Source organism: Bos javanicus, chromosome 2 (genome assembly GCF_032452875.1).
Source record: "Bos javanicus breed banteng chromosome 2, ARS-OSU_banteng_1.0, whole genome shotgun sequence".
Lineage (NCBI taxonomy): Eukaryota > Metazoa > Chordata > Mammalia > Artiodactyla > Bovidae > Bos > Bos javanicus.
Window position 1 is genome coordinate 104,734,407 of NC_083869.1, and position 69,996 is coordinate 104,804,402.

Here is a 69,996-nt window from a genome sequence, read left to right on the forward strand (position 1 = left end):
GGACCAGGTCCTGGCTAAGTTCTAGGCACACGGTGGTGAGTGCAACGGTCAGTCCCGTGTGGAGCTTACCTCCACGTGGTCAGACCGTAAGGAGCTTATTGTCTGGTGTGGGGGACAGTCATCAGCTACCTGCCTAACTCAGGGTGAAGCCATAAGGCTGAGAAGTGCCACAGAGAGGTCTAGGGTGCTTGGGAAGTCTGTAAGGACAGTTTGACCAACGTGGGGGAAGGCCTTCCAGAAGGTTGAGATGACAGAGGAGATGGTTGAAGGAGATGCTGGCTGGTAAAAAGGGAAGGGACTGGAAGCGCCACTTAGAAAAGGGAGATGGCTTGCTGTGCAGTGAGGCTCAAGATGGATAGGGACCCCACCTAGGCCCTTGATGGCAGATCTATTCTCCCCACCACCTCCGTGTCCCCTACCCTCCTCCCACATAACTTCCACCAGGAAAGGGAGCATTGTCCGCTTTGTTCACCAGTTTATCCCAACAAAGAAAACCATTCCTGGTGCACAGAAGTTGCCCCAAATTCCTGAAGGTCTCCAAACTTTCCAAGTGCTTCAGGAAGGGTTATGGCAGTCTCAGATCCATGGGTGGCTAAGGCAGGCATGGGTCATCTTGACTCATTTGAATAATTTTTCCTGGAGCCTAGCATGGGCTCAGGCCAAGGATTCAAAGGATCCCATTGTCTCAAAGGGAGAAAGAAGAATAATCAAGGAAATGACTAAGACAGGATAATAAGGGCCTGTCTTCAGTACAGAATGATGAGTTCTGCAAAAATGAATCTTTGGGAGTTTGCTTGATCTAGGTCAGCAAAATCTTATTTGGCGCCTACTTTCTGCAAGCCGTATGCCTTGGACAGGTCACTTTAACCTCTCAGGGTATCACTTTCCTTATCTGAAAAATGGGGATGATAAGAACTGCTTTGTGGGGTTGTTCTGAGAATTAAGTAACTCAGTGAGGTTATTTTTGTAAGTCTTTTTGCTAAGAGACTGGTACAGAGCAGACCACTCAGCTATTCCACTGCTCTCTTCCCCTCCCCGTCTCCCCCGTCTCCCCTACCCCTCCCCCTCCTTTCTACCTCCTTCTTTCTCCTTTCCCTTTCCTGTTCTTCCTTCTCTCCTGTTGCTGTTGTTATTACTATTATTCACTAGCTAGCCTCCCTGGTGTCTCTCCAGAAAGCCGTTGTGTGCATGTGTGCTGAGCTGCTTTAGTCGTCTCTGACTCTTTGCGATGCTATGGACTGTAGCCCACCAGGCTGCCCTGTCCATGGGATTCTCCAGGCAAGAATACTGGAGTGGGTTTTCAGGCCCTCCTCCGGGGGATCTTCCTGACCCAGGGATCGAATTGGCATCTCTTATGTCTTCTGCATTGGCAGGCAAGTTCTTTACCACTAGTGCCACCTGGGAAGCCCCCCAGAAAGCCACTGATAATGGTTAATCCATAATTCCTGCTTCTATTCCCTTATAATTATATAGAGTTGCCCACCTGAGAAACAGCTCAGTTGCAACCTTGCATGTCCTCATGCCTATTGCTCTGGGGCTTCACTTGAAACCACACTTGCTTTCTCTGCTCTCAATGGCTTAATATATGTAGTGTGTCTGTCCTAAATCAGATGTCATCCCAGCCTGCCACGGCATCTCTTATGTAGCTGCAGAAGAGCATGGCTTCCCACTCTCTGGGGAATGCCCTTCCCTGCAGGCCACTTCAAAGGGAATTTTGCATACCCCTCACAACCTATATTTTAAGTCAAATCCTTTGAAATAATCTCTCCAGTCTGGGTGGAAAAAAATCTCACCAGGCATTTTTATGTGAAGTGGAAACAGAAAATCTCATTTTTATAGAAAGGACCAGTCCAGGACCTCATCATCTAGTGTAGAAGGTTGGGGTTGGCCTGGGATGTGTTAACAGGAAAGGCCTAGATGCATAGGAGTCCAGACTGCCAGCTTCCTGGAGAGCTTCCCCCATGGCTCAGCGGGTAGAGAAGCCGCCTGCAATGCAGGAGACACAAGAGACTTGGGTTCGATTCCTGTAAAGGTCACATTAAATTCCTGTCCAGCTTCTGTCAGGGCAGGCTGGGAGCACACGTCCAGGATCTGGAGAAGACTGAACCCAGCCCTTCCTCCTCATTGGATGAGAGAGTTTGGGTGAGTAATGGGACCCACTGTGGTTGAAATGCGCCCTTACCTCCCACTGTGGCCCAGAAGGAACTGGAATCAAATGGGATGTGGACAGAATCATAAACAACTGCACTGCTACAGGACACGGTGCTTATCTCCACAAATATTGACTTTGGAGGAGCAAACAAGTGGCCAAAAAAACAATAATATTTTTCCCAGAGAGAAGGATCTGTTCCAGATGGCTAGGACCAAGCAGAGCGGACAGGCAGCGGCAGGTGGCACTCTTACAAGGTGAAGGTCTCCAGAGGGGGTAGTGCCAGTGGGTGGAGCCTTCAGCATCGCTCCGGCCTGGAGGGAAGGTGGGATGAGGCTCAGGTGCCCACAGGTGGCCTTGAAGGATACCAGGCACCCCATGTCCTGGACCAAAGTTTTCACAGCCAGGGGATTGACTGTTCCGAGAAGCAAGATCCTCACAGTAAGAACCCCCTTGGGTTCAGCAGACAGTAGGTTGAACCTGCTTTTGGGAATAGACATCCTGCCAGAGGCTGTCATGGATGATTCCACTCAATCCTTCCAGAAGCCCCGTGAGCTACGTGTTCTTTCCCCTATTTGGCAGATGGTTAAACTGAGGCTCCAAGCTGTTTGGTGACGTATAAAGTCATCCTGGGCAGAATTGGCACTGGGACCCCACAGAGCCGCCTCTAAGGTATGTGGGCTTGTCCTGGTTGTTTCAAGCTATGAAATCCTTAGAGTTACAACTCAAATGTCCCTTTACACACTGAAGGTCCAGAGATCAGGATTCTGGACCAAAAGCAGAAACTGAGGTCATTTGGCTGAGCTTCTGGGTTGTAGCTATTTCGTAAAGATGTGGATGGAAATAACTATCGATTCTTCATTCTGACCGTGGGCAGGAGGCACAATTTGGAAAGTATTGGCAAAACGCCCAATGCCGCACTGTGGGTGTGTTTTATGTGTTGTGTGTAACGGTGTTAGGGTATTCACTGTGACTCTAAACCTTCCCTTCTGCCCAGATCCCAGAGGACAATACCTTAGAGTCCCATAGCCACTGATAATCACTACAATAGAGCAGAGTCCCTGGGACTTTTCTCTATAGAACGAAAGGATGGGGTATAGAAAGAGGCCTTGAGTTGGGGGTCAGCGTGGGATGAAAAGGATATGAAAAGGATATCATTAAAGAAGATAACCAGGATGGAGAAAGGAGGCAGAGAACACAGAGAAAAAGACCAAGATAAGCTACAGAGTAGCAGAGAGAAGCAACAGCAGAGAAGATAGAAATAGTTGCACTCTGACAGTTGCACAGAAGAGAGAGAAACACTACAGAAAATGAGGAAGACAAGTTTCCCTGGAGGCAGCAATCAGAAAGATTTCCAGTGGGAAGAACGTGCACTCAGGAGGCTGTGGGTGAGGGGGTGCGTGGGGGGCTGTGGAGAAGCTGCAGAGGGTGCTGAGCACCGGGTGACACCCCAGATACACAGCATTGCTGCCTTTAGCAGCCCCAATGTCCTGCCAACCACTACCAGCCTCCAGAAAAGTCAGTTCCAACACACACCCGCTGTCCACGACAGGAACCCGAGGGGTTGTGGAGCTGAGATGTGGGGAAGGGATAAAGAGCTCTGATTTCTGACACCACCTCCAGGAAGGCTTCCCAGGCCACTGTTTAGGTTGTAGGGCTCCCCCTGAGTCGCCCAATGCCTCCTCATCCCCTCGCTTCCATTTGTGGCTCAGGAGATTCTAATCAGGGTCAGAAATCTCTATAGGTTCTTTTATTTGTGTTTTTCATGTGGGAGTGTATTGTTTCTTTTAATAGCCTGTACATTTCTCTACTATTTCTGTGAGATCTCCTTCGCAGGATCTGTGCAGGGCTCCTGTTCTTTTGAGTATGTACAGCATTCTCTACTCCTTCCTCTTTTAGCAACTTATACTTTGAACAATTCCCATGCTTATTAAATTTTGAGACATTCTCCTGGATACAGTTTCTGTTAAAAATCCCCTTTCTACCTGATAACTCTGTATAGCGCCCACTGTCCTTTGTGGGGTATTGACACCCTCAGGAAGGCAGAGTAAGGTACTTTCATTCCCATTTTATGGATGAGAGGACTGAACCTCAGAGACTTGCTTGAAATACTTCACCTGGCTCAAAGGTTAAAATATCTTCTATACTGTGTACCAGAGTACAGTATACAAGCTGATTTTAGGTGTATTTCGAAGAACATCTTTTAAGTTATGCTTTTTTCTTTTTCATGTGTAAAGGAAACATAATATATGCAACTTGTTTTCAGAAATATTACTACTGCAGTATTTTATTATAAAATATGTGAGTTGATTTAAAGGTAAGTATTGAAGAAATAATTGAAGTCACTCAAAGCTAGGTCTCCAAAGGACTGATGTTTGGGAAACACTGCTAGGCATCTCTGCTCTGTCAGCAACAGCCCAGTCACTGCGGTTTATGGCCTGCCCACAGCCAAGATAAGGAGACACGAGTGCCAGATGGAGTGACCATTGCTCCAGGAGTGAAACCGCAGATTGGGCCCCTGGCCTTGAACCAGGAGGAGCTTGGTTTCCTCAGGCCGCAGTTCTTCCATTTGTGCAGAGAGGACTCGCTGAGCCTGCCCATGTGTCAGCACCTAGGCAGGGTGGGATCATCTCCATCTGCTGTGGGCAAAGCCAGGCAGAAGAGGTGTGTACCCTCACAGTGCCTGGGGACATGGGTGGAAAACACAAAAGCACAAAGTAACATAAACTCGGATCTTAGAATAGCTGCGGCAGAGCTCCACTCCTGAATGCCAGTGTTCAGGTATTGGGCACAATGGGCAGGATCACATGGGGGTGGCCTCCCCCCACCCCCCCCCACCCCCACCCACCCCCCGCCCAAGGTGCTCTACAGGGAGTGAAGCAAGAATGCTAGTAGAAGAGAGTCTTCACTGCTCCCCCCATCCCACCCCCCCCCTCCCAGGAAACTTCCCTCATCCTCACACTGGCCTGTTTAGAGTCTCTAAATTGGGAGGGTCCTGCTCTTCCCCAAGGGAATGACTGTTTGCTACCTCCAACCCCCTCAATGACTGAGCTTCCAGACCGGCTGGCTGATTTCATCATTTCCTCCCCTGCTCAAATCTCTCTCCCTTCCCCCTCAACCTCCGCTGAGCAGTGGCCCCTCTCACCAGCGGGATTCTGATTGGAGGGGCGAGGCTGGGCTTTAATTGCAGAGCAAATGAGTGCGTGTTGGATCCTAAGGTGTCCCCATGCAATCCTCTCCCCGGTGGTAAAGGGGAACGGGCGGGCAGAAGGGCACATTCAAACCCATGTGTCACCAGCACCCGGCAGCAACTATGTAAGAGCCCAAACGTGCCCACGGCAACTTCAGGCCTTCCCTGACTCTCAGAGGAGGCAACAGATTTCCTGGAAAGGGGAGTCAGGGTGATGAAGTGTGTGCCACCATGTAGGAAGCCAGAGACGACTGGAGGTGGGGGGAAGGGGGTGTGTGTGCAGAGGTCTGTGTGCACAGCTGGACACACAGATCCCTCAGCCTGCATTGCAACAGGCTTTTGTGGTGGACTTGGGTTTCAGCTGTAGGAGGGGCTCAGGGTGTGTGTGTGTGTGTGTGTGTGTGTGTGTGTGTGTATACTGCTGGTGCCCTTGGGGAGCAGAAGGCAAGCTGAACTGAGGCTGTGAGCCTGCAATTCCACATGGCCAGGGCCTTGGAAAAGCTGGCTGCATCCCTCCTCCCATCCTTTATTTGTTTAGCTTTGCCTGCTTCTCAGTGGCCCCAAGGGGGTGAGGGTGGGGGTAATGGGAAGATGAGATAATTGTGGGGCCCTGAGCAAGTTTGCTCAGACAGTATTGTGTGACTGTGATCCACTGAACAAGTCAGTGAGGGAGAGAGACCCCCTGGGAAGAGTGGGGGAGGGAGAAAAAAAAAAACCAAGTAGACAATACTAAAAGTAAACTCGAAGAAACACTCAAAGCCAAGAATCTGTTCCCATCGAGAGGGGCCAAAGGTGGCGAGGGTGAGCAGCCTTTCCCCCAGTGGAGGGCTGGGAGTGGGGGCGGTGGGGATTTGCCCGGGGAGGAGTGGGGTGGGGGCGGGGGTGGGGCGTGCAGACAGATTTAGGATTAATAAGTCTGGTGCGTTTCAGGAGCTCCCCCATCGGAATAAGATGGGCTGTTGTTTGCCAGGGCCTGAAAGGTTTATTTAACGATTCCAGATAGAGTATCGCCAAACAGATGTAGTCTTGTTCCTCGAAAGAAAAGCTGCAGCCTGGAGGAGGGGGGCAGGCCCATCTAATGGGAGCAGTGGCCCTGCTCGAATTTTTCACAGATGCTGCACCCTGCTCAAAACCTTTTCAGGGAAGCCAGTGCTCTCTTGTTCGGGTCCATGGCATCTGCCTTGCCTCCTGGTGCCGCCTGTCCTGCCTTCCTCCTCTGGGAAGTCTCAGGGAGCATCCTATTGAACTCTGAGTCTTGTCTTATAAGACTGGGGTCGGGTGGTGGGGATAGGAGTGGGGGTCTCCCTGGGCCTGGCCAGATGCCGGATTGAGATCGTCTTCTGGTGACCTGGGGATCTAGACAGCTCACTGTGGAATTCTGGGAAGGAACGAGGATCCCTGGAGAGGGACAAAGCTGGTCTTTTCAACAGGCATCCTGTTGCTCCCTTGTGGTTGCATGTAGGTACTTTCTAGTGGGCGGTCAGTTGGATGCAGACTGGGGAGTAGCACTCCAGGGCCTATATTATCTCCTGGGTTTGACCGTCTTTGAAAGCCTGCTGTCTAGCATCAAGGAGGCCCTAGTGTAGAGGTCAGCATTCTGTTGTCCCGGGGTGAATTCTGGCCGTCATCTGTTCTAATAAATGAAACATAATTGGAACATAGCTACGCTCCTTTGTTTGACTATAATCCTTGGCTGCTCTGGGGCTGGGATGGCCGAGATGAGCAGTTGTGACAGAGACCATATGAGGCCAGCTATGCCTAAAATACTTACTGAAGGGTTATTTTTTGTTTGGTTGGTTTTTTTAAACTAAAAATATCTTCTGGACCCTGATATGAAGGCTGGGGGATGCTCTGCTCAGTGCCTCTCTTTGATAGGCAATGGTTACTCCGGGAGTTGGTGATGGACAGGGAGGCCTGGTGTGCTGCAGACTGTGGGGTTGCAACGAGTCAGACACGACTGAGCGACTGAACTGAACTAAACCAAGGTCCCAAACCCATCAGGAATTTCCACAACACGTTGACCTCAACAACCTTCCAAAAAAGGAGGGAAAGTATGTGACTTGTTTAATGGGTAGCACCTCTTTTCTGCCGTGTGGAACTTTGCTGCGATAGGTGTAAGACCATGAGCCCTGGAGGCTGGGAGGGACAGAACCCAGTGCAAAGAAAAAGCATTGATTCATTTAATCACCTGGCTCAACTACTGGCCAGGACAGTGCTCTTGAATGCTAAGCTTAGTTAGGCTGACCCAGGTCCCAGACTCCATCTACTATAGCCACATGGAGGAACCCATGTGACGATGACCCAGGAGAGCCTGACCAATCCATAGAACCACGACTGATGATACACATGTTTAAGACTTAAGCTTTGGGGTGATGGGTCCACAGTGAGAAATAACCAGACCAGGACAAAGGCAATGGGGGCCGTGATGAGCAGGCGGGATGACTAGGGTCATACACCTTGAAGTCAGCAGCTGACTTTGAACTGAGTGCTGGTTTCTTTGCTTCTCTGGGATTGTAGAAAGGTAATACTATTTGGGTGACCACAGATAGGTCACTTAACCTCTCTGGGCGTCTGATGACATTTATGAGAAATGAGGTAATTCTTGTGAAAGTATTTGCATGGAATTACTGCTCCTAGTTTTGTTCTTTTCTTCCTGTCATCACTGCACTTCATTGCCTGTTGCTTTGGCCGTGTAGGCCCGCTGGACCTTCTACTTACAGGAGGGAGAAGGTTCGGAATCTGCGCTTTCTGCCAGGCCTCTGAGGCATCTGTGCTCTGATGTCTTCCCTTCCTTGTCACTCTTCAGTGCATGCAGTTATCCCCGCCCTACCTCACTAGAGACTAGGGAGCCACTCCCCCTTCCTGTCAAGCTCGATGAATTCCTCCCCCTGCAGACATTTTACCAGCTGTGTTAGAGGAAGGGATGTGAAACTTTCCTGACCCCACACTGAGGAGCTCTCAGTCTCCCGAGCATCAGGTAGTAATAACAGCACGGCTGTCTGTTGTTGAGGGCTGTGTGCCGGCGGGGGGGGGGGGGGTGTGAAGGACTCACTTTGATCATTTCATTCACTCCTTGCAGCAACTCTCTCAAATGGGTACTATTATTATCACCTCCTCATGACAGATGAGGAAACTGAGGTTCAGAGAAGGGAAGCAAACTTGTCCCAAATGATGGAGCCAGGGAGGGGAGGAGTTGGACACAAATCCAGACAGTCCGGCTGCAGCGCCTTCTCTGAACTCTTCCACCAGCCTCCGGTGCTCACATTGTCATCTGATTCTTTCCCTTTGTATCCTCTCCTTTTGGTCACTTTAGAGCCATCCAACTCGATTCAGTAACTTCTAAGAGGAAGGGTTGCACAAAAGCCCAAGCCAGCATTTGGGGAGAGGTATTTGGTAAAGATGTTCTGAAGACCAAGATGATGATGGTGATCTGATCATGTTGTTGCCCTGGTACCCGATGCTCATTTGGGAAACCCCACAAAGCATGCAGCCTTGGCCTCTGAGAGCACATTCTTCAGTTTTCATATTGGTTGGTGGGGTTTCCAACCACTGGATCAGAAGGTCCTCTTGCCTGTTTATTCTGTTTCAGGACACATCAAAGAGGAGGTGGATAGTGCTGGTCTGCAGTAAGGGCTTCCCTGGTGGCTCAGATGGTAAAGCATCTGCCTGCAATGCAAGAGACCTGGGTTTGATCCCTGGTTAGGGAAGATCCCCTGGAGAAGAAAATGGCAACCCACTCCAGTACTCTTGCCTGGAAAATTCTGTGGATGGAGGAGCCTGGTGGGCTACAGTCCATGGGATTGCAAAGAGTTGGACATGACTGAGCAACTTCACTGGTTTACTGGATGGATAGAGAGTAGAGAACACTTCCTCTGCTCAAGCAATAGTCTTAACCTTTACTCTTTTCCCTTCCTCCTGAAACAACTACAATTAAAACCTCCATAATAAAAAAGGTGGAAACTCCTACATGCAAGATCATTTTAGGTGCTACTCAAGATGTATAATCATGATACATGGACATGACATTACATCACATTATATGACACAATTCCCTTTGAAAATTCTTCCTAGTCTATCATTAGAAAGGTGCTCAGCTTCTTCAGTCATCAGGGAACTCCAAAATAAAACCATAATCAGATACAATTATCAGAACGGATACATTGAGAAATGACGGAAAATGCCAAGTGTTGGTAAGGATGGGGAGAAAGTGCAACCCTCATAAAACTGATGATAGGAGGTTAGAGTCATACATTTATTTGGCATGACTTTCTGGTTAGATCTCCTAGAGCTGAGCATCAGTACACTTCATGATTCAGAAATTCCACATCCAGGAAGGGAGGCCACAGAAATGTGTGCCTAGCAGGAGAAGGGATGAACAGCTACATGCAAGATTATGGACAAATCTCATGAGTGTAGGGCTGAGCAAGGGAAGTCAGAGACAAAAAGGCTACACGTTGTATGTTTTCATTTATATGAAATGTAAAAATGGGCAAAACTCACCCATGCTAGCAGAGGTCAGGATGATGGTTCCCCTTGGTGGGGCCATAGCCACTAGAAGGCCGCAGGCAGGGGTCTTCTGTCGATGCTCGTCCTCTGGTTATATGGGATTCCTCAAACATTCCTCAAGTTTATGATACGTGTACTGTTTTGCATGTATGTTACGTTTCAATAAAATGTTTTTAAAAATATTCCTCTCCTTCCGATGACTTAATGGAGAAAAATTTCAGCTTGGGTCAGGCTTGCCTTTACTACTGCTCTTTAGACTCGGCTCATCTTTTGTTAACCAGAGGAGTATGCCAGCCTCAGAGGCTGCAGTAAGCAAGAGGTATGCAACTTGAACTGAGTAACATTGTTTTGTTGTCATTGTGTTTATTTTTATGGTTGCTATCTATATATGGCCATCCATCAATACTGCTTTTCCATTTATGGTAGTGATATAAAGTTGCATTAAAAAAAGCTTTAAGTAAAAAAGGAAAAAAAAGGGGGATTGACTTTCATTAAGAAAATATTATGTAAATAATAGTACAGGTGGTACTTAGTTACGGTAAACCTTGTGAGGGTGGGGTTTGTGAAGCACTTTTCAAATGGAAAAAGGCAGGGATTAGGGGGAGGGGAGTAAACCAGTTGCAGCCTGTCCGTATCTCTCAGGGAGTCCTTACTGCCTCATCCTTAGCAGAGACAGGCTCTCAGGACCAGCCTAAGGACATCACAGAGGAACTCATGAGAAATGAAAAGGTAGATATGCTCCATGGGGCTAGGAGCTGAGTACCTGGGTTCACTCAGGATTTATCCATTCTGTGTGTACCAGGCACCGTTCTAGGCCCTGGGACTGCAGTGATGAACAAAATGGAGGAGTCCCAGGCCAGCTAGTAACCTGCGTGGGGTCTTGGTCAAGCCCTTGCTCCTCTTCTTGAGACTTCAGTCCACTGAAGATGTTCTGTGATTGAAGCCTCAGCAGAAGCTGGTCTTTCTGGAGTAGGACTGTGGACTTCAGGGTGGTTAGGAAAGGACTTCAAAAAGATGGGGCTGCTGGTAGCGAGTGAATGTGCATACACAGGGAGGAGGATTACTCTTAATCAGGGAACAAAGAGAACTGGTGGAGGATCTTCAGACTCATCAGAAAGAAAACTTTCATTGAGCACTTGGCATGTGTCAATTAGCCTTACTTTGCCTGCTCATCTCCATGGTTCTTGGCTAAGAGATCAAGAACTTCAAAGGAGATGGAAGAAGACTGTGTCTCAAAAGATAAGTGAGGAGCTGAACGAATGAATGAATGCCTCTCCTATCCTCTCAACAGTGTCATGATTGAGCCTTACCTTTCATCTCTAGCTACTGGTCACTGCAATGGCAACTGATTATCAGGGCCCTGAGAGGAGTATTTCCAGAGACCATACTTTTCATTCATTCAGTACATTTATTGAGTGCCTACAAAGTGCGAGGCACTATATTTTAGACCTGTTTCTTGTCCAATCTGGCAGCTACTTGCCACATATGGCTAGAAAGTATTGAATTTTGGCTAGTTCAAATTGAAATGTGCTATAAGCATAAAATTGGCACTTCCCAGGTGGCTTAGTGGTAATGAATCTGCCTGCAATGTAAGAGATGTGGATTCGATCCCTCACCGAGAAGATCTCCTGGAGAAGGGAATGGCAATCCACTCCAGTATTCTTGCCTGGGAAATCCCATGGACAGGGGAGTCTGGCAGGCTACAGTCCTTGTAGCTGTAGCCCAAGTCTACAGTCTTGGGTTGCCAAGAGTCGGACACAACTGAGCACACACAGACACATAAACATAAGATACACCTCAGAGTTTGAGAATTTAGTATGAAAAAAGGAGTGTTAAATCTCTAATAACTTTTAATATAGACTACACCTTGAAATGATATTTTAAAGAAACTAAATAAAGTATATACTAAAATGGGTTTCATCTATTTCTTTTTACTATATTTTAACATGACTACTAGAAAATTGAAAATTGCACATGTGGTTCACGTTTGTGGTTTGCAATAGATTTTTATCGGAGAGCATCAAGCCAGAGTGTATCTACTCTGAAGATGCTCAGACTCTAACGGATGAGACCAATAGAAACAAATGTTACAAGGTTGGCACAGGACGCTAGGGCACAGCAAAGAGTGACCAGCAGCTTCCCATGCCTGTCTCTTCTTAGTTCCATCAGATCTGCACTAGATACAGCTCTGTGATTTCCAGAAGTCCAGCTCTGTCTATTTCACTCCTCTGCCCAAACACGGATGCTGCACCTCCCTGCCCATTATATGAAGCCAAACCTCCACCCAAGTCAACTGGATTTCCTGCCAGTGCTCCCCCTGCTTTCAAGCCTTCCTTTCTTCATCCTTGCTTTCCTATTTTCAGGTCCTTGCTATAGCTGGTCCCTCTGCTCAGGATGCCCTTGCTATGCCTGTATGTCCCCTGGTAGAATTCCAAGCTTCAATTTAAATTCTGATCCACCCCTGCAATCCCCATCACCTTGCCATTTAAATATTTCTCCTCCTCAAAGCCTCTGACAACCAGTTATTTGTTCATCTCACCAAACTCACCCCCATAACATTGTTGGTTCCTTAAGATCAGGCACTTGCCTTCCTGGGGCATGGAGCTAACTTTCAAGGCCAGGTGGCCATGTGGAAGGGTGGCATGGAGGTATTGAGAAATTAGACCCAGGCTGGAGGCAGTTCAGTGGTCCTAATCCCTACCAAGAGAATCTGACAAGAATCTTTGTTAGGGTTACAAGAGATATGTGATAATTAAAGTGGGGTCCAGTCTGGAATTTCTGAGTTGGGGACAGCTTGGATGGATGAATCAGTAAATCAAGCTGAACGATGAAGGGAGGTCATTCTTGTCCACCTGCATTTATTGGAGTGAGCTCTAAATGACCTTACTGCAGGGCATTCTCCCACACCTGGAAAACTGATCTGACCTAAGACCCCTGAAGCAGGGTGTTCTGTCCTGCAGCAAATGCCTTCAGAGCTGGAGTGGGTGTGGTGAGGCAGGTCCCCAAGGGATTCTTTGTCGAGGGAGGGGGTGTGGAGCTGAGTAAGCCCGAAAGAGGGGAGATTTCTTAGTGTCCAGAAATTGCATTTCAGGTACTTACACGTTACCAGATGCCTGCAGGGTTGGGAAATTGCAATGGTCCCTAAGAGGGGCAGTTCGGGGGGTAGGCTGATCTACAGGACGTGAACAGCCTCCTGACTCCGAAGTCACTGTCCCAAGCAGCACGTCAGCAGTGAGGGAAACCCCGAGGATGGAGGGAACAGCTGGGAGTAGACCGAAATCTACTTGAAGGTCATGCCTGACGTCCTCTGCATTCCCTCCAGCAGTGAGCCCAGCGCCGGCCGCATGGGAAGCGCACAAAGTCCTTCCGAATTGAACCGAAAACAGGAGACAAAAGCACCCACTCCTGCCCACTCCCGCGTCGATCTTAACCCAAACCCCCAAGTTATTCTCATTTTCCTGGCGTCAGGGAGCCCGGGGTGGCAGTGGGTGAAGGGACGGAGGCCAGAGGGTGTAGGGGACCCACGTTACATGCGAGGAGGTGGGGATGGGCGAGTGGGCGTGCGCGCACGCAGAGGCCCGCGCGCGGGAGTGTCGGGGGGAAGGGGGTGGTCTCCAAAAGGGGGAGGGGAGAAGGCAAGGGGGCGGGGAGAAGCAGGGCCCTTTAGGACCCGGCTGCGGCGGCGGGGGTGGAGAAAGAAGCGGAGGAGGCGGCTCCCGCGCTCGCAGGGCCGTGCCACCTGCCCGCTCGCTCGCCGCCGTCGCGCTCACCGCCGCCAACATGCAGCCGAGACTGGGCGGCCCCGCGCTGCTGCTGCTGCCGCCGCTGCTGCTGCTGCTGCTGCTGGGCGCGGGCGGCGGCGACTGCGGGGCGCGCGCCGAGGTGCTGTTCCGCTGCCCGCCCTGCACGCCCGAGAGCCTGGCCGCCTGCAAGCCCCCGCCCGGCGCCGCGGCCGGGCCGGCCGGCGACGCCCGCGTGCCCTGCGAGCTGGTCCGCGAGCCGGGCTGCGGCTGCTGCTCCGTGTGCGCCCGGCTGGAGGGAGAGCGGTGCGGCGTGTACACCCCGCGCTGCGGTCAGGGGCTGCGCTGCTATCCCAACCCGGGCTCCGAGCTGCCCCTGAGGGCGCTGGTCCACGGCGAGGGCACTTGCGAAAAGCACGGCGATGCTGAGTACAGCGCCAGCCCCGAGCAGGTTGCAGGTAACGCGGGGCTGGGACAACTAGTTGGGAGAAACTTAGTGGGCGGGGGGGAGCCCGGCTAGCGGCCCTTCTGGAGGGAAGGAGTGTGCGGCGGGACCTCAGAGACCGTTTTAACGGAGGAAGAGCAGGGTCCTGGGCCGGCTCTGGGTTGGGGTGGAGGCGGTGGTTGTTGGGAGGGGGGAAAACCCGAAAGTCAGGTCCCGGGAGAGGAACTGGAGTTGGAGAGGGCGGAAGATCCCCGGCTACTAATTTGCTGGGGAATAATACGGAGAGAGAAGGCATCCCTGTTACCATAGGCTTCCCTGGTGGAAGGTACCCGACTTCTGTTTTGGAGGGGAGATTTGCTGGGGAGGAGGGTGCTGGTCAGATCGGTGGGAGTAGGAGCTTAAGGCTTATCTGGGGCACCACTTGAGCTGGTGGTCGCCGGCCGAAGGTTCCCGGAGAGGTCCTGGTGAAGGACGCTGCCCGGGGTGGGGGTGGGGGGTGCGGGGCGGAGGCTGGCGGGTACCGGTGACACCAGGGACCACTGGTGAGAAGGGGGCGCTAGGAGAAGGCAGCGGCGCATTGAGGTCCCTTCCTTCTGGGATTGTGAGGTGAGAAGAAAAGACTTGTGCATACTTTTTGTAGGGTGGGCTGCCTAGGAGTTAAAAAAAAAGGAACGCTGCTATTTTACAGAGAGGACGAAGAAGGCGCTCGCTTTTGTGTTGGGTGGAATGATGAAAGAGGAGCATTTGGGAGGCGAGGAGACCCCAACCGTTGAGTCACTGTAACTCAAGCCAGGTCGCCGGTTGCATGCAGTCTGCGGCGCGGGCAGCCTTGCCGCTCATTTTAGCATCTGGGCCCCCGGGCGTCCGGGAGGGAGGATGCCCCAGCCCGGACGCAACTACCCTTACCGGAGCGAGGTGTCGCCCCCCGCCGTCGCATCCTAATTGACGGAGCTCTTCCTGTCCCATAGAATGGGGGCTCCGAAATTCTTTGTAAGGAGCTCTAAGCCCCTCCCCACCAAAAGTTTTTTTTTTTTTTGGACACAACCAGACTATAAATATCTCACGTGTTTTTTTTTTGTTGTTGTTGTTGTTGCGTGTTTTTTTTTTTTTTTTTTAAATTACAAAAGCCTCCTGCTTCAGTGGTCTGGAGGAAGCTGTAATTATTTTCTTTCCTCTTGGAGACAGTGGTGAAATGTGTTCACTGCCTGCTGCCGTTGTTTAAAAAGCAAGCGAGTCTGACCAAGTTTCTCAAACTTAAGAGATATTTACAAAAAGAAGGAAGGAAAAAAAGAAAAGTGAAAAATTCTTGTTCCCTTCTTAGCTTCTGTGGTCTTGACCCCCTCCCCCCTGCACACCTTCCACCCCCGTTCCTTCAGCCTGCTATTGTTTTTTGCTTGTTCTTGAGAAGACAAGTAGGGGTCAGAGTTGAAATCTTTTTTCGGTCGCATTTTGACCTTGAGTGCACAGCAAGTTAGGGCTTCCTCCAGCGGAACCCCTCAGTCCCTTTCTTCTGGCTGGGGCTTGCCTCCCTCCCCAGCCTGCCTGGAGGTTAACCCTTCCCTCCAGCTTCTCTTAGAAAGCGCTGATGCCAGGGAAAAGACTCTGCAAAGTCCTTTCACCGCGGGCGCCCATCCCCCCAGCCTTGCGTCCGCGGCCCTCCTCCATCGCCCGCTAGCACCCCGTGGTCCACCGGGAGGTACTGTGGTTTTCTGAACTGAACTCTGACAAACTAAACATCTCCCCCAGCAGGGTGAACTTTTGTTCAAAAGGCCTCCAAGTTCATAGAATCCTTTGGATTTTGACTGTTGTAACCAAGTGCGGTAGTACACGTCCTTCCTAAACGTTTTAGTATTTTTTTTTCGTTCTTCGTTCTGCTTACTTTCTGCCTGAAAAACCAACTCTCTTGCCTCCCAACCCCGGAGGCAGGTTAGGGTTCTTCGGAAGGGACCAGATGCGGGGAATTCTCCCATGCACTCCTCCCTGCAGTCGTCAGGGGAACTCGGGGACAATGGAGTGAGTTCACGGGAAGAATGTCACAGGATTTTCTGCCTGGTTATGGGACTCCTTTCCGCCAGCTAGCCCCAGCTGCCTCCTCTGCCTGCTCCCAATGGCCAGACAGCCGCCTTCCGCATTTTTCTCTTGTGCTGCACGTTGGGAAGAGGGGACACCAGGGTTGGGGGGCGGGGAATGTGGGGTGGAAGCTGAGTGGGTGCCCTGGAAAGAAGTGCCAAGAGCAGGGTGTCTGCAGTGTGAGGAGGGCTGGGGGGAAGGGGACACTGCTGGGCGAAGCCTGGGCTTGCAAGGGTGGGGGTGGGGGCTGGGGAGCCGGGGGTGCAGGGAAGAGAGAAGGGCGAGTTTGGAGGCTCCTGTGCAGGAGAGGGTTCTGGGCTGGAGCAGGGATTGGGATGCTGAGTGAAGAATGCGGAGGTCCGAGTTGGGTGGGGTGGCCCAGATAAGACCTTAGCACTGAACGCCACTGCCTCCACTCCATCACCCGTCTCTTCTCCCCCACTCTGAAGAATAACGCCCCCCTCCCCATCCCAGCCTGCCTTCCTCTGTGAGCAGGTTGCTTTTTGAGAATTTTAAACACACCCTTCTTATTTCGAGGCAGCAAACCCCAGCAGTTCCGGCTTTGCTGTTAGCTCTTTTGTCTTTGTTCCCAGGACTCAGGGGCTGTGCTGCTGGCTTCCTGGGGATGGCTGGGATGCTGGGGGTGGGGCTGGGCACATCAGCGGGTGCTGAGCTTGCATCCCATGGGCTGGGACCAATTGGTTTCAAAGAAACCCAGAAGTCACACGGAGGCGAGGCTGGGGGCTGGCGGGGGGGTGGGGGTTGGAGTAGGTGGGCCTGGAAGAAAAATAGCAGGGGGACCCTGAGACCTGCCTGAAGTCTGGACCTGAGAAATTTGTGGGTGTGTTCGGTAGCGGAGTGTGCAGAAGTGCCTAGAAATGTTAGGGAAAGAAAAGGAAGCAGGCCTGGGCCGGTTCGGGCCCTTTCAGAATTCAGGGCCTCGGCCGGGCCGGACTGGCTCCCTCCAGCATCTCCCCAGCCTCCTTCCCCGCCGCGTACAATGCCGGGGATTATGCCGAGGGGCGGAGCCGCCCAAGTGGCCGTCTGGCCCGCTGCACTTATAAAGGTGCTATAGAAATGTGCAGTCATTCAAAGTCCCAGGGCAGGCGGGCCGGCGGGCCGGCGGGCGGGCGGGCCAGGGGAGGCTTTGCATCTGCAGTTGCTGGGGCAGCATAAAGGGGGGCAGAGGCGAGGGCTGATTTACAGTGGTTCAGTGCAGCTTCAAAGAAGGGGGAGAAAAGCAACGGGACTTCTGGCTCAGAGCACTGCTTTGCATCTTGTCTTGCATAAATTTGCATACTGAGTTCAAACTTGTAAAATAGTCTCGAATGAGTGGGACCCACTGTCACGGATTGCTAGCATCACTACCTTCCGGCCCCCCACCCCCACCCCCTTCTGGACAGAACACCCAGAACTAGCTCTGCTAAGCCGCTCTGCCTGAGTATGTTGGAAGGGGAGATAGGGGACTAGAGGGCTGCTGCTCCTGGGTTCTTCTGGAGAGAAGGGAGACTTATAGTTCCTGGACTACAGGATCAAGCTGGGTGTGGCTCTGGGCTCTATGGCCTTGGAGGCAGGGCTCCTCCAGAGGATGTGACTCTCCAGGTTCTGAACCAGCCTGGCAGAGGCAGGCCGAGTTGGAATCTTTGCCTGCAGGCTCCCTGCTCACCTTCCACTCCTGCCTAGAGTTCACTGAGCTTCTTCCCTTTGTGTAGAAATAATGACCCATGGTTGGATGGCATCACTGACTGAGTGGACGTGAGTTTGAGCAAATTCTGGGAGATGGCGAAGGACAGGGAAGCCTGGCGTGCTGTGGTCCATGGGGTTGCAGAGAGTTGGGTATGACCGAGTGACTAAACAACAGTGACCCCGTCTATTCCTTTGATGAGGTATTAGAGTGAGCTTTGAGGGAAAAAAAGTCCTATATAACAGTGTCAAAGAACTTAGAGAAACAAACCAGAGGTAAGGAGCCTCTGAATGAGGATAGGTGGTGAAGTCCAGGGGGAAAGAAGAACTTGTCTGTTGCGGACATGAGTGTCTTTCTATGCAGTGATTCTTGACCTGATTGGATCATTGAGTTTCCTGGCAGGCAGAGGGAAAAGGGAGGCTTAGATTTTCTCACTGTTTGCTTACCTTAGCACTCAGCTTTCAAATAAGCTTTTCATGCACATAGTTTCTTTGGGGGAAATTATTCCTATAGAAATGCCTGCAGGGTAGCTGTTACTCAGCTAGAGTCATCAGCTGTCAGACACTGAGGGTGACTGAGAGCGTCTCTGTTCTCTAGCCCATTGATCAGGTTAGCTTCTAGTTTCTCAGATTAGCTATTCACTGCCATGGAAAATGGGACACAATTGCTAGTTCCAAAAATTCTTGGTTTAATGAAATGCAGGATTGCGGGGTGGGGGGTGGGCAGGAGGGGAGGGCAGGGCAGGAAGTGCTAAAGGGAATGAGGGAGAAGCAGAAGATGAACAGGCTTGGGCCCACGTTTGGTTTTGTCCTTGGTCCTCCTCACATACTACAAAACTACCGGGAAAAAAAAAAAAGTTTGGTTATCACAAGGAGACTGCATATCCAGGGACCGCATTTAGTTTTAGTCTTTCTCTGCTTTCTCCAGCCTGTGAACCGGTCTCTTCTCCCGTGCTTCTCCTCCTGTGGCTCTAGAACACCTTGCTGGATGCTAAGCAGGAGAACATAGCTTGAAAAAAAATGACGTGGGAAATAGATTGGCTCAGCCATCCTCAGAGATCCAGAAGTAGATGGAGACCACATAGATAATTGGGGATTGGCATGTTTGAACCAAACCTGATTCTTAAATGAGAAGGGTGGTTAGCTGGCCGTGCAGGAACTGGGCTTGGTGGGGGGTAGAGGGGGGAAACCTTATCCTCCCAGGGGGTTCCTGCTCAGGCTCTTCTTCTGCCACAGCCAAGACATAGATCAGTGAGGTAATACTTCTAATGCCCCAGGTGGTCTGGTTGGCAGGTGTTCAGAGCCCCTCTGCTTCTGCTTGCAACCTCTGGCCAGCTCGCTGACATGGCAGGCAGCCTCCCATCTGCCCCCGTCCTGGTCGCAACCAACTTCTTTGCCTGCTTCATCTCCTGTCTTAACAGCAACCCTGTGAGAGAGGCCTTTTACCTCCATGTCACAGGTGTGGACTCTGGGGCTCAGTGGAGGGGCCACCTTAGCAGGTTAAGTAGTGAGGTGAGAAGCTAACCTGGGTCCCTTTCTTCTGAACCCCTCTGCCTCCATGGCCAAGCAGGGGAGTGGGGGCCTCTGGCAGCAAAAGCCTGTGACCCCATCAGAAGGTTTGTTCCTGGACACCTGCCACATGCAGGCGATGCTTGGGCCACTGTGAGAGGCACAACTCCTGGAGCTTGGGGATTTCAGAAGTGGAAGTGGCCAGCGTGCAGCAGCCAGGAGGCACAGAAGGGCCCCCGCACAGGCCTCTGGAGAGGAGCTGGTGGGCAGGGAATGATGGTGGAAGCAGCCTGGCCTTGGCTGGCGGATTGACCTGCGTTCCGATGCAAGCCTGTCTCTGAGAACCTGAGTGATGTGAGTCTTGTCCTTTGATGAAATGAGGATGATTGTATTTCTCAAATGGGGTGTGTGTGAGGTCAGCTATGATAATACAGAATGCCCGGCACATAGTAGGTTCTTTTAGCTGCCTTAATCTTGGTAAGCAACGTCTCCTCTCTGATGCTTAGTCAGCCAGCCTTTAAAACAAAGGCCAAACTGGCTGTGTCAGGCAGGCCACTTGTCTCTGCAGGTTGTACCCGGTGTTGTGGGGCCTCATCCTGGCATGAAACGGCTTTGGTTCAAACCCCTGTTTTCTACCACATACTTGCCACCCAAGGCAAGAGATATATTTTCTCTGAGCCTCCGTTTCCTTATCTGTAAAGGAAGAATTGATAGCATCAACTGCATAGGGTCATGTCTGCACGTGTGTATGTGAGTGTGTAAAGATAAATAATACATATAAAGCCTAAGCACTTGGGTGCAGTTTCTTTTTGGGATGATTCACTTGATTTCCACCTCTCTGTCTATACATTGGAAGCATCTGCATCGGATCCCTTTTGCAGACTGTAGTGGGGCTGTTTGGAGAAAAGGTAATGAAACTGTGCTTTCGATGTGGCATGAACCCAGTTGACAGTAAACAGATGACTGAGGTCCAAGACTTACATGTTTCATGGATGAGTTAGTGAAAATCGCTCAGTCGTCTCCAACTGTTTCCAGCCCCGTGAACTATACAGTCCATGGAATTCTCCAGGCCAGAATACTGGAGTGGGTAGCCTTTCCCTTCTCCAGGGGATCTTCCCAAGCCAGGGATTGAACCCAGGTCTCCTGCATTGCAGGTGGATTCTTTACCAACTGAGCTATCATGGACGCGCATGGATGAGTTAGGCGTGCTCGTTAGGGCTTGTGCACTAAGGTCTGGGATTGACCCTTCTTCCTCTGGCAGCTTCTTGTGGTTGTTGAGTTGCTCAGTTGTGTCCGACTTTCTGAGACTCCATGGACTGCAGCACGCCAGGCTTCCCTGTCCTTCACCATCTCCCTGATTTTGCTCAGACTCATGTCTCTTGAGTGGGTGATGCCATCCAACCATCTCATTCTCCGTTGTTCCCTTCTCCTCCTGCCTTCATTCTTGTCCAGCATCAGGGTCTTTTCTAATGAGACTGTAGCGCCCAGAATGTGGATGGAGTGGCTGTGGAGGCAGAGGGGGCCCCAGAGTTTGACCCTGGACACTTGGTGCTGCTCAGAAATGGGATGGGTACAGTCGGACATTATTAGGAACTTAGCCCAGTTCCCAGAAGCAGAGTCCTGCCTTCATCTGCCAGCCAAACTCTAGGACCCAGCCCTCCAGTTGCTGGCGTTCAGAGGACTGGGGAGTCCTTGAGGCTACATTTCGGGGCTGGGCAGCACTGTCCTCCATGGACGGCTGGCCTCTACAGGACACCTTCCAGGACTTAGCTTCAGCAGACGAGGATCAGAACGGCGTGTGCTAACATGCTAACATAGGGTGTGTGCAGGATGAGCCATTGTGTTGTCCATGCAGCCAGTGAAGACCCCATGACGCCATTTCCCTGCTCCAGGAACGTGGGTTTTCAGGTCCATCCTGTCTGAGCCTCGGGTGCCAGAACGTTGAACATGATCCTGGCAAAGAAACTGGACGTTCTGTCCAAAAAAGTGATGTTTCCTTACTCCGCTGTCTCCAGCATTGACCTCATTCCTGAGTGGAGTGGGGACTGAAGGGTTCTCAGTAGATGTGGGGGCATGTTTTCTGGGCGCTGGGGTTCTTCCTAATGTCCGATTCCACCCGTGGTCCTGGAAAACCCTCTGAATGGCCTGAGTGGCTAGTGACATGACACAGTGACTCAGTGTCAAGCCTCTGATGGAGCTTAGACCCCAGGAAGCAGAGAAGGCTTCCCGGGGAATCTGGGGTGGAGGCTCTTCTTAGACACCTTGGTGTTGGTGGTGGGGGAGGGGAGGAGAGGATAAGCTCTCCTTACAGATGGGGTGGTAGGTCTAGGGAAGTGAAATGTGTTGGCTTTTAGATTCCAGAGTAACTGCCCCCTCTGTCACCCTCACCCCCACTGTGAATAGAGTGGATGGGCCATAGGAAATTTTTTTTTCCCCCTACTGGAAAATGGACCATCTCTGTCTGCCCCTCCCCACACTTGGCTCCTGAGCCCTCCCTCCCCTCCCCTCCTGGGCCACTCCTGTTCCTTAACAAAGCCAGGGAAGATCTGGGCTGGCTCAGCTCCTGGGTGTCAGTCAGGACGCAGAGGGAGACCTTGCTCAGAAAGCCGGCTCCCCCGGAAAGAAATACAGAGTCGACTGTAGTCAAGAATTGTTTCCTTCCCCCCGCACCCCCCCTTTTTTTTTTTGCAGGGTGGAGGGGAGCATTTGGCAGCCCTTGGGGCCCCTTCTGGCTGCCAGCCCCATGTCTCTTCCTGGCTGTTGGGAGGCAGGGCAGGAGTGAAGGTTGGGGAGAAAGCGGGGCAGGGGCTGGCAGGCCTCCAGCTGCCAGGCTGGGGAATTGGCCCACAGGCTTTGCTTAAGTTGGCCCCGAGCAGAGCCTGGGGAGGCTTCTAATTAGTGAATGGGGTATAGGTGTGTCAGCCTGCGTTCATTCAAGAACTGAGCTCTGGGAGCGAGGAAGCCCTTCGAGGAGGGGTACTGCGCCCAGGAAGGCCTTTGTAAGTTGGGGAGAGAGGGGGGCGGGGAGCGGGGGAAGGCTCAGGGGTTACCTCCTGATAGGGGTTGGGGAGATCGGTGCTTTCTAGCGGGAGTGAGCCAAGTTGTAGGACTGCAGGGAACGAAGGGTCTACCTCACAGGGTGAATGGCAAAATAATCATAATTAAATTGCTTTTTTTCCCCAGACTTTGTTCACTGCCACTAAATGCCAGTAGGATTCCCCCCCGCACCCCCCCCAGCACCCGCAACTTTTTAGCCTCAGGATTCTCCCCACTTGACGGGTGAAGAATTCAGGGCTGCATTCAGGTTCCAAAGCCAAGGCAAGTACAGACCAGGATGGAGTCTGGGGCTCCAGCTTCTCATTCCAGAGCTCCATCCCATCAGACTCACACATGCAGAGAAGCAGTGAATTATATACTGCTGCTCGGAAAAGCTCCTTTTCCCTGGGAGGTAGTAATTAAGGCATAACTTCTCAAAAATCTTCTTTATGCAACTCCCCAGGGAGTTTCTTTTAGGTCTGTTGTCTTGGCTTCTGGATAGAGGTGCCAAGATGCCTGTAGATGGAGAACGTACTTTCTAAAGTGCCTGAGGCCATGATAAACTGAAAATGGCAGTTCCCCTGGGCCCTGCCCTTGCATTTGCCTGATAACACTGGGTGGTTTCTATTGGAACAATGGCAAGGTGTGTCAGGCAAGATAAAGGAAGGTGGGAAGGGATATGTGTATGTATGTTAGTTGGTTGCCATTCCCTTCTCTAGGGGATCTTCTTGACCAAGGGATCAAACCCGGCTCTCCTGCATTTTAGGCAGATTTGTTACCATCTGAGCCTAGTGTTCTTTAGGATGGATTGGCTTACGGGATCCTAAATGCTTTTGAGGTCGGGTAGGGGGCCACTTGGAGAAGGCAATGGCATCCCACTCCAGTACTCTTGCCTGGAAAATCCCATGGACGGAAGAGCCTGGTGGGCTGCAGTCCATGGGGTCGCTAAGAATCAGACACGACTGAGCGACTTGACTTTCACTTTTCACTTTCATGCATTGGAGAAGGAAATGGCAACCCACTCCAGTGTTCTTGCCTGGAGCATCCCAGGGACAGGGGAGCCTGGTGGGCTGCCGTCTACGGGGTCGCACAGAGAACACGACTGAAGTGACTTAGCAGCAGCAGCAGCAGCAGGGGGCCACTTATGACTGATGGCTTCCTTCTCTGGGAAGACAAGAGAGGGTCTTGTGGAGGTGGGAAGGGACAAAATGATGGGGAACAGAAGAAAGGAAGCCCTGAGGTTACACGGTCTCTGTCAAGAGTCTTCCAAGATGCCAGTAAGCAAGTGCCATTCTGGTTGGTTAAGTGCTGTGGAGGGAAACCACCTGGGCTTTGGTTTCGGCTCTGCTGTTGCTATGTGACTTTGTGCCATTGGCCCCACATCCTGTGGCTTCTTAGACAAGTGTGAGAGGAGACAAATTATCAATCTCATGTGATTGCTTGATGATAAATTTCTATACACAAACCACAAAGCACAGGATTGGAAACTCAGAAGCACTTGAGAATCTCAGGGAAGTGTTTCTGCTTCTGAAAGGAGGGAAGGGCACAAACTTTAAAAGAATGACATAACCCGAGGGCATGATGTAAACTGACTATAATCAAGTAAGGCCAAGATGGTGGATGAGTTGGCTTCTATTAGCCCTTGAGCCTCAGCATATCTTAATACCTCAGCGTGCTAAACGACACACCCAGCAGTGCCATGGTGGTTCTGAGGCCAGTCATCAAAGGCCAGAAAGAGGGCAGTGGCCCAATTCCTGGAAAATCCCCACCCCTTCCCCAAAACAGTTGGAATAATCCTCCCACTCATTGAAAGAAAGTGAAAGTTGCTCAGTCTGACCTTTTGTGACCCCACGGACTGTAGCCTGCCAGGCTCCTTTGTCCGTGGAATTCTCCAGGTAAGAATGTTGAAGTAGCCATTCCTTCTCCAGGGGATCTTCCCAAGCCAGGGATCGAACCCAGGTCTCCCCCATTGCAGGGGGATTCTTTACCGTCTGAGCCACCAGGGAAGCCCAGCCCCTGAAATTACCAGGCCATAAAAACTAAGCATGCCATATTTCAAGGCCACTCTTGCCTTCTGAGATGGACCACGCTCTGTCTGTGGAGTGTGTTTCTCTCTAAATAAATCTGCTTCTTACCTATCACTTTGTCTCTCACTGAATTCTTTCTGTGATGAGACATCAAGAACCTGAGCTTCATTAAGTCCTGAGACCAGGTGTGTGATCTCAAGTTAAAAGACCGTGGGTTCAAGTCCTGGCCTGTGGGTTCAGGTCTCAATCTGAGTTGCACAGTTAACTTCCACAGGGTGTGGCTTACCTGGACCGCCGCCCTTTGCTTTGGAAAGTCCAGAATGGAGTCAGTCGTGGACGATGTTCCAGAGGGCAGTCGAAGCCTTTGATGCCATTGTTACGCCTTGTGTTTCTACCAGGGCATCTTCATTCCCCAGAAGGGAGGGTTCTTACCTGAGGCCCTGCTAGTTATCTCTGGTTCCTTTGTTGCCTCTAAACCAAGAGAGCTAACCAAGGAAGACAACTGATGTGCTGCAGGATTATATCAGACAAGATTAGTGAACTTTTAGTTGAAGGAAAAGAAAGCATGGTGACCTATTTAAAGACACTTATTTATATTCAAGACACTTCTTGTGCTGGTTTGAGAGTGTGGCCGGCAATCCTGGACATCTCTGCAGGTTTTTAGTTTCTTTCTGCATCCTGTGGGTTCAGTTTGTCAGGCCTGGGGTATCTGGGAGTGACCCAGGGATGGAGAAGAGGTGGCAGAAGGGGAGGGTGGGAGGAGAGAAGTGGGCGGAAGCCAGTGTTTATGGCTCTCTGGGATGGGGTCCGTGTGGTGGCATCAGAGCTGAGTGTAGGGACAGCTGTTTGAATGTGGGTCCCAGTTGAGGGAAGTGGCTTCTCTCTCCAGCTCATGCTTCACTTTGCTCACTGCCTTTCTCTTCTCGCTGCTCTGGGGCTTAGATGGTGAGGGAGAGACCAGAAAGATGAGAAGAAGAGTAATATAACAGGATGCTCTAGGCCAGAGTGGTGGGATGTTTTTCAGACAGTCCGTTTTCCTAATGTTTAAACACTGGTTAAACACATGTACAAGCTATGAGACTGACTCTGCAGATACAGTCACACCACCTATGTAGTGCATGCTTTCTGAAATGTTTTATGTTGGAGTATAGCTGATTAACAATATCGTGTTAGTTTCAGGTGGACCGCAAAGTGATTCAGTTTATATGTATGTGCGTGGGCGCTCAGTCGCTTCAGTCATGTTTGACTCTTTGCTACCCTATGGACTGCATCCCGCCAGGCAAGATTACTGGAGTGGGCTGCCATTCCCTCCAGGGGATCTTCCCAACCCAGAGACTGAACCCATGTGTCCTTTGTCTCCTGCACTGCAGACAGATTCTTTACCGCTGAACCACCAGGGAAGCCCCGCTTATACATATATATGTATCTGTTGTTTTTCAAGTTCTTTTCCCATTTAGGTTACTATAGAGTATGGTGGGCTACAGTCCATGGGGTCGCAAGAGTCGGACACGACTTAGCGACTAAAACCACCACCACCACCACCACCACCAGAGTATTGAGAAGAGTCCCCTGTGCTATACGGTAGGTGCTTGTTGATTATCTATTTTTAAATATAGCAGTGTGTACACGTCAGTTCCAAACTCCCAATCTATCCCTCCCCAACAACACATGCTTTTTGATCCTAAAGGGGAGCAAGACAGGCATTTGAAAAAGTTGATTATTGTCCAAGAAGAAATCAAGTCAGTAGAGATGTATTTAAATCTCATGCAAGTGGCTCTTTTAGCCTTTTGATCAAGGCTCTTGGGAAGATCTTTCGTGAAATAATGGGGCTCTTTTCTGGTGGATGAAATCTCAGAAGGAAGGGTATCTCCAGTCTTACGAAAGAAAGGACAACCTTTTTCTTCCAAAAAATTGAGCACACAATATGTCTTCCTTCCTGCCCTCTTTTCGTGATAAGTACTTTTTTTAAAAAACAAAAAAAAAGCTCTATGGAAGCTAGGTCCAAGTTTTTGTCTTCAAGAAGCTCCCTCCTTCGGGGGAGGAAGGAAAAGCATGGACCCGTGGCTTTGTGCCAGTGCACTCAGGCTCCAGGGCTGTGCAGGAAGCTGAGTCCAATTACAAGGGTGCTTGGCCCAGGAATGCGCGTCCTCCACTCAGTCAAGTTTCTGCATTACACTTGGAGGGCATTGTCCTTCCTCCTGAATGATGATGTGTAACTTCATTACAGATGTGTCATTTTTTCTGCCTGCAGTTTGTCCCTTGTTTTCGTTCTTCCCGTGAAACTCTTGGGTGGCTTCTAAGCTGGATCTCTCCCGTTTTAGGTTAAGGCTGCTACCTCTGCTTCTTAAGAAGCCAAAACAGTCATCTCCCTTCACTGGGCGTGAGTGGCCCTTGAGTGGCGATACCTGCATCTTCCCCTCCTTGACCCTGTGGCCCTCTTGTGCTCTCTTCAAGCCTTTCCTGATTCATTTCCCAGTTCTTCATGCTGCAGAGACCTTGCCAGGAGCCCGTGGTGCCCTGCTGGCACCAGGTAGCTCTCGTTACACTGCCCTCTGAGAGTGTAGGTGAAGTTGGCCACGTCACTGGTGCCGTCCTCTTTCAGCCATTGGGGTTCACGGAGCACCTTGTAATTACTGATGCCCCTGCTTGACAAGGAGGGGTGAGGAGTGGCTGGAGTGAGTTTATCTTTAAAAATGCAGAGAGGTACTAAGAATGACATAATAATGCCAGTCTACCACCCATAGCTGGGAATGGATGATGTTTGTTGTCACATTTACTCCAAGTCTTTTTTTTTAAAGCGTCCCCTCTCCACCAGCCACCCCCGTCCCCTGTCCCTGCTCGCTAGACAACCGCTTAGCGTTATTCACTGCTTCTCTTCTTTAACTAAACAGATTTGCTAATTGGATGACCAACATTTCAGAGTTGTTCTCTGAGAATAAATGGGAAAATGTACATAAAAGGTTTCTTTCGGCAACTTTCCCCCCCATCCACTTTAGATTTTTGAGATCTACCCATGTTGATAGACACTGGTCAGAGCTATTCTTTTTGACTGCTCTAATTATTTCATTGTATTATTTTATTGATTTATCTATCCATTCATCTGTTGAAAGGCTTTTGGATCCAGTTGCTAAATAGTTTTCACAAGTACAGTGATGCTGTAATGAAAGTTTTTGTGCACAAGTCAGAGAGAAGCAGTTACTGGGTCAGGCACATTCTTCTCTTCCTATTAGCCTCTGGTTCAGGTTTGCACCAAAGCACATTCTCTGCTTACTTGGGCCTTCAGCAGGTAGATCCCCTGGCCAGGTTCTCAGATGACTTGTGTTGAACCAGAAGAGAAATGCTTGGGACCCCCGGCAAAAAGGGAAAGCTGGTGGGGCTGCTGACAATCTTGATATCAATTTCTCTGGCTCTTCAAGGACAGCCTGGCTTGCAGAGCCCCAGAGGACCGTGTTGAATTTCAGCATGTTTTTGTTTTCTCAAACTGTCTGCCTCTACCCTGACCCTCCCCAGGCCTTGGCGATTCCAGGAATGACCCTGGTGTTTATGAAGCAGCCCTTTGGATATCGCAGAGGCAGAGAGGCCCTGTGCTGTGTTTCTGCTCACTCAGGTTGGCAGGGAGGGGGTGAGATGAGAGCTGCTCTAGGAACCTCCAAGGTGCCTGGCCAAGGATGGCCCCTCTCTGTGCATCCAAGCATAGACACGTGTCTGTTTACGAACCCGCCTGTCCGCAGGTGCAAAGAGCGTATGAATCTTTGTCTTGGCAAGGTGTACACGTGAAGCCGTATCTCTTGAGCAGAAGCCTTTTCTCCCACCACCAAGAAATTCTTTGGGAAACCAAGGCAGGAATGGGGCCCTGACTAGAAGGGGGTTGTTAAAAGTATAGTCTCTGACGCCCACCCAGGTCTTGCTGTCTCCAAAGCTTTGGGGCTGGAGCGGTGGTGTTTAGTCGCCATGTCTGACTCTTTCGTGACTCCATGGGCTGTAGCCCGCCAAGCTCCTCTGTCCATGGGATTTTCCAGACAATAATACTGGAGTGGGCTGCCATTTCTTTCCCTAGGGAATCTTCCTGACCCAGGGATTGGACCTGTGTCTCCTGTATTGGCAGGCAGGTTCTTTACTACTGAGCCACCAGGGGAGCCCTGGGGCTGGAGTGTAGGACTCTGTTTTTCCACAAGCTCTTCAGATGCTATCTGATGAACAGCTATGATTAGGAAACGTTTGCCTGGTCTCACTCCCTGAATTTACAGCTGAGCACACGGGGGCGTGCACATCTGAGACACCCAGCTGGCATCACCCAGAACCCCAGGCCTGGAGGTAATCTCAAGATCAGAACCTGAAGACTTTAACTTGCCAGCCAGCACTGCCCTTCCCACCATACTGGAACCGGTTGGCCAAGGCTTTGAGCCCAAGAGCCCTTGTTCCAAAGGAAATCCTACAAGGGCTCAGAATGGCTTGGCAGGTGGTTGTCCTCTGCCCTCCTGTTGGCCACTGTCGCTGTCTCCAGTAGTGGTTCCTTCCCAGCATGAGGATGGGACTGGGTGCCCACTGGCCATCCCCCTCCACAGACTTCACCCAGCTCTACAGCCCTTAGCTGGGTGGTGGGCCCTGGTAGCTGTGGGGGTGCAGGGCCATGGTCCTCAGGTGAGAAAGGTCAGTACCTGCACCTGTATGATGTGACCACCTGGGTCGAATTCAGCACGGTTCTCTGGGGCTCTGTGAGCCAAGCTGTCCCTGAAGAGCCAGAGAAATTGATATCAAGATGGTCAGCAGCCCTACTAGGTTTCCCTCGTTTCTGTGAGTCTAGAACATCAGAAGAGGCTGCTTACTTGCAGCCATTTCCTTACGTAGAGGGTGGTCAGAAACCTCTTTTGTTTGAAACTTGCTTTGCTTGCAAACCATGCAGAGGCGCTGCTGGTCTGGTGGCAGCTGAGAGAGGTCAGATTGCTTAGCGCTCGTCCTCGCAGGGAGCAGGGGCTCAGAGTCGGGGAAAGAACGGGAAGGGAGTTTGCAATGAATCTGGGTATGAGCAGGGGGTAGATGGCCTGATCCAGGAGAGTCATTAACTGAGCTGGAATGTCGCCACTGCTGACATCCACGCATGCGTGCACTACTCAGGATTCCCATGTGAGAGGTCTCAGTTGCCAGCTGCCCGTGACCATCTAAAAAAAAGTAGAGGATGACATGTGATGTCTCTCACCCAGAGAGACTAGGGACCTCAGGTTTAACTTTAGCTGAAGAATAACAAATAGGCCCCCTTTGTACCCTGTGTATGTGTTAGTTGCTCAGTCGTGTCTGACTCTTTTGTGACCCCATGAACTGTATGTAGCCTGCCAGGCTCCTCTGTCCATGGGATTCTCCAGGCAAGAATACTAGAGTGGGTTAGCATGCCCTTCTCCAGGGGATCTTTCCCACTCAGGGATTGAACCCAGGTCTTCTGCATTGGCAATAGATTCTTTACCCTCTGAGCCACCAGGGAAGCCCCTTTCTACCCCACCCATTTCTAACTTCTGCCCCTACCTTCCCCACCTCCCAGCATGGCCTGAATTACCCACCCCAGCCTCTGGGCGGCTTGTGTTACTGAACACAGTGGCTACAGGCTAGGCACGTCTGGTGAGCACAGTCAGCCATACAAACGGAGGGACTGGCTTCAGATTCTCTCCAACAAAAGTGGAAAGCTTGTTGGCAAGTTTACCTGGGAGTCCAGCCTCACCTGTGCGTGCACGGTGGGCATGAGACTCTTGTTTTTCCTCCCTCCCTTTCTGCCTTCTTTCTTCCCCTTATCCTCCCATCCTTCCTTCCCTTAGTTTCTGTAAGCAGAGTTAAAGTAATTTCGGCAAATCCACCCTTGCCCAAGGACTTCATCAGATGGCAGAGAGCTTCGATGTTTGCAACATAATATATATATATAATCAACAGAATCGTTTCAGAAGAAATATCTGAATAGATGGTTTTGCACAACTCTCTTTTCACTAGTCCCCACCCCAGCCCCACCCCCACCCCCAACTCCATGCATTTGGCCATTCTGCAGATCAGATATCACCCACCATTCCCCTCTGCCTGACAAATGCACCTTTCATTTTACTCATTCCAGAACTAGATGATTCGTGTGTTTCTTCCAAGGCCTGGTTGCCCACATTGGGAGTCTAGTGAGTCGACTCTGCACATCAAGTGGCCAAAGTATTGGAGCTTCAGCTTCAGCCTTCACTTAAGTACAGTGATTCTTCTTCTTTTTTTTTTTTTCAGCTTTGAGAAATTAGAGCTCAGAAAGGTTAAAGGGTTTGGCCCAAATCACAGGTGACCTGTCAGTGGCAAAGCCAGGATTGGAATTCAGGGCTCTTGACTCCTGACCATTCGAGTTTGTGAATGAATTGTCTATGGCTATGGATATTAATGGAGAAGTTATCTGAGAGGGAGGAGAAAGATGGTAGTTAGTATTTATGTTTTTGCCCAACATATATGTCAAGGTTAAGTGCATTTTGGGGGAAATCAACAAAGAGCCATGTGACTTCTGTATGCAGCCGGGATGGAACCAAGGAAAGAGCCAACATTCCCCTAGCCTGTTACTTGCAGTGTATTCTTGAAGGGCCTGGGGATGCTAGTACCTGTTGAAGGAAGTGAGTTCACTGAGAGAATGAGTGATGGATTTAGGGTTGGGTTAGATCATCTCTATGGTGCCCTCAGCCCTTAGATTTCCGAATAATTATGAGACAGAAGGTTGGAAAATGGCTAGGATTTCTTTAGAATAAAAAAGGAGATGTATTGACCTATGATGAAGATGTGTGATGGTTTTTGGAAAAGGTCTTCTTTTCTCATCAGCCCTGCATAAGCAGGAAGGGGTAGGGGGTTGCTGTTAGTCTTAAGGCTTGTTTTCCTCAGAGTGTGCTAAGGTTTCTTCTAAATCAGAAATTGTTGTTGTTCAGTCTCGAAGTCATGTCTGACTCTTGTGATTGCATGGACTGCAGCATGCTAGGCTTGCCTGTCCTTCACTATTTTCTGCAGTTTGCTCAAACTCAAGTCCATTGAGTTGATGATGACATCCAACCATCTTGTCCTGTATTGCCCCCTTCCTCTCCTGCTCTCAATCTTCCCGGCATCAAGGTCTTTTCCAGTGAGTTGGTTCTTCACATCAGGTGGCCAAAGTATTGGAGCTTTAGCTTCAACATCAGTCCTTCCAATGAATATTCAGGGTTGATTTCCTTTAAGATTGATTGATTTAATCTCCTTGCTGTCCAAGGGACTCTCAGGAGTCTTCTCCAACGCCACAGTTCAAAAGCATCAGTTCTTCAGCACCCAGCCACCTTTTTGGTCCGACTCTCACATCTATTCATGACTACTGGGAAAACCGTAGCTTTGACTATACAGACATGGTGTCTCTGCTTTTTAATACGCTGTCTAGGTTTGTCATAGCTTTTCTTCCAAGAAGCAAGTTTCTTTTAATTTCATGGCTGCAGTCACTGTCCACAGTGATTTTGGAGCCCAAGAAAATCAAACCTGCCAGCTGTCAAATGGAGCAGAGGTCAGAGCATTGCAGTACGAGAAAGTAACATTCCATGAGAGGAAGGGTCTGTTGGACACAAAGGTCTTCGTTGAATAAGGTTGTCAGTGCTACAATCAAACAAGAAGACACTGAGGGGGAAAGGGCTGTGCCCAAAATTAAGTTTTAGTATTTATGGATAGAAGTAGGCAGCTGGAATGTCACCCTCCTCGGGTAGGTTTAGGAAGGCTGGATCACAGAGCAGTGTGGAGACCCTAGGCCAGTTATGGAACACTTGTAACAATAGCAGAGAGGTTGTGTGTGCTCCTGGAGACCCAGGTACTGGTCCTTTGGGCCTCTAGTTTGCTGTCTGTAAAATGGGACACCTCATCCATTTCTTCTCTTCCTTCTGCCTTTCTCTCTCAGCTTTCCTCCAGGTGTGTAAGGGGTGAAGTTGGGACAGTGTCCCTGCTGTGTGACCAGCCTTCTCCCTGCCCTACAAGTCTCCCACAGGTGCGCTCTACTCTCCTATCATCATCCCCACTTCCCCACTTGGAAAAGCTTGACCTTCTGTGTATCATTAGGAAACTGCCTGCTATAGCATTGACCCATTTCCTGGGTCACTAGGCAGAGAACAGTTACTGCTTGCTAATCCTTAGGCAGTATCTCGTCAGGGGTCTTGGAGTTCCCTGTCAGTCATCCTGAAGCCTTCAGGCTTTTCCAGTTCAGTGATTCGGGTTGCTAAGAACCATTTCTTAGAGTGACCTTTGCACTGCAGCCCATGGAGCTGCATACATAAGTGTTGCTTAATAAATATTATTCTGAACCAAACTCTCCTAGGCAGAAAGAAAAAAAAAATTCCAACTTGGTATTTTTGTTCCTGAGGGCAAATTCCATCTCTAGCTGGAGTTCTTCTGTGGAATGTTTTTCTGCGGACTGCCCTGTCACCTATAAGAGAACAGATGGGCAGAGCTTGGTAACGTGCTGATGTCCTTGTCCCTCAGAGGGAGGGGGTGCCGTGTGGGTTCGTCCCGAGGGAGGGCCAGCCTTATGTGCTCGGCACTGTGTATGCATGCCGCCCTTGGGATCCTGCCTGGCGCCCATGGGAGGTGGATCCTGTTTGTGCCCATTTTACAGATGAGCAGTGAAGGCACAGTGAGTTTAGGTAACTTGTCCAGGGCTGCACAGCTCGGTGGTGAAGCTGGGATTCAGCCAAGCAATTAGGCTTTGTAGGCTGAGTGCTTGAACCTCTTTGGCTGGTAATAGGAGCAGTCAAGGAATCAAGGCTCTTCTCAGCCTACCGGCCTTTCTCATCTCCATCCCAGGAAACGATTGCATTTCCCTAGCTCTGGGCTTCCACTTCAAGGTGGTGGGGGCGTCAGCACCTGCGTCAGCGAACCAGGCCCGTGGATTTCCTCATCTTATTAGCGCTTTCATCGGCAATGATGAAATCAATAAAGGAGTGGGTTCCAGGAACATACCCTGGAGCCCAGGCGGCCTCTGTGAGGGTAGGCAAACTGACCTTCAGCTCAGAGCGGTCAGGGACATCTCGGGACAGGAAACCGCCTCTGTCCTCCTGGGATAAGGCTGCTCCCTGGAGCCCTGTCTTCTGGGACCCAGTGTAGGGCGATTTTATATGACTTGGGGGCCCTAGACATGTGTGCCTCCATGGGCCCTTTCCCCCATAAAAAATGGCTTAAAATCATATTTTTATAACTGCACACGTATCAGTGTTATATGAGGATGTTTGCTGTGACCTAAAAGTTGATTATTTTTTCTTCTGATTTTAAAAAGAAATGAAAACATTTCCTGGGGCTCTGGGTACTGTGCCCACCGTGGTCCGTGATGAGCAGGCCAGCCCTGCCAGGAGCCGGAGGCCCTGAATAAGCATTCTTCTCTGTACCCTTTGCCTCCGCCCATTGTTTCCAGAGCTTTCCGAGGGCCTGGTTCTGAGCATCAGCTGTGGGCTCAGCTCTAGGCACAGTGGTACGAGTGCCCAGGAGAGTTGGGAAAGAGGGGTCAGCAGGCTGCCAGTTCTCTGAGGTCCCCACCACCATCGCCAAGAAGGCGGGCTCGGAGACCAGAGGCATGCCTGGGGATGGAGCCGTGGTGGAGGGGGTCTTAGCTGAGGCGGGGAGGGGGGTACAGCCTTTGTGAGGGGCTGGGGGTCTTGAGCACTGAGCCATGGAGAGCATCAGGCCTCTGGAGAAAGCCTAACTCCTGAACAGTGGTTTTCACCTGGGGGCATTTTTGCCTCCCGGGGCCATTGGGTAATGTTCAAAGGCATTTTTGATGATTACAACTTGGGGCGGGTGCTCCTGGCATTTGGTGAGTGGAAGTCCGGGATGATGCTGGGCGCCTCACACAGGACAGCTCCCAACAAAGAATCTTGTGGTGCCAAGACTAGTAGTGCTGAGGTTAGGAGACCCCAACCTCAAGAATGTTCCAGACATTGGTTCCTGTGAGTAGGCCCTTTGCAAAAGTCCTCGAGAGGACTAAACACGCAGGCTGACCTGCCCTCTTCCAACCCAAGGTGGTGTGATTACAGCTACAGTGGAGACAGGCTGTATTCATCTAAGCCTTGGGGTGGCTTCCCATGAAAAGAGAGGAGCCAAGTGAGCTTCTGAGCGTCACAGCTTCAGACAGCAGAGCGGATGGGTCCAGAAATGGTGGGAGATTCCCAGAGCCCTTGTCTAGTTCCCTGGTCAGCAGAATGCATGGTCTGGAGTGCTGGAAGTAGTGTTGAGGTCTCCAGAAATTCTGCCACGGTGGGGCAGGAAGCTGGCTGGGCAGGGCATGGTGAGGTCGGGGTCGTGCCCAGGGTGAACTGGGGCTGGGCGAGGGCAATCCGCAGGTTCCTGTATTGTCTTTCCCATGGGGTCCTGCCGGGTTCCTGGTGGAAGCAGGCTTTTGTAACCATCTTGCTCTCTTCCTCCTGTGTTCCCTGGGCCGTGCCAGCAGGGATGGGGGCAGAGAGCCTGAAATTGCCCCACGGGTCCAGGGCCAAAGAAGCCTGTAGAAACGGAAATGGCAGAACTGGCGGTGAGGCTGGGGTTGAGTCCTCTTCTCCACTTGTGCCAACATCTGCCACACGCATCAAGGTTAACGTGAAGGAGATGGAGGGTTACCTGGATCAGACCATCCTGTTTATTTGCCGGGTTTATCTCAGACTCTCTCAAGCCTTCCCTGCAGCCTGCTGCCCTCCACCTCTGATATCTGAGGAGGGAGAGGGGGATCTTATCTTCTTTGTGGTTGACCTCAGCTGCCTGAACACTCCAGAGGAAAGCTGTAGCCAGCCCCCCATTCAGGGGAGCGTGGCCAGTAGCTGAGCTGGGGAACCAGGAGGGCCTTCTCTTAGGGCCTCTGGGTTTCTGCTGTTTGGGCCTGAAGGACAGAAAGCGGAGGTGGGCAGGGTAAGGAGCGTCTGGGGCAGGTTGATGGAGACCACGGTGGATCCCGATTCCCACCCGACTTGGTGTCAGATGCTTCAGACCCGCGTTCCCCTGCGGGTGGTGCTGGGGTTTCTGGAATAGGGAGTCACCTGCATTTGGCTATTTATGATAGAATCTGGGCTACTCAGAGCCTCTGGGGAAATAGCCATTCTGGAGAAACATTTTCTGGGTTTCAGAAGGCTTACTCATTTAAAGACTTCAATTTTTATTTTCCTAAAGTGTAACAATTTTGGATAGAAAAAATTTTTTTTTTTTTTTTAAATACTGAATACTTGATATGCTTACCCCTTCCCTTATTGCATGCCCCAAGGTCATGGCAACCTGCTCCAGTATTCTTGCCTGGAGAATTCCACGGACAGAGGAGTCTGGCAGGCTATGGTCCATGGGATCACAGAGAATCAGACTCGACTGAGCAACTAACACACACACAAGGTCATATTATCAACATGAGTCTTATTTTGGGCCACACAATGTGGAAGTTTTCAGGGGTCATCAATGGCTGTGGAGTTGTTTGTGGGGCACTGAACATCCCCAGAGTTCTTCTGTCTGTTTTTTTTAACTGTCTTCTATCCTCTCTGCCATTTGGTACTTCTTGCGCTGACAACATGCCTGCCTTCTTATTCCTTTTAATTTTGTTGATTTTATTTGTGGTGGCCTTGGAAACCAGACATGCAGAAACCAGGCTTACTGGAGCAGTGCTCCTGTGAACCATCAGGGTTCTTCATGCATTGATTTTCCCTGTCTTGTTGGGAAAGCATCACAGCTTTACAATGCTCGGACGTGGTGACCGCTGTTCTGAGGCTTGTGAAACTTATCTTCCTCTGCTTCCTGTCTCTGGGTCAAGTTCCACAGGGCCAGCGTAGCGGATCACTGAGGCGGATGTCATCAGCATCCCATCATCACTATTACCATTTTCGTCATCAAAGTAATCACCACCAACAGGACGTAGTTTCTGCGCCCGCCCGTATCTCAACAGCTTTCCCTTTAACATACACTCAACTGTTCTGTGAAGTAGGAACTATTATTATCCAACAATTTGCAGTTAAGGAAACAGAGGCACAGAGCGAGTATATATGCAGGAGAAATACAGGCTGGTATAAAAAATGGTAGAGCTGAGATTTAGCCTGAGTCTGCCCTCCTAACCAGTGCTCGCCAGTCTGGAAATAATGTATCAGGTTCTAAAGGGATCCTCTCTGGCTAGTGAGATCTGACACACAGGCAGCAGGTCTGGTGTGAAGGGAAAGGATGGGAGCCAACCTTTGTTGAACTCCTCTGTTTGCCGGGACCCTGCTGGTGCCTGGTCCCCCGGAGTCTGCTGGAAGGAGATGCTCCGAGGATGTAGGTACTGGCTCCCCAAGGCACGGAGGAGGGTCCCACCCCTTAGCTCATGAGGGAGTGAACCCCAAAGCTCAGAACAACCCAGAGAGGTTATCACGGGCCCTCCTTTTACAGGTAAGGGTCAGCTTCTTTCCTCCATACAGCACTACCTGGGACAGCGAGCCTCAGCCCGCCACGCTGTGCCTGAGTTCTGAAGGGACTACTGAGTCCTGAGCGCCTTGCTTGAAATTCTTGTGTGGAAGGATTTATCGTAAGACATTTGGGTTTGTTATCCAGACTGTAGGTTTTTGGAGGTGCACTAAAGGGGAAGAGAAAATGTGCAAGGTTTGTTTGGAGACAGCCCTGAGTGTTCCCTGGGGCTGCAGGCGGCTGCAGGCTGTCTGAGGCCCTGAGGCCCCTGCTGTGTCTGTTAGGGGCTGTGTGCAACCTGGCCTGCCTAGAGCTCTCCGGACATGGTCTCCCTGGTCAGGACCCTTCCAGACCATTCACTGTTCCCTGGCTGCACACACCTAAGCCTGTGTGAGATGGCGGGGGTGTGGGGCATGCCACATGAGCTGTGCACACAGTAGGAGCTGTTCCCTGTGGCTCACTGGCTGGGGGTCTAAGAAAGTTCAAAAACTTAATGGGTGGACCTCGGAGAGTCATCTGGATATGAGGCTACACGCCCTGCAATAAGATAAAACTACAGCGTGGTCCTTGTTCCCGTTCTGGGAGCTCTCGATGCCATGGGTTAAAGTGGTAGTCGCTCAGTTGTGTCCGACCCTTTGTGACCCCATGGACTATAGCCTGCCAAGCTTCTCTGTCCATGGGATTCTCCAGGCAAGAATACTGCCATTCCCTTCTCCAGGGGATCTTCCCCACCCAGGGATCAAATCCCGGGTCCCCTGCATTGCGGGCAGATTCTTTACCATCTGAGCCACCAGGGAAGCCCTGTTGTGGGGCGGCGGGGCAGCATGCACAGACAGACCAGGAAACAAGTCAGGGACCCTGGGTCGCGCTGTAGGAGTGGAGTGTCCACGCGGGCAGCACAAGAGGGGGCAGGCGAGCTGATGAAGAATGACGGCGGAGGCGGTGTTGGACACTGAGTTCTGGTGGCAACCTGACTCTCCACCTCACTAACCACCATACACCACACAGCCCAGTGCTCTCTGTGGCTTGAATTTCAAAAACTCATCCAATGTGCGCCTTTTCAGACCATACATGATGAAGACTTAAAACAGGGGAGGTTAGTGGTGGGTGAATCTGAGAGGTGTTTCTAGGGAAGAGTTGATGGCCTTAATCCCCGTTCCCTGGTGAGGGCCTTGCCCCCTCGATCCCCCAACCCTGCCTGGCCTCCTGGGATACGGACAGAGCAGAGTAGGAGGCCCAGGCTCCTTTCTGGAGTCAGAGTTTGTGTTCGCATCCTGGATTGTGATCTTGGTCAAGAAGCTGACCTCCGTGAGCCTCAGCTTCTCCGTCTGTAGAAGCTGGGGGATGTTGGTACTCCTAGTGGCTGTGAAACTGAAATTGATCGCCCACGTATCTTGCTTAGCGCTGTTACTGAGACGTTGGTCATCCCCTTTCTTGTCATTGTCAGGGTCAGCCAATCCCTGGAGAGCCCACATCTGGGGAAGCTAGACCTGCAGCTCTCCATCTCTTCCTCTGTCCCTGCAGACAACGGCGAGGAGCACTCTGAGGGAGGCCTGGTCGAGAACCACGTGGACGGGAACGTGAACTTGATGGGAGGTGGAGGTGGTGCCGGTCGGAAGCCCCTCAAGTCCGGCATGAAGGAGCTGGCCGTGTTCCGGGAGAAGGTCACGGAGCAGCACCGGCAGATGGGCAAGGGTGGCAAACATCACCTCGGCCTGGAGGAGCCCAAGAAGCTGCGGCCGCCACCTGCCAGGGTCAGAGAGGGTCGGGTCTGGCTGGAGGGGTGGGAGGACGGTCAAAGCAAGGGTCCCGGCAGGAGGGGTCCGGAGCACTGCCGTGAGATCCATGTCCTGTGTGCCTGCGGGCAGAGTTCTTTCTGATTCCGCTGCTAACATTCAGTGTTTTTTCAGGCACGTCAGTGTGTTTTTGAGGGCCTCAGCATCTTTGGCTGTGAGATGGGCTGGACATATGGGTTCTTGAAGTCCCTCGCTTCTAAAGCCTCCACATTTCTGCTCGGCTTCATTGCTGTTGTTTAGTTGCTAAGATGTGTCTGACTCTTTTGTGACCCCGTGGACTGTAGCCCGTCACGCTGCTCTGTCCATGGGATTCTCCAGGCAAGAATACTGGAGTGGGTTTCCATTTCCTGCTCCAGGGGATCTTCCCTGATCAGGAAGTGACCTGCATCTCCTGCACTGGCAGGCAGATTCTTTACTGCTGAGCTACTGCGGAAGCACTGCTTGGCTCTGAGATATAGCACCCCCCCCCCTCAAAAAAAAGGCTACAGTCCATGGAATCGAACGAGTCAGACACAGCTTAGCAACTACGTCCCCACCACTACCACTTGAACTTGCCCACTCTTGTTGCAATACACTACCCTCACTGAGCCACCCCTCTTCTCTTTCCAGCTCAGCTCTGCTGTCTTGGCCCTTGGATGGGTTTATGGAAGGGAATGATGGTTGGGCCACTGGATGGGGTAGAGATACTTGAATTCACTGTTTGCAAGTAGATCCCATTTTGACCCCTGAAAGGAGGGAGGAGAGGAGGGAAGACTCACCTGCAGGCTGACTTTCTCTTGGAGGGGGGCGGGGCCTGGTGGTAAGGCAGTGAGCTTGCTGGGCTGGGTGTCGGAAGTTCCTGGTTCCGCCAGTTTGCTGTGTGGTCTTGGGAAAGTGGTGTTCTGCACACGGGCTTCTTTCTGAAGCTGTGCCGGGGTTGGCGTTGCGTGAACCTGTTCTCACTCTGAGTGTCCTCTCTGTGTGCCTGTGCCTGCAGACCCCCTGCCAGCAGGAATTGGACCAGGTCCTGGAGCGGATCTCTACCATGCGCCTTCCGGATGAGCGGGGTCCCCTGGAGCACCTCTACTCCCTACACATCCCCAACTGTGACAAGCATGGCCTGTACAACCTCAAACAGGTGAGTGAGGGTGTCCCTGGCCTGGGTGTGCCTTGTTCTTGCCCCCCCATGCCGCCAGTAAGCCTCTGAGGTCTCAGCGCTGAGCCCAAGACCAGTCTTCTGCGAGGAGGAGGGCAGGGATGCCAGCCGAGGAGGGTGGGGATGCCAGCTGCCAGGCCAGGGAGGGTGGGGCGGGGCTTGTTGACTTCAGTCCCTTCCGAGGCTGACTTCAATTCCCCGGCTACCTGCCAGCAGTGGTTAGTATGAGAGGGAGCCTCTTGGAGAAGAGATAGGGCCTCATAACAGCGCCTCTTGACTTTTACTGAGCATTAGAATCACCTGCCGGTGATTCTGGGGACCCGGCCGCAAGAGATTGCCGTTCAGAAGGTTGAGTGGGGTCCGAGAGTTTGCATGTCTAACCAGCTCTCAGGGATGCTGATGGTCCCTGGACCCCACTTCCAGAATCACTTGACTTGAACTGTTTAAAACCAGGTAGCCTCTCTGGTTTCCCAGTATCTCAAAGAATGGAGAAACACCACTTGAAATATTACTAAAATAGGTAATAGAAGAGGGCTTCCATTAGTGGCTCAGCAGTAAAGAATCTCTGCCAGTGCAGGACACTCGGGTTTGATTCCTGGGTTGGGAAAATCCCCAGGGAAGGAAATGGTAACCCACACCAGTATTCTTGCCTGGGAAATCCCATGGACAGAGGAGCCTGATGGTCTGGAGTCCTATGGGGTCAAAAGGGTCAGACATGACTTAGCAACTAAACAGTTAACAACAACATGAATACATTAGAGAAAATTAAGAAAGTTTAAGTTTTTAAAAGAAAAGAACCCTTTTTCCTCCCCCTTCCACTCTGTTCATATGCCTTTTAATGACCTATGTGTATATCTGTATTTACCTAACCACATAGAGTTTATAGTGGTGATTGTTACCAGTTGTTTAATCTTGGTGGGTTGTCCTTTAACCTGCCCCACTGCTCACTTCCTCAGGCTCATCCCTTGTGTAGGGAGAAAAGGTCCGTGCGCATTTCACGTAAGGCAGGATTGAGGGAGTGTGGGCTCCACCAGCCATTCTCTTTTCCAGTGGAGGATCTGAGCCCAGGTGCACAGCGGGCTTCTCTAGGGAGCTTTAAACAATACGAATGCCTGGGCCCCACCCCCAGACATCCATATTTTGTGAGTCTGGGGTGCTTTCTGGGCACTGGCTTTTCAAAGGCTCCTCTGGTGATCCTAGTGGGTATTGGAGCTTACTTAAAAGCTGGGTATGTGGGAACTTGCCTGGTGGTTCAGTGGCTAGGACTGCACTCCCAGTGCAGGGGGCCCAGGTTCAATCCCTGATGGGGGAACTAGATCCCACATGCTGCAACTAAGACCTGGCACAACCAAATAAAAAAATTAAAAGGAAAGGTGGGTGTGTGGAGCCAGAAGATGGGGTATGGGGCTCTCCTGACACCCCAGGGGATCTCACTTCCCCATCTTCTTAGCCCAGGCATCTTTGTCCCTTGAAATATCAGTCTGCCATTAAAAGCACACCTACCCTCTAAATGTAAGCCAGCTACTTTGTTTGGAGCGCCAAAGAAGCAATAGCAATCTTTTCTTCCAAACCTTATGGATAAACGGGATTTTCAAGACGAATTGGCTCATGGGAAAGAGCAGGCACCCTGGGAGGGCAATGCCCGGGTTGGTATACCATCTGTGGCTCTCACCAGGGAAATGCCCGGGTTGGTGTACCAGCGGTGACTCTCCCTAGCTCTGTGACACAAGCCAAGTCTGTGCTTCCTTCTGATCATCTATAAAGTGGTAAAACATTGGTACTTAATTCGCAAGCTGATTGTGGAGGTAAATGAGTGTATGTTAGATAGGAACTGTAAGCAAGCAGCATAGAGATTGCTTACACCACGCCCAGCACCTTTTACCATTATGTGCATTCCCGACCTCCCGTTACAAGTGTACATCCAACTATCCCGTACACTGGGTCGGCAGCTGGATGGGACCTCCCCACGTGTGGGGGCCAAGCCTTTCTATTGAAGCCACCCCCAGCAGCCTTGCTAATAACCAGAGCGCAGTTCCTGGGCCAGCATCACGCGTCACACTGGAGCATAAATGACCATGTGGAATTGGCAGGTACACCCAGACCTCAGAACAGGAGCCTGCATTTCAGTGAGACCCCCTCATTTTTATCGGGGTGTCCTCTATGTCCTCCTCTCTCCTCAGTGCAAGATGTCTCTGAACGGGCAGCGTGGGGAGTGCTGGTGTGTGAACCCCAACACCGGGAAGCTGATCCAGGGAGCCCCCACCATCCGGGGAGACCCCGAGTGTCATCTCTTCTACAACGAGCAGCAGGGGGCTCGAGGGGTGCACACCCAGCGGATGCAGTAAACCATAGCCAGCCGGTGCCTGGCACCCCCCACCTCCACCCCTCTTCGGAGCGGGCAGAGCATGGAGAGCGCATGCGTGGTGGGTGGCGGGGCGGAGCTTCCAGGAGTTCTGACGTGTATTTATATTTGGAAAGAGACCGGCACCGAGCTCGGCACACACCCACCCCCCCCCTTCCCCACCTTCCCCCTCCCCAGCCGGAGATGCCTGCACCCTCCCTGCTCGAGGCCCTGCTGGGCAGGAAGGGGATGGTTGCAGTGGCGGAGCTGGGGTAAATGTTTGGGAGAGGGAAAAAAAGAAATTTTTATTTTTGAACCCCTGTGTCTCTTTTGCTTAAGATTAAAGGAAGGAAAAATAAAGCTTGTGTGTCTTTTGCCTGAGTCTTTGCTGCCCCACCCCCCACCCCCTCACCCCCCAACCTCCTCCAACCCCCATGCCCAAAAGAGGTTCTGAGGCTTACCAGCCTCCTTCCCTCCAGCTTTGCCCCGACTGTGTGGGGAAGCCAGGCAGGCCAGCCTCGGGTTCATAACAGAAATGAGATGGATGGGGCGGGAGGAAGTCAGGAATCCAGGTGGAGCCCCCCAGCACAGCCCTAGGAGTCTGGCCAACCTCCCCTGCCCCTGGGTGGGCTCTGGGGGAGGAGGGGTGGACCCCAGTGTCTCTTCTTCCATCTCACATTGAGATGACATTGCAGAGGAAGAAAGGGATCCTGGAAATTGGAATTGGGGTCCTCTGGCCCCCCCAATTAAGGAGAGCTCTCTTACCCCGCAGGAGACATGTAATCACCCCCAAGGGAAGTGAGTGGGGCTGTTGTGACTTGGAGTCTCAGACCTGCTTGCTGAGGGGCCCAAGGAGCTGTCTGGCTCCAGAACAGCACCTCTTGGCTAAAGCTGAGGGACCAGGGAAAGGGCACAGACACAGGCCCTATTTCTGAAGCAGAATTCTGTCCACTTGGTTCTGTTGGCATCTCCAGCCCCGGCCAATTCCAGGGGGCTCCCCACTTGGCCGGCTTCCCTAGTGGCTCAGTGGTAAAGACTCTGCCTGCCAATGCAGGCGATGCAGGTTTGATCCCTGGGTTGGGAAGAGCTCCTGGAAAAGGAAATGGCAACCCACTCCAGTGCTCTTGCCTTGGAGAATCCCATGGACAGAGGAGCCTGGCAGGCTACAGTCCATGGGATCTCAAAGAGTTGGGCACAACTTAGTGGCTAAACAACAGCTCCACTTTGCAGGAGGCCACGGGGAAGTGGTGCTCCTGCTTTCAGGCCCACTGTTCACACGGCCTTACTTTCCACAGCGCCCCTTCTGTGACATCGCACTCCTTCCCGTGTGGAGGAGGGGACCAGAGACAGCCATGCCTGAGCCACCACCCTCCTGATCAGCCACCTGGCAACTCAGGAAAGAGGCAGAAGGACACCTGGGGCCAGGCCTGGGGGTGAGATGAACTTCACTTAGAGAAGAGAAAAAAGCACGCCCCCCAGAGCAGGCAGATCCCCAGCCAGAGCCTCTGGGCTGTACCGGCGAGGGTCTGGTTGCCCCGGAAGTACATTAAAGCTCAGTTAGTCCTCAGGAATCCACAAATAAGATGCTATTGTTAGCTTCACAGGTAAGGAAAAAGGCCCTCAGAGATGCCTAACCTGCACTGCCTGGGACAGGGTCCCCTGACTCCTAGGTGGGTTTGCCGCTCAGCCCTGAGTTATACTGCCCTCTGTGGGCAGAAGCAAGGAGGTTCTCCTGGAGAGTCTAGAGGGCTTTGGGCACTGGTTGGATCTGTGCCCTGTGGGTCACCAGCCCCTTCACGAGGGGTGCTCCCCCATCCTTCTCCAATCACCTCAGCTGTTGTCGGCAGCCAGTGGCTGCTGCCCTGGGTGGGGCAGCAGTTTTCAACTTAACTAATTTGAATCGACTGAGGCACTAAAAAATTTCTCATCCTGGGGCTGTGCCCTGCCATCAAAAATTCTGACCTAATTGGTCTAGAGTGGACCACAGGCAAGGTGTTTTAATTAATGTAATTAAATTAATTAAAGTTTTAGTGCTTTCTACCCCAAACTGAGAAACCTGGGTTTGAATTCTGTCCCACCACTTACTATTCGTTTGCCCAGAGCTACATTACTCACCTCTGAGCCTCAGTTTTCCTCACCTGTCTAATGGGGATGATTTCAGCCTCAACAGGGTTGATACCTAATGTCACCCAATTAATAACAGCGTGGTATCGCTATGAGACAACAGATGCGGTTGTGCTCCAGAAGCTATGAGTGTACCATATGACGGGTTAGGATGGGGCCATTGCTGGGGTCAGTGCTCACGCCAGCCCCCACCATAGCTCACGTGCCCCAGGGTTGCTAACTCGCGTGGATCCTTTCTGTAATGTTTTTGCAGAGTTCTCCTGAGGATGCCACAGTCTTCTTTGCCCATTTTCATATCACTTGCCCACAGCCTCCTTGTACTCTTAAACCCTCTGAAGAGGTGGATTTTTACGGGTGCGTGAGCACCCTTCTGCTATGGCTCTTGCTACAGGAAACGCATTGACTGATGTATAGTGTGACCTAGAAACCTTTTCAGAGGCAAAGCTTAATTGCACCCACGGGAAGATGGTTGACCGGGCAGCGATCTCTGAAGATCAGAGATGTCAAGCTGATCGCTCACCTTCTGGGACTAACTGCCTCTTCCAATTTTAAAGACGGGAAGTTGATGAACACCGGGGCTATACTGCCACTGTGTGGCAATATAGGGAACTGCATCTGAGTTTACATGGTCTCCAAGAGTCATTTGCTTAAGGGTTGGTCCCAGGAGTCCAGGTTGAGTCAGCTGGGGGATGCTTGTTAAACTTGCGATCAATGGAATCTATTCTGGACTGCCTGTTCTTGTGCCCTCTGAATTTGGAGAATCACTGCTGTAGTGACTTCATCTATCTGTCAGCTGTGTCTGGAATACTAGCTCCATGTGATGGGGTAGTTGAGAGCATGAGTTTAGAGATAAGGCAGTCTTGGAATTTGGGCTGTACCTACTTAAAGCGTATGTGAACTTTTTTTTTTTTTTTGCTGTGCCATGTAACTTGTGGGATCTAATTTCCTGAGCAGGGATTGAAGGTAGGCCTTTGGCAGTAAAAGTGCAGTCCTGACCACTGGACTGCCAGGGAATTCCTTGACTTAGGTGACTTTGGACACATTTCTAACTTCTGAACCTCATTTGTTTCATCTTTAAATATTGAGATAATTTCTCTCAAAGAATTGCTTTGAGAATATAAAGTCATTTTTGTCATATAATAAATGCTGCCTACATGCAGTTTTAGGCTTCCCTGGTAGCTCAGATGGTAAAGAATCTGCCTGCAATGTAGGAGACGCAGGTTCAATCCCTGGATCAGGAAAACCCCCTAGAGGAGGGAATGGTAACCCACTCCAGTATTCTTGCCTGGAGAATCCCATGGACAGACCATGGGGTTGCAAAGAGTTGGACACAACTGAGCAACTAACACACACACACATGCAGTTGTATTGCATCCTGGCTCACTGTTAGGGTTTTACAATATAAAGAAGGAAAAGATTATGGTCCCTGACCTGAAGGGGCTGACATTCTAGTGGAGGGAACCAGCCACCAACAGAAGAGTGCCCGGTGGAATTAAGAGGGGCATCTGTGTCTTGGGAGATGCGAAAACAGAGGCTTAAGGAGGAAGTAGGCATTTGGAGAAAGGAGTGGTGTGTGTATGTGAGTGTGTGCATGTGTGTGTGGCGGGGTTCACACAGAGGGACCAGCATGAGCTACACAGTGACCGTGGAGACCTGCCTGAGGCCAAGGCGGCCTGTGGAATGGGAGGTTTAAGGGGAGGAGGGCCCACCAGGAAGGACCTGGGTATCTTGCTAAAGGGTTTTTTACTGAAAGTGCTCAGGAGTCAAGGAATTTAGGCAGAGGATAATGTGACTGGTTGTCATTCAGTTGGTAAATCGTGTCGGACTCTGTGACCCCGTGGACTGCAGCACACCAGGCTTCCCTGTCCTTCACTATCTCCCAGAATTTGCTCAAATTCATGTCCATTGAGTTGATGATACCATCCAGCCATCTCATCCTCTGTCATCCCCTTCTCCTCCTGCCCTCAATCTTTCCCAGCATCAGGGTCTTTTCTAGTGAGTACTCTCTGCATCAGGTGGCCAAACTATTGGAGCTTCAGCATCAGTCTTTTTAGTGAATACTCAAGGTTGATTTCCATTAGGATTGACTGATTTGATCTCCTTGCAGTCAAAGGGACTCTTGAGAGTCTTCTCCAACACCACAGTTCAAAAGCATCAATTCTTTGGTGCTCAGCTTTCTTTATGGTCCAACTTTCACAACCATACATGACTGCTGGAATAACCATAGCTTTGACTAGACAGATCTTGGTCAGCAAGGTCTCTCCTTTTTCATATCCTGTGTAGGTTTGTCATGATCTGTGCATTAGAAAGTGAGCTCTGACCGCAATGTCCAGCATGGAGGACACGAGTGGGGTTGGGAGGTCCCAGCAGGAAGGAACTGCAATGACCTAGGTGAGAAGAGAGCATGGTCTGAAGCGGGCAGGGGAGGTGATGAGAACAGTCAGACTGGAGAGCTGTCAAGGAGGTGGCTTATTCCTGGGATTTGGGAACTTATCAGGTGTCGGAGGTTAAGGAGAGTCAGGCCGAGGCAGCTGGGTGGATGGTGATTCCATTCTCTGAGAGCAAAGAGAGACAGAAGGAGGAGAAGAAAGGAGATGAAGAGGGAACAGTTCAAGAGGGGGGATGACGAGTCCAAATTGTGTTTGTGGTTTTGAACTTTGTGCTTCTAAGGTATAAAATCAGATGGGCAAAGTACATGAGCTTATGGTACGAGTTCAGTTTAGGACACTTTGAACTTGAGTTGTCTGGGGGACTTTGGGTGGAGAAAATATCCTTGACCCTCCCGTCATTCTCATCCTAGTATCTGGTTCATGAGCAAGTCCCATCGGCCTGTCCATCCCCTTCTCTGCCTCTTCTCTGTCGCCAGTACAGCAGGAGAGGGGATGGCTGATGGAGGGGGTGGGTAGGGAGAGAAAAGGAAGGGGACTGTCCCTTGGAAACAGAGGCAGAGTGATGTCAAGGGTGGAACGTGATGGTGGTTTAGTGGCTGACTCCATTTGGGTTGGGAAGGGGAGATAGGATGTACTCAAAGGTGGGTCTTGGTTCTCTTTGGTAGCCAGATGACAATGTGAGGCAGAGCCTGAAGGTGTGTAGTAGATGGGAGGGGGAGGTGAGGGACTCCTCAGGCAGGCTTTGGAGCTTGGTGACCCCTTGGTGTGGTGTCAGCCCCCATGACGCTGCGGCTTTCTCCAGCAGGGCTCAGTGGGGCTGTGCAGGAGTGACAAGGGGAGGTTTCCCAGGGCCGAGGAGCTGCAGGGCAGGCGACACCAGACGAGTAGATGCTAACAGTGGAGCCCCGTGGGCTCCAGGCTCCTGGGGGAAGGAAGCCGAGCCAGGGAAGTGTTGATGAATTGAGAAACAGAATGCGGGAGGCCAAAGGCTCTCGTTCTCCACTGAGTAAAATGTTGACACTGCAGCCCTCTCACCGCATTTCTCTCACTGAAAGAGCTAGCTGGGCTTGGAATGGGAAAGTAGCATCTTCAGATTTTCCGTGTGGAACCCCTGAGAGAACCCAGGCTCAGAGAGTGGCTGCAGTGGATGGAGGACCTTGGAGTTGAGGACATTTCTAATAGAGTGTGGACTAGAGTGTGGCTTCTCTGATGGCTCAGACGGTAAAGAAACCACCTGCAATGCAAGAGACCCAGGTTTGATCCTTGGGTTGGGAAGATCCCCTGAAGAAGGGAATGGAAACCCACTCCAGTAGCTTCTTTCATGGACAAAGGAGCCTGGCAGGCGACAGTCCATGGGGTCTCAAAGAGTTGGACACGATGGAGGGCTACCACTTTCAACAGAGTGGTCTCCGATCAGCCCCCACACCTAAGGGTGAATGTGGGAGAGGGCAGACCCCAGGCCCCTGCCGGGTCCGGATCACACGGCCCCCAGATGAATGAATGGTCAGCAAGGCGCTGTGGGTCTCAGTGATGAACTGTGCAAGGAGGAGCAGGCTGAAGGGCAGAGCAGCCTGGAGCCAGATCTCCTAATGACGTGGGGAGGTGAACAGGGTGTTGGTTGGTGAGGGTTGTAGGGGTAGGGGGCATGGAGGGGTGGGTCCGGGGATGGGACAAGCCTTGAAGGGGGAACAAAGGGGCCAAAAATCCTAGCTCACTGCCCCCCACCCCAAGGCAGTATGTGGGTGAGCAGCTGCCAATGGAGGGGCCAGGAGACAGTCCCGGGGCTGGTGGTGCCCTGTGGCTGGACTTGGGCCAGCATGGCCTTCCTGCATGCTGCTCTTTCTGCACTCCCCCCCTCATCAGCACCCCTGCAGAGGAAAGTGGGACTTCCCAGCACCGCTGTCCCACCCGCCAACTCTCCCGTCACTGCTGGGTGCTGGCTGAACAGCTGTATGCCTGCAAGGTTGTGCACGGGCTTGAGCCGTCTCAGGGGAGAAAGCTTCAGCTATGCTTCAGGAGCCCGTGTGCCCAGCGACAGGCCAGCCCCTCACCAGGCAGGGACACTACCAGTGACTCTGCTTAGCATGTGACTCGGACGGGGCAGGGTAAGGTCTGGGCTGGGCTGAGTGGAGATGCCCCCAGCCTCATTCCCCCGCTGTGCCCACAGACAGAGACCCTTGTTGGGGGCAGTCAGGGGAGTACAGAAAGGGCAGTGCCTACTGTGGACTCGCAGATGAAGAAGGGACATGGAGATGGGGAGAAGAGTCTGAGAGGAGAAGGGGCCAGAGGAAGGAAGGGCGGACGGTAGGAAGTGTGCACTCTGTGTCGATGGAGGGTTAGCCATTTCATAACATTCCTCTTCACTGGGTGGAAATGGCGGCCGGGAGCTGGGCAGAAGCAGGAGGTAGGATTCACCTCGACCAGAGTTTCCCAGGAGTTAAGATCTTGCGAGGACCATTCTAGCAATGCCTTCCTTAAAGTCCTACCTGAGGAGAAGAGACCCATCCCTTGCTTAAGAGTCAATTAAGATCACTTTTCTTTAGGGACTTCCCTGGCGGTCCAGTGGTTAAAAACCTGTCTTTCGATGCAGGGGTCTGGGGTTTGATCCCTGGTCCGGAAACTAAGATCCCATATGCCAGAGGCAACTAAACCCGTGTGCCGCCACTAAAGAAACCTTGAGAAAGCCTTTGCGATGTAGCAAACACCCAGCGAAGCCAATAAATAAATAATAAGATGACTTTCTTTAGCAGCAGGAGCTAAGCTTAAGTGGTAATAATGGTAATAGCCCGAGTGGTACCAGCAGCTGACCCCGCAGGACCACTGGCCCTCTTAATGCCGTGTGTACTCACTGCAAAGGTTTTGAAGAGCTAGAGAAGGGGGCACCGGAGTGCCAGGTGGGAGGGAGGGCCGGGGGCGCCTCTGGAGGGTGCAGGCCTGCATCCTGCCTCCACTGGTCCCTACTTTTTCTCCTTGTCCTCTCTCCCTTCGCCTACCTTCCCTGGGCCCGAGGAGGAAGCTGAGGCAGGCTAACTGAATGCATAACTTTATTAAATAAATGCTTTGTCACGATAAAAGACAAAGATCGAGGAGTAACATAAATTATAAGTTGAATAAATAGTATACAGCAATCTTCACTTCTTTTAATAAAACGTGAGATCCTCAGGGGTTTTTCGTTTTGTTTTATTTCCTTAGGTACAAAACACTAAACAGGAGGTGAGCTCGTCCACATTCAGCGATTGTTTTCCCCCCGCTTTTTCGTTTTTTTTTTTTCTTTCCACAAACAAGTTTCGTTTGCTGGTTAATTTTTTTTTTCATCCTTTTCACCAGTAAAGATTATGAGCATTTATTTAAAAACAGGAAAGTCAAAAACAAAAAAAGAGGAGAGAATAGCACTATGGTATGTATGTATGTCAAACTATAAAGAACTACAGTAATACGTGCTGTGATTATTGCTGTCTAAAAACAAACAAACCGGTAGGCAACTCGGAATCTGAAGGAATCTTGTCTGACAACTGTCTATCCGTGTGGGCTACTGTGTGATTGGTGGTGGTTGTGGACGGTCCGGGACTAGGGCTGGTGGCCGGGGACCAGAGAGGTGGGGTGAATGGGTGCACAGCGGCTGCCCCCCACCTCCCCTTTCCTCCATCCAAAAAAGTTAGAGAGGAGGCCAGAGTCTGTGGAAATGGCTAAACTATATACTCCATTAGGGAACCAAGAAAGGATGCTTAAAAAAAGACACCAAAAACCTACAAGAAAAAAAAAGTAGAGAAAAGTGCAAAATAAGTCTTGCACTTTAGTGGTTTTAAAAACAAAGACAGTACAACGCCCATACAACCACCTCTCAAAATACAGCCTCCTCAATCTAGGAAGCCAACTGTGTCTTCTCCAAGACCGGGCGTTGCTTCTCCTTGGCCCACTCCTCTCTGCAATTCCCATCTGAGCTGGAGCCCTTGTAGGGGCTGAGTGGATGGAGGTGGGGCACTGCCCCACATGGAGGGGGGTCTTGGTGGCCGCATGGTAGCCCTGCGGCTGCTGACGAACTGGGCAGTGGGAGAGTGGTGGTCCAGGCCCACTTCCCCAGGGGAGGTTGGCCCCACTGGGTTACCATGGAGACCACAGAGGTGGTGATGGGAAAATGGTGAGGAGACAGGAGGTGGGACCACGCAGGGCCTCCCGTCATTCTCCGAGTTGGGGCTGAATGTCTCCAGGCCTGTCTCTCCAGGCCTGGCTGTCTGAGAAACTTCCAAGTCTCTTCTGTCCCAGACCGCCTGCTTTCCCCGGGTTGAGGTGAGGCAGGGGCTCAGTCCTGGCTGGGACCCCCTCAGTCACCTGGCCGCAGTGGTGGAGACGGTCTCCTCTGCTAGAGTGAGGCCTGAGTCAAAGGGAGATGGGAAGAGACCTCCTGTTGGCACTGTAGGCCAATGTTTAGATTTGAGGCCACAGAAAACCTGGAGCCTGAGGCCTCTGGGTGAGCAGACAGTGGCCAACAGGAAGCTGGGGGTCAAGAAGGTCCCTGCTTGGAACTTCACAGCTGGCAGCTTGCCACACCTGCCTGCTCACCATCCTGCCCAGAGAGGCCTCACTTTCCTCAATGATTCCCTCCCCCTGGACTCCCACCCTGGGCTCTGCCTGAAGGTCCAGCATCCTGTATGGAGTGGCCAGAGGATTAGAGTCTCCCCGCCCCCTCTGCAAGCAGTAGAGAGAGACTCATAGATTTGGGGTTGTCAGTGTGAGCTCTGGAGATCTGAAGACAGGGGTTGCGTTAAAGCAGGCCCTAGTCCCTCACCTTGTGGCTGACTGCAAAGAGCCCATGGAAGGAGCTGAGGCCCCTTCAAAGTCCAGTAAACAGCGGGAGGAAAAGACAGCCCCCTCTCAGGAACCAGGAACTGGGTCCAGGCCTTGGGGGGAGGTGGTGGGGTGGGGTCTGCAAATTCCTGGCTCAGTCTTTTCTTAGGGGGAATGGCACCCCAGTATCCACATGGCAATCCCAGTTTAGGCGACTGCTGAAGATCCAGATAAAGGATGGGCGGAGAGAAGAGTGAAGTGGGAAAGGCTGACGATACTGGCCTAAGACGCTGAAGTGTGGGTCGTGGGTTTGGGGACAGTGGCACAGGGAGGGGCCACGTGGACACACAGCACGTCAAGGAAGTCCTCACTGCCATCCCCATCAGGCCCCTGTCCAGTGGAGATCGATGCCTCTCCCATTCCAGCCGACTGTCCACTCTGGGGGAGCAGGGGACACTCCCCTACCGAATCCCAGGGCTGCAGGCTTGCCACCAGCTAAAACGTTTCTGCTCCTTAGCTGCCCCTCTTCACTGTCCCCAAGCTCGATGCTGGAGTAGTCTCCACGGTGTCATGTCTTTGGGGAAGAGTGGAGTGAGCTGCGTTCACAGCGAGAGAGGATGTCCTTTGCTGTGTCCAAGCCCCGTCTCCTGGCCAGAGTTCTCCATCAGGGCTGCCCATTTGTTGCAGGGGTGGGGGGAATCAGTGGACAATGGGAGTTTTCTTGGTTCAGAATCTTGGCTGCCCCAAAGCATCCATTCACTGCTTGTCCTGCGCCTTTCTGCCATTTCCCACCCCAGGAAGGAAGCTGCAACAGGCCAGGGTAAGACCAAGAGCTTGAAAGCCTCTCCAGCCTCCGTCCCTTACTGCAGGGTGAAGGTGGGCAGGTGAGCTCGTAGACTTGTCCCTTGCAAACCACGGCCTCTGCTTATCCTTGTTCCTGTCCTTCTCTGGAAAGTTCCTCACCTTCTCTGGCTCACAGGGCTAGGTTAAACTCATTTCTCTCTTACAACCTGTTTCCTTTTCTTCTTCTTAAACCTCTCTCCTTCTTAAATCCCAGAGGGCTTGTCAGGTGGGGACCCAGGGAAGTGTCTCTTGGCTTTGTCCCCTCTTCTTTTTGCTTTGCTCCAAAGCTAGGATGGGGCAGTCAGCCCTCTGTCTCTCCAGCTGTCTGCCCTTCTCTCCATCTACTCTGGCCTGAATAATCACTTTTATTGTTTCCCCGTATTTACACTTTTCACCTCCATCTCCCTCTTTGCCATCTCTCATTTCAGACTCTCTCCTGCTCTGCCAGCATGAAGGCTGAGGGAGGCTTTCCAAATGCAGGGTCTGTCCAGATGAAATAAAAAAGCTGGGCAGGACCAGGGGGTTGAGATTGGACCGATTGGGTTCTCTGGGTGTAGGGTCCAGAGACAGTAACTTCCCAAGGGTCTAAAGGTGAATGTGACGTCCTGGGAGCTTGGTAGGTGCACTGTTGGGTGTGGTCACCGACCTGGCTTGGTGGTACATGAACACACGTGCACATGGGAAATCATGAAAAAAAAATCCAACACAGTGTCCCACGGAGGGCTGAGTTTGCTGCTGCTCATGGGATGCAGGCAAAACTGGTTTTATGGGTTGTGTTAGAAGAACATGGGTTTTCTTGGTTTCCCCAGAATAAGGACGCTCTTCAATGCCCCCAGAGGAACTACTTGGAAAAGTTAATGCAAACCTTTGACAGAAAGGAAGGAAGAAAGGGGTAAAAAAAAAAAAAAGAAAGAAAATAGACTTATATGCCTATATATGACTATATGGAGCCTTGTAGATAAATACAAGCCCACTTTTTTTTCAGCCTATCCTCCCCCACAAAGGCTGCGCTAGCTGTGAATTGGATGCAATGAAGGGCTGAAACCACAGACTTCATTCGGCGCTGAGTTTTAGCCACCCTGGAAGCACATGTCTTCCCACTATCAGAGTGTGGATTGATTTCTGAGTCTGCATGGGGAGTGAAATATGCACACATACTTCATATTCATGGATCTGCTTTAGGAACACCTACCATCTAGTATCACTCAGTTATGAATCTGCCTTGTGTTGAGAAGGATGGAATGCATGTTTGTCTTTGTAAATTGGAGGGAGAGAGAACACAGCGCCGAGGTGGGAAGAGAGCAAGGACAGGGTTTGAGCCGTGTGAGCTGCTGGCTGCAGGAGGAGATTGATCCAGGAGAGGCACTGACGCCTGCTGTCTGTTTCTCTCTCCCCCTGTGACCCATCCGAGCTGGGCAAATTCCAAGTGTGGCATCAAAGGCCACACCCAGGGCCGCACCTGCTCCTGCCCAGACGGCTTCCCCACTCGGGCCAGGGCTGGATGTAAAGATGGATGCTTCTGGCTCAAGCTCTGTTTCTCCTCCTCGTAACTACTCATCCTCCCCTCTCTTACACACTTCTGCTTTCCTCCCTTCTCTTTCTCTTGTTCTTCCTCTCTTGCTCCCCGTGTTCATTCAACTTGCCTCAAAAAGAAAACCTTTTTTTTAAAAGGGGGGGTCTCCTTAGCTTTTCACATCTCTGTTGTTGCCGTTTTCAAAGTTGCGACCTTGCCAGAGATTCCGAGGTCCTCAGTTTCCTCAAATAGATAGATATATGTATTTTTTTTTCCCTTACATGAGATGAAATGAGTGGCATCCTGGGGTGGAGGGAGGCGCTGGCTGGAGTCGGGGCTGGGGGTGGGATGGGGTGAGGGAAAGACGGGGAGGGGACGCGTCACTCAACGTTGCTGCTGTCGAAGGTGTGGCACTGAAAGTCCCCGTCCACGTACTCCATGCCCGGCAGCTTCATCCCGTACTTGTCCACGCACCAGCAGATGCCACGCTTGCGGCCACGGGAAGGTTTGCACTGGGGTGGGGAGAGGGACAGGCCGTGAGCGTGGCTGTACCCTGAGGCTCTGCTCCTCCCTGACCCTTTGCCTTCCCTGCCCCAAGATAGACTCTCATCCCCAAAGAGTTGAGGGCACTGTATCACTGACTCAATGGACATGAACTTGAGCAGACTCTGGGAGATGGTTAAGGACAGGGAGCCTAGCGTGCTGCAGTCCGTGGCGTGATGACTTAGCGACTGAACAACATCAACACCCACCCCTTGGGGTTCTGGTGTCTGCACTGCATGGGACAACCCGGGGAAAGGTGTCATTTAGGCAGTCTGTCCTTGACTAGCTCTTGCAACTCTGTCTTGTGTCACCCAAAACAAGTTGGTTTATTTCTCCAACTTGGTATTCTCCAGAGAGTGACATAACCTGATCATGATCATGACGATGATAGTGATAATAAATTAAATTCTTAAATAACGTGGTGGTGGTTGAGTCACTAAGTTGTGTCTGACTCTTGTTCCTCTGTCCATGGGATTCTCCAGGCAAGAATATTAGAGTGGGTTGCCATTTTCTTCTCCAGGGGATCTTCCCGACCTAGAAATCAAACCCAGGTCTCCTGCAATGCAGGCAGATTCTTTACCGACATATCTGGTTTCCCTTGGAGCTCAGCTGGTAAAGAATCCACCTGCAATGTGGGAGACCTGGGTTTAATCCCTGGGTTGGGAAGATCTCCTGGAGAAGGAAAAGGCTACCCACTCCAGTATTCTGGCCTGGAGAATTCCATGGACTGTATAGTCCCTGGGGTTGCAAAGAGTCAGACACGACTGAGTGATTTTCACTTTCACTTTCTTTACTGACTGAGTTATGAGGGAAGCCCATGAAATAATAGTAATAGTAATAAAAGGCATCACTTGTGTAGCTGTACCATATACAAGACACCACTTAACACTTAACTATACTGTAGATACTGTTCTAAGTGCTTTACAAAGATGAGTTCATTATTCCTCATAATCATGTGAGAACAACAGATACAATTATTCTCCATTTTACACGAGGAACTGGAGCCAGAGACATTAACTGACTGGGGTAAGAGGACACAGCTAGTAAGCAGGACACCCAAGGACTCACCCAAAGTTGCCTGGCTCTTGATTCTTAACTTAGATGTTGTCATTGTTTAGTCACTAAGTCGTGTCTGACTCTTTGTGACCCCATGGACTGTAGCCCATAAAGCTGCACTGTCCATGGGATTTCCCAGGCAAGAATACTGGAGTGGGATGCCATTGCTTTCTTTAGGGGATCTTTCTGACCCAGGGACTGAACCTGTGTCTCCTTCAGTGGCAGGTGGATTCCTTATCCCTACACCACCATCTAAGGGAACTTAGATGCTGGGTGACTTTATGGAGCATCTGAGTCACCCAGGGGGGAACTTGTTGAAAACCCAAGTTCTCAGAGTCCACCCCAGACCTACCGATCAGAAACTCTGGGGTGGGACCCAGCAATCCGTGTGCTGCTGATGCCCTACTGTGTACTCCTTAACAAGCTTAGATGACTGGTTAACAAAGGGTAGCCTGGCTGTGAATGGGTCACAAAATTATTTCACGAGGTACATGGTAAAAACATATTTTAGTCATGCGTGTGTGCATGCTAGGTCGCTTCAGTCATATCTGACTCTTTGCGACCCCATGGACTGTAGCCCGTCAGGCTTCTCTGTCCATGGGATTCTCCAGGCAAGAATACTGTAGTGGGTTGCCATACTCTCCTCCAGGGGATCTTCCTGACCCGGGGATCCAACCCATGTCTCTTGCGTCTCCTGTATTGGCAGGTGGGTTCTTTGCCACTAGCACGACCTGGGAAGCCCCATATATTTATGGAAGTGTATCAGAAAATAACATACACAGCACAGGCTGTGAGACAGTGATAGAAAGTTTCCTTTTAGATGGACTCATATACCTATGGTGACTCATTAAAACATGAGTAGATTACAGGGTAAGCGGGAATGGGGTCAGTCATGATTGTGGGAAGAAAGGGTACTAGTGTTTTGGGACAGTACAGAAATCCAGGCATTTAGAGGTGGAGATTTGGTGGCGTCAGTGGTAAAGAACACACCTGCAGTGCAGGAGACATAAGAGACTCAGGTTCCATCGTGGAGGAGGGCGTGGCAACCCACTCCAGTATTCTTGCCTGGAGAATCCCATGGACTGAGGGCCCTGGCGGGCATGGGGTCCACAGGGTTGCACAGAGTGGGACACGACCGAAGCGACTTAGCGTGCATGCCCTGAACATGGGATATGGGATGGGGCATGCCGGCTTTCTTTCTTTTTTTTTTTCCCCAAGTTTTACTGGAGTCGAGTTGATCTACAGTGCTGTACAGGTGTACAGTCTCTTCAGTAAGCAGAGCTGGGGGCACTGGATGGACCTGCTTTCTCTTATAGAGAAGGAGCTTCACGTACCTGCTTTCTCTTGTAGAACCCTTTGCGGTCACAGTTGGGCAGGTACACGGCGCGGGGCACCATGCGCGGGCTGGCTTTGAGCTCCTGCAGGGACGCCTCCATGTGCCTGCGGCAGGGCCCCTGTGTGCGGATCGGAGGCGTGAGAGGCGTGGCCATACCCCAGGGAGTCACCTAGACGTGCAGAATGCAGTGGCCGAGGTGTGTGGGTCAAGGGTCTGCATGGAAAGTCACCACCTTTTGTCGAGATTAGGTGCTACCCAAGGTCTTCCTCTGCCTCCCCTGCCATTACCCCTGGGCGTATAAAGTGCTACCACACATGCTCATTTAGATAGCTGGGGGCCAGGTTAAAAGCTGCAGTTGGCAGAGACTGAGGGTGCGGATACAGAGGGAGATGGAGAGAGGGTCCTTGAGCCTCACCTGCTCAGATTCCTGTCTCATCTCAGGCGCGGAGATGACCCGGGGATGGGCAGTGTTCTCAGCTCCTCCCACGAACTTGGACTGGGTCAGCTTCTTTCTGCGGTCCTTCTTCACAGCCTCGGCCTTCAGTTCGGAGATGCGGGTGTGCTTGGGCCGGAAGATCTTGGGTGAGTAGGTCTCCTCTGCCATCTCGGAGGTGGTGGGCTCCTCGTGCTCACGGGAGTCTCTTTCTGTGGGGAGAAGCGGATGGAGGATTAGCGTCTGCCAGCTGAGAGCCAACCGTGTGGATCCCAGAACTCCAACCTTTGGAGCAAGGAGACAGGCTCTCTGCACCCCGACGGGGCTGCCCAAACTGGGGAAAGGGGAATGAGAATCAGGATACGAGCCAACACGCCTGTGAGTGGTGGGAAGTCCAGTAGAGCAAGGTAAGGGTGACTTCGTGGAGTAGGAGAGTGCTGGGAAAGTCAAGCTGATACAAGGAGGGAAGTGACGCAGGAGGAAGAGGGAAGTCTGGGGGCAGGGAAGGGACTTGTTTGCTGGGAAGTAGAAATGGAAGTTAGTCGCTCAGTCCTTCCGACTCTTTGTGACCCCAGGGATTGTAACCTGCCAGGTTTTTCTGTTCGTGGAATTCTCCAGACAAGAATACTGGAGTGTGTTAGCCATTCCCTTCTCCAGGGGATCTTTCCAACCTAGGGATTGAACCCAAGTGTCTTGCATTGTGGGCAGATTGTTTACCACCTGAGCCACCAGGGAAGGCCCTGTCTGGTGGTGGTGGGTGGGGAGCTGGCTAAATAGATGGGGGAAGTGGCTGGAGGTGGGGCTGAGGTGTAAGAACACCATCTGGAGGTCGAGGCTGTCAGAGGAAGAGGAGTTGCCAGGGCGTGGACAAGAGGCCAAGTCCATCCTCTAGTGAGATCTGCCTGCTTTTGGAACTGCTGGAGTTGAGATACATCTGCATTTGGGGAACCGAGGGCAGGAGGGCCCTGGGGTGTCTGGACTTGCAGGGTGTGGGGAGGAAATCATAGGAGAAACAGGAGGAAGGGACCCCGGAGAGCCAGAAATGTGGGATCCGGAGGGGATCAGTGCAGGCGGGTGGGGGTAGGGGCATGGAAGCCTGAGGCCTTGCTCCCTGCTCAGAGCTGGCGCTGCGCTCTGTGACCTGGGACATAACAGCTCCCGGCCAAGAGAGGCAGACAGCTGGCTGGGGCTGGAGTGGTTATATATAGCAGTGACTTGGTGACAGTCTATACTTAGCTGACTTATGACCTTTAAAGAACTAGGACTTTGTTCATTTATTTGTCGATCTTTTAATTCCACCCCTCACCCCCCCAGCCTTTGGCTTTATCTTGGTCCACAGATTTCCATGAAATTCTCCTCTCACAGGCACCCTCCCCTGGGTCCCTCCTCTCAGCTCCCTGACCCCGACCAGACCCGGATTGCTCTTCCCAGGTGGGCAGGGCATGGCCAGGATGCCCAGGGCCAGAGCAGGTGCAGGGCAGGATGGGCGGGGGCAGGGAGCCCTGTCTTCCCTGCTTTCTTTTCTTTCTCAATTCTGGAAAAAGAAAATTGGGCTTTGGGGTGGCCCTGGAAAGTGAAAGTGTTAGTTACTCTTTGTGACCCCGTGGACTGTAGCCCGCCAGGCGCCTCTGTCCATGGGATTCTCCAGGCAAGGATACTGGAGTGGGCAGCCATTCCCTTCTCCAGGGGATCTTCCTGACCTAGGGATCGAACCCCAGTCTCCTGCATTGTAGGCAGGTTCTTTACCATTTGAGCCACCAGGGATGAAGGGAAATCCTCCTCTTACTGGGCTCCCCAGGAGGCGAGAAGAGGTGTGGAGAGGGAGCAGTTTGGTGAGAAGACAGTTGCATATCCCCAGGGCAGGAGTTCTCAGCCCAGGGGAAGTTCCAGGTGTGTGTTGAGGGAGGCATTTGGAGACCTGGCCTCACCTGGTCAGGATGGCAGGTGGCAGAAAGCACCTGAGCACCCGTTTGTCTCTGGGCTCAGGGTTTGTCAGATTTAATCGAATGGATGTCCAGCATTTATGCCCCTTTAGGGAAGCTCCCCGCCCTAAAGAAGCCTCCAGAGGTGTGCAGTGTTCTGGGTGGTTGGCTGATCTGGGTATTTATCCACAGGAGAAGAAGAGAAGTAGTTTCTGGAGAAGAAGGTGGGAGGAGACACACGGCAAAAGAGTGGGCAGGCTCTCCCCGAAGAGAGCCCAGCACCAGGATGTCTGTCCCCTTCTGGCCTTTCACTCCCTCTTCCCACCATGTCCTGCCCTGGGCTCTGCCTCTACTTTATCAAAACCCGCTGGGATGATGAACTAACACGGTGATGCACTGGGTCCGTAGAATGGAGCCCTCTGGGGATTAGCTGACAGAGTGAGGTTGTGGCATAAACCAGCTTTTCTTGGTAGTGGGATGAGCTGCAATGGGGGTAGGAGGCAGGGTGCAACAAGCTGATTTGGGGGACTCCGTACAAAGTGAAAGATTAGGGCTCTGTTATCTAGTAACTCAGGCCCAAACCTGAGGCTCCGATCTGGAAGAAGTAGGTGAGGAGAGGAAAAGCTGACCATGGCCTGGTCCCATCTTACTGAGTGACCTGACACGTCACTTAGTCTCCCTGGACATCACCAAGCATCCTGACTGTCACCTGAGTGGTGCGGTAGGGGAGACGGCAAGAGGTGGTTGCCATTGAAAGGTTGGGAGCATTGTGGGGGTGCACGGCCACCCCTTCCCCAGTCAAGATTGTAACCAGATGAAGGGAGGGGAAGTAGGGCCAGACAGCCGGGTGCTGACCAGTGCGTGGAAGAAGGGTGAGCTTTCCCCTGGGGCCACAAGTACATGCTTCCATCCCAGTGGTGCTCTTTCTAGTTCTTAAAGACATCTGGGGGGAGGGTGCCACTCACGGCCCTCTGGCCACCTGTTGTCTCCCTTTGGTCAGAGGGTGTCATCCTCCAGATGCCGTTGCACCTTCCCTTATGGAGCTTCTGGCTCTGGCTTTGGTGGTCGTGCAAGTACATTGGCTAATGCCCCCCACCCCCCACCCCACCATCGGCAGCTCTTCTCAAGACTCTTCATATTTTAGGATCTTCAAGAAGTGCTGTGGGCTGCCCTGAACCTGGAGTCACCTTTCCTGGGAGGAGGATGGGCTGTTCACAACAGTTCAGGAAACTTTACGGCAGTTTACTGAGACCTCTCTCGTCTTTCCTGTGAAGGTGTTAGCCTTGAGACTAAGCAAGGACAATACCGGGGAACAAAACGTAGATTCTTGTACCTTCTCTGTGTTAGTCGCTCAGTCATGTCTGACTCTTTTTGATCCCATGGACTGTGGCTCACCAGGCTCTTCTGTCCATGGGGATTCTCCAGGCAAGAATACTGGAATGGGTTGCCATTCTCCAAGGAACTCCAGATATGTTTGCAAACCTCTGTCCTCCGCCTGGCTTCACCAAGGCAGGGTTCCCTCCCCAGTTTGCAGTCTCTTTGGCTGCTTCTGAAGGGCAGGCTTAAAGTTTTGATGTGCCTCCCAGGTTTTGGTGCCACTTAACCCCATGGGACCTATTACTTAGGCAGCGGGAGAGTCAAGTATCAGATACTAATCAGGGTCTTGTGGTCACCTGTAGGTTCCAGAGAGACAGCGGAAAGTTGGATTGGAGCCAGAGCAGGAGCCTGGAATATTAAAGGGCTGGAAAGTAAGACTGGAGCTGGGATGCCAGAGCCAGCTAGTCCTACTCAGCTGCTGTGTGGCCGAGTCATAAATAGGCTTGCAATTTTGGAAGGGTTTAAATTTTAGATAACTCAAGAAGGCACAAGTAGACTGGCAGCTCCTGAGCTGTTTCATCAAAAGAAAATGAGTCAGGGTTGCAAAAGGATTTAGGACTTCCTGGTGAAGTTGCACTGCACGTGAATAGCAGTCTCTCAGGTACTTAACAATGCCGTAGGTTCTTGAACTCAGTCGACTGGCAGGTCAGTACCTGCATATGGCCAGTAGGTGGCGGAGGAGACTGATGGCTGCAGAACAGGCTTCCTTGTAGGAACCGTAAGCGGTTTTAAAATCTGGAACTTTTTGTGGTCTCCTTCTCTTACTTCTCTGACCACCACCCCAGCCTTCCCCTCTCAGCATGCATTTAGAGTCAGGAAGATGGACGTGCATAGACTGGGAAGGACCTACGTGAGGCCAGGGATGGCGGGGAGGGGACAAGGCCATCAGTGTAAACCCCGGCTGTTTCCTTAGTCAACAATGCAAGCATAATGATGAGGTAAAGAAGGGAAGCAGATCTAGGACTTCCCTTCCTATCTCTACCTGTCCTTTTGAAAGGATTCTGCAGCGAGCGTTCACTGTTGTCCCCTTCTCTGGGAAGCTGTGGAGACAGGACCCTTTAATTCAGTGTCTTAAGAAAGCAAGGGCTCTCACAGCATCCTGATAGTTATCTTTAGGCTGAGTTCTGATTCTCTGCTCTGTTCTGCCCCTAGTCTTGCCAGCTGGCTCTCTGATGGTCCCAGCCCTGCCGTGTTAGGGCAGCCAACTCAGTTTCTGCTTCATCCTAAGATGCTGCCCATTCATACTGATACAACAACATGCACTGAGGCACCACCCTTGGCAACGCGAGAAGCTGCTTGAGGACTGTGTCATCCTCGTGTCCCAGTGAACCTTCTTTTTTTTTTTTTTTTTTGCTGTGCAGCTTGTGGAATCTTGGTTCCCCAACCAGGGACTGAACCCAGGCCCTGGCAGTAAAAATGCTGAGTCCTAACCACTGGACCACCAGAGAATTTCCCCAGTGAATGTTGAGGGTGTCTGGGTGCAGGCCCAGCTGCTGCAGACTCAGACGCATCCCCAGTTGGGGGAGAGCACTACTCCTCACAGCACAAGTGCCGATGCATCTTCCCTCTACAAGCCCACCATGGAGACCTGCTGCTATAACTGAAACTACAATCGAACTTTCTACCCTGGGGCTCTTAGTTCTACCCTGGCACCATTAACAGCCTGGGCCCAGCCTGGTGGTTGTTTCCCACGCTATCTTGACTTAATAGTCAAAACTAGAGAAAAACGGATGGATCAGATATTGTGACTTTGCTTACAGAAATTGAAGAAGCTGTGGCGTACTTGGAACTCGCAGTGCAGGAAGGATGTAGGGCTTTGCCAGGCCACCTGGACCCGGGAGAGGAAGAGTCTCTTTTTCTTGCCAGAAGGCAAGAGGGATTCGCCCAGAATTTCTCTGCCAGGAATGAAAAGGGGAGCTGGGTTTCCACCGGCTCTCATTCTAGCTCCCTCTGTGGAATTCAGACAGTCAATGTCTTAAGGGCAGAACTTTGTCATTCATCTTAGCCTCTCCAGCACATAGTCTTCAGTAAAGAATCTGATACTTCAGTAAAGTACTCCATCTTTATGGAGAGATGCCTGAATTGGCTCATGGGACAAAGTGCAGGTCTAGCGGCCGTTCTGCAAGCTGCGACATGTTGGAGCTAAGTGGATGCCCTGGGGGGTCATGTCACCCACAGACCTGCCTTTAAACACAGGAATTTACTACAGAGGGAACAAGGGGCAGAGATGTGGGCCTTAAGAGCAGGAAGAAGTAGGGTCCCCTACATTTACTGGGCTTCTTTGGTCTAAGACTGTGCTGTTGAATATGATAACCAGCAGCCACATGCGTCTATTGAAAAGAATAAATATTAAGTCAGATTACAAATTCAGCTTCTCAGTTGCTTGAGGCACATTTCAAGTGCTCGATAGCCACACGTGGCTGGTGGCTTCCGTGTTGGACAGTGATAACTGAGAACACTTCCTTCACTGCAGAAAATTCCACCGGACAGCTCGTCGGAGGGCCCTGATCCGTGCCTGGGAATGGCTGGATGCTCTGTACTTCCTCCCCACTTTGCCCTGTTTCCTAGCCAACTGCAGCCTCCTGCTCTTTGCTACAACATGAGGCTTCTGGGAAAATGAGGGATCAACTGTTCACTGTTGAAAAAAATGTGAGACATGTCTCAGCCTCCTGAAGTCTGACCGTTTCCCAGCTGCAGATACCAAGACACTGAGTTACATTGTGTGTCTCTGCATAAGAAAAAGGGACAGGGACCGTAGGGAGGGCCGTGAAGCCTCCTAGGGGAGCTGCACCATGCCCAGCCCTGCCCATGACATCCCTGACCAGGGCCCACTTTGCCCCAGTCTTTCCTGGAAAATTGTTTTCTTTTCCTTTGTGGTCAGTAACAGACATGCATATTCTGGGCTCTTTCTTCACCTGAATTATGGGCTAAAAAGGGAAGGAGCATGGACTTTGCAAGAGGAAAAGAAATCCATACAACTGTCATCCAAAGGAACCAGTTGCACCTAGGGAGGAGCTGCAAATAGACCTGCAGAGGGAGTCTTGCTGACTTGGGGTACATGGCCAAGGTGGGGAGCAGGTTCAGAGAGTCAGTGACTGGACCTTGAGAGCAATAGGCTTATCCCTCTTAGCTCCTTTACATCCCCCTCTCCATTTCAGGCCAGGAAAACCAACATCTCTATCCTGAGCAGAGAAATAAAGACACGTACAGCAAAGCAGATAAACAGAATCAGGAGTTGGACCACCAGCCCTTGACTGTCAGTCTCCCTTCTTGAGTGGGAGATGGGGCTGCTAACAGTGCTTCACTAAATCCTGGTGCAGGTGTATTTTGCCCTCTCTTAGTTGCTTCCTCCCCTCTCCTTGCCTTAGTCTTCTCATTTGACTTATGGGGAGGATGACAACAGCCCCCTCTTCATAGGGTTATGAGGATTCCATGAGTTGTTACATGCTAGTGAGCTCTCAGTACAGGTCTCTGCCGTTGTAAGGACTCTGTTGCCTCCCACCTCCCCTGTTTCCATCATCAACTAAAAATCTGGTTGCTGTGATACTGGCTGACAGGTGTCTGCTTGTAGATCACAAGGTCTCAGGCGCCTTGGACTGCAGAAAGGTCTGCTGGGAAGCAATGGCTCTACCCTCGTCCCCGGGGAGTCTAGGTTGCCAGCCCCAAGTGAGAGGAACTTTACCCAAGTGCTTCTGAGAAGCAGTTTCCACTTAGAGAACACTGCCTGGAAGTTCGTCCCTTGTGTAACCTCATTCCTTCATGCTGCATTAAGGCACCAGGTCTCCTTCCCTAAAGATGGAGAGAGAAAAGCTGACCTACCGCCTTTCACAGTGCAGATGTGGCAAGTGTCAGGTTGGTGACCCTTCCCTAGAATGAGAGAATGGGGTCCCACTCACACATCCTCTAGGTAAAAGAAAGGATCCTCCTCACTTTTTCTCCCTGAGGATGAACTAGGATGCAGGGCCGTGACTCTGGTATACATTTCTTGATCCCTGGGCAGCAGCTGGTGATAAATTTACACATGAGAAATACATACTTACGCACAACACTCAGCGTGAGTATCTCTAACCAGGTCTCTAGACTTGGGGAAGGTGGAGCATGCTCAGTAAAAATGTATCTGTTCCCTATACACACCCCCCGGGAAGCCTGGCATGCTGCAGTCCCTGGGGTCACAAAGAGTCAGAGACGACTTAGTGACTGAACAACAACAATGCACACCCCAAACCAGAAGGTAATGGAGGAGTGAGGTGGGGAGCAGCCTTTCAATGGGGTAAGGGGAGATAATGAGAGGGAGGAAGTGAGGGGCCATTTCTCCGATCTGGCCACACTCCCACTGGTGACTCATCACGGCCCATTCAGAACAGCACAATTTAGCCAAATTCCCTGGAAAGCCCTGCATGACCAGAAGGGGGCGGCAGGGAGCAGATTGTTTGGACTCTTGTCGACGATCCCACCGCCCCGCCCCGACCCCAGGCCAGGTCCTTCTAAGAGAGGCTTGCTAGGAGTCAAACAATGTCCTTTTTGGCAATTGAAGCTCAGACTCTTTTCCTTTTTGACTCTTTTGGAGCAGGAGCAGAGAGTGGAGACAGGTTCCCTTCACAGCTGTGGGAGGGGCTTGCTGGTGGCCTTTGCCCTGTCTGGTTAGGTACCCACTAGCCAATGTGATTTTTGACACTAGGGCTTCCCTGGTAGCTCAGACAGTAAAGAATCTGCCTGCAATGTGGGAGACCCATGTTTGACCCTTGGGTTGGGGAGATCCCCTGGAGAAGGGAATGGCTACCCACTCCAGCATGCTTGCCTGGAGAATTCCATGGGCAGAGAAGCCTGGCAGGCTCCAGTCCATGGGCTCAAAAAGAGCGAGACACGACTGAATGACTAACACTTCACTTCACTTCACTTATGTGGCCAGTGGGACTGAATTTTAAGATTTATTTTATTTAAATTAATTTAAATTAGACAACCAATACCTTTGGTTATTGGAAAAGTTGTGAATATGTTTGGGACAACTCAGATATATGAATCTACTTTTTCAACTATAAATCTTATGAAACCTAAAAATACAGATCAACTCTTCCCAATGAAAATTCAGTGTTTGAACTGTGATGTGCTCTAAAATACACCTCAGATTTCAAAGACAATATGAAAGACAATGTAAAATAGCTCATTCATTTCGGTTCAGTTTAGTCGCTCAGTTGTGTCTGACTCTTTGTGACCCCATGGACTGCAGCGTGCCAGGCCTCCCTGTCCATCACCAACTCCCAGAGTTTACTCAAACTCATGTCTGTTGAGTCCCAACCATCTCATCGTCTGTCGTCCCCTTCTCCTCCTGCCTTCAATCTTTCCCAGCATCAGGGTTTTTTCAAATGAGTCAGTTCTTCGCGTCAGGTGGTTCATTAGAATGGCTTATTAAATGGCTTATTAAAATAGCTTATTAGAATGGCTTATTTTGAATCTATATGAATATTATTGTGGATATATTGAAAAGATATACAATTAAATTTCACCTATTTCTTTTTACCTGTTTTAAAAATGTGGCTGTTAGAAAGCTTGAAATGACATTTGTATGTGGCTTATATTGTACTTCAGTTGGACAGTGCTGCTCTGAAGGGTCTGGAATGAGAGACATCTTCCCTGAGGGACAGGGAGACTGGGGAGCATGCTCAGTACAGCTTTACTGGTACAATCTACACAGTTCAGGATGACGAGGACCCACACAGAACATCACTGCAAGTCAGAATAGGTCACATGGGGCTGGATTCTGAGAGCAAATTCAATTTGGATCTTGCTTCAGGATTTGGCAAGAGAAGGGCTGGTCTCTGATGGTTTAGGATGGGGATCAAAAATGAGATAACCTGGGGCTTCTCTGGTGCCTCAGTGGTAAAGAGTCTGCCTGCCAATGCAGGAGACACAAGTTCGGTCCCTGGTCCTGGAAGATCCCACCAAGAAGGAAAAAAAAATGAGATTACCTATTTATTTTAAGGGGCTTCAGGTGGGTCAGTGGTAAAAAAATCCGCCTGCTGATGCAGGAGATTTGGGTTCGATCCCTGGGTCGGGAAGATCCCCTGGAGAAGGAAATGCGAAACCACTCCAGTATTCTTGCCTGGGAAATCCTATGGACTGTAGCCCGCCAGGCTACTCTGTCCATGGGGTCACAGAGTCCAACACGACTGAGCATGCACATTTATTTTAGAACCCCTTCCAGGACTTCCTTGGTGGTCTAACCCATTGGGAAGAGGGTTTTATCTTATCTGCCTCCTTCTTGGGAATCCCCCAAGGGAGCAGCTGCCACAGCCTCCAAGGTGTGTGAGGATGGCGCTCAACAACTCCTCAGGTCAACTGGAGGCTTCCAGCTATAATCTGGACCTCTCCTCTCCTTCGAAAAGGGCTTTGACTGTGTTAAAAACCCTGGCGATCCTCTCTCTCTGTCTTTCTTATCAACTTTTGTGGCATGTGGTTTTCTCTCTTTGTTTACGATGTGAAAATCCCCCAATCACTCCCTCATCCCACCTAACCCCACCCCAGCTCGGATCTCAACACCCTGCTGCTCCGCTCTGTGGAAGCTCGTGCTGGAGGAGGCTGGTTATCACGGGAAGCCGGCCACTTCTATGCCGAGGGCTCCTTAGAGACTGTGGATTGCTGCTCAGCCAAGGGGCAGTGAGGGCCTGCCTGCCTGCCCACATCAGGACAGCTTCCTATCATTCAGAAAATGAGGTTTGGCACATGGGGCTTGAAGTCTGGGCTGAACAAACCCCTTTCCACCCTCCTTGCCCCGCCCCCCCCCCCCCCCACATCCCACACCAAATCACTCGCCTAAGCCAGCCTTGCCTGTAAGACCATGCAGAAAAAGGGATGGAACAGAACAAGGCTGAAAATAAAGGGGTACTGCTTTCTCCACCTTGGGGCCACTTTGCTTCTCCTCAAACGGAGCACTTCCAGTTCTGAGCTCTTATTTCATCTTCATATCATGCCCCCTCTGCCCCTCCTGCTATGAGATGACAGCATTGGGTAATATTTGCCAAAGGCCTCATTGCAGGTTAGACCAGGCCCAGGCCAGAGCCCCAGGGACTTATGGTAGAAAGCCAGGGACAGCAGAACTAGGACTAGGAGGGCTAGGCTCAACAAGATTCTAAGACTGAGTTCTAGCCCTGGCTCTGCCTCTAACCCTGCACCTAATTCTAGGCTCGTGACTTGTACTTTGGGCTTCAGCGTCCTTATCTGTAAAATGAGGGCCTGACTGCCAAGATGCTGCGATCATGGCAGGTCCCTTCCAGCTGTAGCATTCTTTGGCCAATACCCAGACAATTCCTGGAGAGACACTCAAACCTAGCTAAGCTGAGTGGCCAGGCAGGAAGGGCTACTTCACCTCTGATAAAGATTCCCAGTCACTTCTTTGGATTTATATTGAAGAAGAAGAAAAAGACATCATAACAGAAACCATGGAAAGAATTGGAGCTGGAAACAAGAATGGGGAATTCTGTGGATAGAGGGAGAGGGGAGTGAAAGCTTAGAACTGTTTTTGTTTTTTTATTTGCTTATTTATTTTTGCAGATATGTAATAAATCTTACTGTTTTGGAAAACATATTTCCAGGTTACAATTGAAGGACGGTCTCTGGGGATGGTAACTTCTGGACCTACCATAGTAAAAATGCAAAACAGACGTGCAAACAAAACCCCACCAGATAGCATCCATGTCATGGCAGATATTCTCTGCTTTTCACTTCCGCTTCCCGTGGGACCTCATAGGTACCTGATCTGTTTACAATGTTCTTCCAGTTTCTGCAGGCAGTGGGCCTGGAGTGTGGTGGTCCCTTCTCCGAAATTTTGTTTTCCATACATTAAATAACCCAGAGTTTTAAATACATCGCTCAAGTACAAAGTAAAAGCTTTAGACAAAAATCAGCTTCCTGTCCTGCTAGCTCCTCCCGCCTTCCCCGCCTTAATGGGACCGAGGTTTTTGTGGGGATTCCTGCTCCCATGCTCTTTGTTGTAACCTTCTAGTGACCCCTGGCTCCTAGGTCAGCCCGGTCCTCCCTCTGCAGCTGCAAGCCCACCTGCCTGCTCAAATCCAACCCTGAGCCCCAGGACTAGCACAGCTGCTCTGATTGAAAAGCCAAGCCCCCTGGGGGTGTCTTGGAGTTAGGGGATGGAGAAGGGGGTGGGATAGAGAAAGGGGTGGGATAGAGAAGGGGGTGGGATGGGAGGGAGGGATAAGAAAGTAGGGGGGAGAAAAAGAGAAATGGAAAAAAAATGAACTCTCACTGTGGCCAACTGTGTTTGCTCTTCCAGTCTGAGCTGACACAGCAGAAAGAGGAGGAAGGGAGAGGAGGGGGGAGGAAAGAAAAGTCAAGTTAAAAGAGCCCTCTTCTTGTCTTCCCAGTTCCCATTTTGGTTGGCTCAGGGCACAGCCAGCCTCTCAAAGACTTGTTTCAAAGGGAGGGGATACGGGTGGGAAAGGAATCTGGCTCCTTCAGTTTTCCATGATCTTGTTCAATCCAGACACAAATTTGGCCAATAAACCTAACCCTGGAACTTGATTTCAACAGGGCATTTGGACTAGGCTGGGAATGGAAGCCAGGGTGATGGAGGGCCAAACCCCTCAAAGAAGCAAAGGCTGAATGCAATTTTATTTAGGTAATTTTTCTTTCTTTCCGAGAAGCATATTTTCTGCTCTTCCCCTCTCTCTTATTTCTCAATGACAGAACTGAAACCCAGCACCCACTTCTCCCTGTATCCCAAACTTAATGTCTCACAAGCACAAGAGAGATCTTCCAGACCCGGGTAAAGTATGCGGGCCAGTAAAGCCACAATGCTCCTTCTCCAAAGAATGCCAGAGCAAAGCTCGGTCCTTCCCCGGACTCGACCCAGCTCACCCATATTTATTGAGCTTGGTCCAATAAATAGCTCCAGCCCTCATACACACCGCCCTCTGTTTCTATATCTATCTCTGCCCCTGAACTGGCCAAAATAAAATGCAGGGCCCAGAGCGCTCCCAGGACCCGGCTCGCAGGCGGACTCCCTCTCCCGTTGCCCAGCAACGCGCCTAGCAAAACACCAGTCCCCGGCTGCCCTGCGCTCTTCCTCCCACAAGCTTTGGCGGCTAGCCATCTCTCTCTCCTTTGCTCCCCATTTCTGATTCTAGAAATGGGCTTTGTTGTTGTTGAAAAACCCTACATCTATCTCTCTATACACATATTTTTGGTTATATGTGTATATATACATATATCATCTATGTCTGTCTCTAAATCTACATCGGAAGGGGCAAATTCCAGCTCACACTGCTCGTTATTGGTAGAGAGGCGTGGCGGTGGGAAGTCGGTGGGGGGGGGGGGCGGGGCAGCAATTTTGGCCAAAGGAGCGGACACTCTCCTCCCTCTTCTCTGTTCGTTTTCCTCTCTTTAAGTACTGTCGCTGCACCATCTCCAACTTTTGGGAGACCCACCCAAACTGAAAAACTCCAGCCAGGAGGGCCCACTCCCATCTCATCTGTCCGGGAGGAAGGCATCAGTTCCAGCTACCGGTCAAGGGCAGCCATCCAGCCACCAGAGAGGATCAGGCACCTGCTTTAGGCGAGGTGGAGTCTTTCAGAGGGGTTGGGATGGGGTGGGGGGAAGAGGGAGGCCCCTCCGTGCTTCAAGGCACTTTGAAGGTGGGGG

General features: G+C 51.2%; 2 protein-coding genes across 3 annotated transcripts in view; one reads left to right on the top strand and one right to left on the bottom strand.

Annotated features, from left to right (window-relative positions):
- Positions 1-13,542: 13,542 nt before the first annotated feature.
- IGFBP2 (insulin like growth factor binding protein 2) lies at positions 13,543-42,395 on the top strand. Its single transcript, XM_061384340.1, has 4 exons — positions 13,543-14,043; positions 38,273-38,502; positions 39,521-39,661; positions 41,860-42,395. The coding sequence occupies exons 1-4, from the start codon at positions 13,626-13,628 to the stop codon at positions 42,022-42,024; spliced, it is 954 nt and encodes a 317-aa protein (XP_061240324.1). The 5' UTR covers positions 13,543-13,625; the 3' UTR covers positions 42,025-42,395.
- Positions 42,396-49,561: 7,166 nt separating this feature from the next.
- The window catches only part of IGFBP5 (insulin like growth factor binding protein 5), a 23,883-nt gene continuing 3,448 nt past the window's right edge, over positions 49,562-69,996 (bottom strand). Inside the window, exons 2-4 of one of the 2 annotated variants that reach the window (XM_061384352.1) lie at positions 57,026-57,255; positions 56,609-56,779; positions 49,562-54,187 (exon numbers count right to left, since the gene is read on the bottom strand). In XM_061384352.1, the coding sequence (XP_061240336.1) occupies positions 54,056-54,187; positions 56,609-56,779; positions 57,026-57,255 (533 nt within the window). In that variant the 3' untranslated portion in view covers positions 49,562-54,055. The remainder of the gene's footprint in view (positions 54,188-56,608; positions 56,780-57,025; positions 57,256-69,996) is intronic. The other variant, XM_061384361.1, reaches the window with a different exon arrangement.

Bases quoted from the DNA above. Each gene is read 5' to 3' on its own strand.
- IGFBP2 (XM_061384340.1), top strand. From the start codon at position 13,626: ATGCAGCCGAGACTGGGCGGCCCCGCGCTGCTGCTGCTGCCGCCGCTG. The intron at 14,044-38,272 runs GTAACGCGGGGC...CTGTCCCTGCAG, and splicing joins CAGCCCCGAGCAGGTTGCAG to ACAACGGCGAGGAGCACTCT. The intron at 39,662-41,859 runs GTGAGTGAGGGT...CTCTCTCCTCAG, and splicing joins GCCTGTACAACCTCAAACAG to TGCAAGATGTCTCTGAACGG.